General features: G+C 36.9%; 3 protein-coding genes across 3 annotated transcripts in view; all 3 read right to left on the bottom strand.

The window, feature by feature from the left end:
* Positions 1 to 395: 395 nt before the first annotated feature.
* LOC149087930 (uncharacterized) lies at positions 396 to 15,844 on the bottom strand. The gene is made up of 3 exons (XM_089242721.1): positions 15,625 to 15,844; positions 6,959 to 7,523; positions 396 to 4,301 (listed from the first exon to the last, which is right to left on the bottom strand). The coding sequence occupies exons 1-3, from the start codon at positions 15,646 to 15,648 to the stop codon at positions 3,679 to 3,681; spliced, it is 1,212 nt and encodes a 403-aa protein (XP_089098847.1). The 5' UTR covers positions 15,649 to 15,844; the 3' UTR covers positions 396 to 3,678.
* A 29,837-nt stretch (positions 15,845 to 45,681) lies between these two features.
* LOC149087929 (uncharacterized) lies at positions 45,682 to 63,106 on the bottom strand. Its single transcript, XM_089252605.1, has 2 exons — positions 62,979 to 63,106; positions 45,682 to 47,645 (listed from the first exon to the last, which is right to left on the bottom strand). The coding sequence occupies exons 1-2, from the start codon at positions 62,997 to 62,999 to the stop codon at positions 45,792 to 45,794; spliced, it is 1,875 nt and encodes a 624-aa protein (XP_089108731.1). The 5' UTR covers positions 63,000 to 63,106; the 3' UTR covers positions 45,682 to 45,791.
* A 5,162-nt stretch (positions 63,107 to 68,268) lies between these two features.
* Positions 68,269 to 72,089, bottom strand: part of LOC149087928 (uncharacterized) — a 16,742-nt gene continuing 12,921 nt past the window's right edge. Inside the window, exon 2 of the mRNA XM_089252602.1 lies at positions 68,269 to 69,629. Within this exon, the coding sequence (XP_089108728.1) occupies positions 68,397 to 69,629 (1,233 nt within the window). The 3' untranslated portion in view covers positions 68,269 to 68,396. The remainder of the gene's footprint in view (positions 69,630 to 72,089) is intronic.

The raw sequence follows: 72,089 nt of genomic DNA, 5'->3' as shown, positions 1-72,089 counted from the left end.
ATTTACCTTAAAATATTGAATTGCCCCGCGTAAATATAGAACTATCACATTTACTTAAAATTCAAATTAGATCTGAAATAGGCTATGGCATTTGGTTATTTTAAAATTCGTCAGGTTGTTCAGTTTTAGAAATACCATCTAAAAGGTAAGAAATTGATGGATCATTTTAGGAGAGCCCCTAAAAGTTCGTCAGCTCTAGGTAAATTCCCCGTCCGTTCCTTCGAGAAAATGGCATTAGTTCGTTCCATATAAGAATAAAACAAGGAATACATTTCTTTCAGTAAAAAAATATTTATTCCAATTTTCATTCATCTAAGACACTTCACAATGTAGAAATATAAATAGTCATATATCTTGTGCGTGAAAACAAAACATAAATATCAATATAATCTAGTGCATTTACATCGCTATAAATAATCATTAAAACTCAAAAGCAATTCCTACTTCTTGGGAAAAACAGATAAAAAAATTACAAAAAATCTATATTAATCTTGAATATCATTGAATATTAATCTATTGATTAATATCCAATGTCTAAATAACGGTTCATATAAAAATATATGTAAAATAGAGATCTAAAATGTTTTCAACTTTTTATTAATATATATATGAATCTATACTGGCACTATCGTGTTATATAGTAATAAGTTAGCTATTGGACTTTCTTGCTATCTGGAATCCGAATTCAGCTCGACCAGTCTATCTTCCCCAGTAAATATTTTCCTCTATAACTCTTATATTTATTAATATATATATATTTTTTTGGAAAGCAATGGTTGTGTGGATTCTTTTACCAAGCCTGAGGCAAGAATATGATTGGGTTCGATGAAGCGTTGCAAGAAATTGATGGGTTTTAGTAAGTAATAGCAAAAAAGTGTTAGAGTCTTCTCTGGCTGTGATATACCCTTTGCTGTCTGTAAATATTGCGAGTGAAGTTTCACGTGTTTATGTGTAGTCAGGTTCAGTCTTATACAGCCTGCGGCCCTGAGCAGGGACAGTTTTATGGTCTCCTAAAAAGGTGTACGTAGGGAACGTACGTGCTCCGACTCTCGAAAATCAAAATATATATATATAAATATATTTTTAAATATCTCTGTAAAATAATTGTAATATCTGAAAATAGTACTTTTATTTCAAAATCGATTAGTTCAATCTGTTAGTTTGAAGCTCTCCGGAAGAAATTCGTTCCTCCCGCTCCCAAAATTCAGTGTGCCCCACTATAATGGTCGATCCTGTGTACACGCCTAGTCTCCTAGCATGGTCCACCCTAAAGAAGAGACAGGGTTGACAGGGCTCTATAATTCAGTATAAATTCATAAGAGAAGGAAATTAGTGATTTAGGTGTGTGTGAAGGCGTATTTAAGATTCCATACAAACCTGCACAGCCGAGCATTTCCACAATGCTGGAATAGAAATACTACTTAACCGGACAGGCACCTAGTACACATTCCTCTGCGGAATTTCTATCGAATCGGTACATCCAGGAACGTGTTGCGTGTGTGTGTGCATTTTATGCGTGGCTCCGACGTATGTTATGTTGCCACAGTTATGCGTGTTTCTTCCTGGTGCTGCCATCTGGCTTCCGAATTTTGAGGTGGAGATAGTGAATGATTTGAATTTTCATGCCATGTTAGTGTCGTTTTGAAGGTCTGCTTGCTCTCTGCAGAGGGATTGATAGAAATATAAAAGAAAAATAATTGACTGCAACTCTCTGGCCGAACCTTCGAACACATTAGATGGCTGCTCAAGCCCATTCTAGAAAGAACCCCAATCACTGGTGTCACTTCAAATTACCGACTCACTCGTTGAAAAAATAAGTATTGCTTTCAATCAAACCAGTACCAATCTTGGCATTGTAACTAAAATAACTTCAAAAAAATATATTTTTCAAATTCTTTTGCTATGTGTAGCAGCACATACTGTCATGGAGATTGGGAGCTTCCACAATATCTAACAAATGTGAGGCACAAGACTCATATTTTTCATATAACATACCCAGGTGAGTATTCAAATCTATTTACACTCCTGTGCTGCCAAATATTTTACGGACCAAATCTAACTCCTACTTTTAAGATGATTTTAGAACCATCGAACATAGACTTTTTTTCTTCATCAGAAAACTGGACGACTTTGAAATTCTGCCGCCACTGGCACACATAATGGATACAGATATGCAACTGCAAACGTTGCAAATAGAATAGGTACAAGGAAACAGATATTTTATTTTTAGCCCTCTTGCAAATCGTGCAAGCGCATGCTACCATCTACACCAATGGTGGGAGACAGGACCCTTCCTTCCTTCTTTCACGCACTGAAGTGCATAAAATAGGTACAGATATGAAATTGCAATTTTTTAACATGGGAAAATATACAGATATGCAGCTGCGAATTTCGAACATGGAATAGATATAGATATACAACTGTTCACGTTGCAAACAGAATGCCGAAGCATATACGTATAAATAAAATATAAATATAGGCTACATATAAAGCAACTACACACGTGGGAGAGATGTAAAATTCAACTCGAAGTATCTGAAGATATTATAATACGTAATATATCTCCACCTATAGGATCCACTTCCTTTATACACAGGGTGTCCTGTAAGTGCTGTTTTCCTTTATCTCATCAGCCGGCTGTCGTAGAGGAATGATTGGAATTTAAAAACAATGTTCAAAAGGCTTTCACAAATTACCCTGTACCAGTTTTAAGAGTGAAAATGCAGTGTGAAATAACATAATCAAAAATCTAAATTTTTAACGGTCCTCTTGTCCTCTAACTTCCCATTAAAAAGTTGTTGCCTCATGCAACAGAAAAAAAAATCCAAATTTCTAAATGCAATATTCTCTGAGATATCCGAATTCAAATTTGGCAAAAAAGTTATGAAACCCCCCCCCCCCCCAGCAAATACCAACGAACGCAACACTCCTTTCCCTCATTTGTCCTTTTCTAACTTTTCTCCGGTTTTTTAATTCGAATATCTCAGCGAATATTGCACTTAGAAGCGTGAATTTTTTTTTTCTGTAGGCCTCGGGAGATACAAGGCAACAACTTTCTAATTGGAAGTTAGAGGACGGGGAATCGTATAAAAATCGCGATTCTTTATTTCGTGACACACTGTATTTTCAGTCTCAAAACTGGTACAGGGTAATTTTGGAACGCCTTTTGAGTAATTTGTGAGTTGGAATCATACCTCTACGACGGAGTGTTGATGAGATGAAGGCCGCAATAGCAATTACAGGACACCTTGATGAGATGAAGGCCGTATTAGCACTTACAGGACACCTTGATGAGATAAAGGCCGCATTAGAAATTACTTAAGGACACCTTGATGAGATAAAGGCTGCATTAGCACTTATTTAAGGACACCTTGATGAGATAAAAGCCGCATTAGCGCTTACAGGATGATTCTTTTCTCTGGTTCGAGATTTCCTCTATTAAATAAATTCCCTCCGAAGCCTAAATAAAAAATCGTCGGGACCTCAAATTGAGAGAATTATCATTTCCCATAAAATTTGCAACATACATTTTTACACTGGGATATCCTTAAATGAATTACCTATCCGAGGAATACATGATCATATCCCTTAATACATCCCTTCACTACATGAAGAATGTCAAATAGGAGTATCAGCTCCAATGGATACACGTTCTTCCGCCAGAGCATTTCTATGCTACTAATGGCGATAAGGAATCGGGTGATGTATGTAATGCCCGTGGTGACCTCCACCGCCTTGATGTCCGTGATGCCCCCGATGACCACCGTGCTGTCCGGAATGATGGCGGGCGCTGCTGATCCCGTGGCCGCCGTGGTGCCTCGAGTCGTGTCCATGAGAGGCCTTGTGATAGCCGCCGCCGCCGTGGTTAGCGCCGTAAGCGTCCCGGTGGTGTCCGTTGTGTCCCTTCTTGTGCAGACCAGCTGCGTGGCTAGCGACCTGGTGGTTGCCGCCGGTTTGTTTGTGCGTGCCTTCGACGGAGTGGTGCTGCCCTCCTTTCTTGTGGTGCCCGGATCCGTGGGATTCGTGTCCCGATTTACCGAATTTGTGGTAATCGTCGCCGTGTTTCTTCTCGTCGTGGAAGTTCTTGCCGCCGAACCCTTTCTTGAAGTTTTCGCCGTGGTGGTCGTAAAAGTCGTGGTGGTCGGTGTATTTCTTCTTGAAGTCGCTGTCGTGGAAGTCGTCGTGGAAAGTCTTGTGGTCGCCATATTCCTCCTTGTGGTACACGTTACGGAAGCCGCGGCTCTTGTGGCCTTTGTCTTTCAAGATCTCCCCCGACAGCTTGGCTCCTTTGGCGCCGTGACCTAAAAAAATATTCGAATCATTATCAGAATACATGTGTTACGGTAACTGTGGTAAATCCGGTTATTATGCATTATCGCTGACCATTTCAGTATGTTTGATAAATTTCCCTAAATATATATCTCATCAATTTTACCGGCGATTATACCCACGCGTCGTTGATAAACATGATAAATCGCTCTAAATTTGCCGGTTTCTATACATAATCGACATTTCATTTTGGTAAATATGATAAATCGGTTGCCCGTATTTTGCCAGCCAGATTCCACACCGGATATAATGAACCCGGATATAACGAATATTTCCGAACATCCACGAAACAACTCGTATTTGACGAAGTCTGAAATCGGATCCAAAAATAACCTCAAATTTAACAAATTTTCCAACCGTATCCCGATATTACAGACTCCAATTTAACAAATTTCACCGTCACGACCCGATGTAACAAACTTTCATTTAACAAATTCTTTGATTTAACGAAATTTTACAAGTTTTTGTGCACATTCAATCAGACCACCGATATAAAAAACTCCTATTTAACTAATTCTGCAATCGGACCTCGTTATAGCTAACTCAACACCTACCTAAGAAATTTTGCGATTGTTCCCCGATACCAGGTATCATTCTACCAAATTATCATTATGTATAACAATTGTAGCATTTAATAAATTTACCAACGACACTTGGGTATCATGCATAATAACCGGTGAAAGTGATACTTCTTTTAGTATTTGTTGAAATTTTACGAACGACACTTGGGTAATATGCATAACCGCTAGCTAAAAGTGATAAATCCATCAAACTTACCGAGGTGATTGTCGATTACGCATAATAACCGATTTACCACATTTACCGTAACATATACAGGGTGTTTCTAATTGAAGTTCCCGTACTCTGAGTAGTTTTTCTCATCCGAACACAACCAAATGTTCAGGACATCTTAATGAGACGATGGAAGAGAGAATTACGCAATATAAAAACTGTTCAAGTTTTTGACCACCAGGTGAAACAGTATCGCTTCTTTTATGGCATTTTCCCTTTTTCCCATGATTCATCTAGCCTAGCGTACATACGAAATTTCAATAGAACGTGCGCTACATAGGTCTGAGTAGTTTTAGTGTTCTGACAGTGCTCAAACCTATGTAGCGCCCGTTGTGGTGGACATATTCCATTGAAAATTGGTATATACCCTAGATCATAGTTCCCCTCCCCCCCTTCTTCAGAAATGTTTTTCTCCCATCGCGCCCCAACGCTTTCTGACCCATAGGATCCTATGTTATATCCGTAGCTTCTACCGCCTCCCTGAAACTTTCCATCGCCCACGTTGGGAATCACTGCCCTAGATCAAGGATGCTCAATCTTTTGAAGAGTTCGGGCCACCTTATTGGTTTGAAAACGATTGGGGAGGGGGATAAGTGAATGCAAATATTCGCGGGCCACTCAAGTGATCTGGCAATGTGCGGCTGGTCGCTTTCTAATTACATTTTTAATTGGGTTGCTTTATTTTTGGGTTGCTTTGGCCCACAAGACCCGTAAATTTGGTTGCTTAAGTCACTTAAGTGGTCTGGGAATGTGTTGCGGGACACATAGGTAGGGCGAGATTGTACCACAGATCAATTAGGATCGTGATCTGGAGATGCGACAGGAAGTGAGGTAAGAATGTGCCGTGAGCCACTTACATTATCTAGAACAGTGCCCCGGGTCACTTAAATTGTTTGTAAATGTGCCACGGGTCACTTAAATGATTTGTGAATGTGTCGTAGAACACTTATGTTTTCTCGAAATGTGCCATGATTCGATGAAATGATCTCGAAATATGCCGTGAGTCATTTAAATGAAGAAAGAATGTACAGCAAGCCACTTCAGTGATCTAGAGTAGTGCCCAGGCCACTCAATTAATATGTAAATGTGCTGCGGGTCAGTAAAGGAATCTGATTACGTGTTTAGTCCCTTTTTACAAAATTCAGTTTGAGATAACGGGCTACATAAGATTGTGATTTGATTATTTTCGCCGCACAACGATCATTTTCTGCACACGAAGGCTAATTAGACCAAGGCCTATAATTTGTTGCCGATTCCGAAAGGCAACCTTTTTTTTCCTACTCGCCGAGAGGTTGGTGCACTAACCCCTGTGTGTCGGGCTCCCGGCGGTAGCAACCTTATTCTGTGGCCATGTCAACGTTTCTGTTGTACACCCGCGTCAGAAAAGTTTCTGAGAAGGTAGAACTCGTGCCAGCTCTAAACATCCTTCGGTACTTTAGACTAGTACCTTATCGACCTGGACTACCAGAAATGCCGCATCAGATGACTCCAAGGAACACGTTTGGCCCGCAGGCCATAGGTTGAGCAAGTATGCAATAGATGTACCAGGGGTAAAAGGAAAATTAAATATAAAAAAACGCCACTTTTCACCTGGTGGTCAAAAACTGAACAATTGTTTTTCTATTGCATAAATCTCTCTCTTTCTCTCTGTCCCATCATCTCATTAAGGTATCCTGAAAATTAGTCTGTATTCGAATGAGTAGTTTTTGAGTAACACTACGCACAACATACGTGAACTTAAGTTATAAACACCCTGTACATTGAAATAATGAACATCTTAACAAACTCAAATGGAAATATGAATGATACAATCAGAGCTTGTACTGAGAGAACTCACCTCCCTTCTTGTCGTGTCCAGCTAAACCACTTTGTATCGATCCTCCATTCACGACGCCCTTGTGGTCTTTCCCAAATTTGTCGAACATTTCTCCCGAATGTTGAAAACCTTGATGGCCGCTGTCATCGTGGTCAGCTTTGAATTCGTGTCCTCCGTGCTTATGTCCTTCACCATGAAGCCCGTGCTCCTCGTGATGTTTCTTATATCCTCCGTGATGGTCTTCGTGAGAATGTTCGGAATGTTCACCATGTTTCGCCGCCTTCCGGTGGCCGCCGTGACCGTCGTATCCGGCGAATCCTTTGTGGCCATGGTGGCTGTGCTCGTCAACGTGTACGGCTTTCCCGACGTGGTGAGATTGTTCACCGCTTCCACCTTGGCCACTCTGGCCGTGATAACCGCCATGCTCGCCGTGGGAGTACACACCACCGATGCTGGCGTCGGTGTCAAGTTCCTCGGGTTCGTCGACTTCATCTCCAGCTAAATCGTCGTAATACTCCACATCTTCTTCTGCTGCTGCTGCAGCTTTCTCTGCATAGGTCCCGCTCCATAACAATATGGTGTGTACCTGAGAAAGAGATGAATGAATGATCATATCCTTGAGTTTTGATCAAGTCCAACATTTGTTAGGTCACAAACACGCAGTCACCGAGCTGAATAAACTTTTCAGAGGAAGGAGTAGAGGGACAGTGTCCACAAAGGACACCACCAATGTGATCCATACTTATTGATTGAAACGCGCGCGAAACAAAATTCGTGATGTCAGATGCAGTACAAGCATAGGTGTCCAGTTTGGTTGATCCCCATTTCAATTATTTTTCGATTGAGACATTTGAAAAATTAATGTATCGAACCATTTAATAAATGCTCTTCTTGGTATTTCGTGGACATAGTGCAGTTGGATCGTGTTCAGTCAGCCATTATACCGAGCACTTCAACTCATCAACTGTTCGTCATAGGGGTATGGTTTCAATTTACATAAGAATGCTCAAAAATCGTTCAAAAATTACCCGAAACTAGTTATAAAAATACAGTGTGTAACAAAATTTAAAAAAAAAACTAAATTTTTGTACGGTCTCTTATAAACTTTGTACGGTCAGTTAAAATGTTGTTGCCCTGTATCTCCTGAGCTTTAAGAGAAAAAAAAATCGACGTTTTTATATAAGTGCGATATTCGCTGAGGTATTTGAATTGGAAAATCGGAGGAAAGAACAGAAAAAAAACTAACGGACAACGATCCTCTCCATCATTTATATATATGCTGTCCTTTCCCAACTAATTCTCTGATTTTTGAATTCAGACAGTTGTAAACATATTGAGCTAAGAAAACACCGGGCAACAACTTTCTAATTGGAAGTTAGAGGGCAGGGATAACATATAAAAATTTAAAGTTTTTCATCTTGTGAAACACTGTTCATTTCTACTATCCAAATAGGTTCCGGGTAATTTTTGAACACTTATTGAGTATTTTTCATATTGAAACCATACTTGTTTGACGGACAGTTGATGAGATAAAGGTCGCATTAGCACATACAGGACACCTTGTATATCGTTATGTGCGATGGATATGTTAGCTATCTTTCCATGCAAAAAAAGTCACAAGAATACACCGCGTTTCCAAAAGAAAAACTAATTTTTTCATCTGAAAAATATAATTTCTTAGGACAAATGAAATTCTTAAATAAATTTAGGGTTATTGCACGCTCTGAACACAAGATATTACATGCAGTTTTTTTTTGGATCGAAATACCAATTTACAATTAAGAATACCGCAGTATTCCCTGTGACCCACAGTCTTTATTGAAATTTAAAATTTAGCCCGTAAGGTCTTCGTGATTTTTTTTTCTTCTTGAGGGTAAAACGAACATCACGAAGGTCCCGCTCTGTCTCTGATAATTCATTGAAGAAGACAATATAGTCCGATTCTCTTCTATATTATTGATGAGCAACTTTTTATTCACGAATTGCAAATCGGAATGAGTTTTCTAGCATTAAATTGAGTAATCATTTCCCACTTAGTTTTACGAAAAGAATTCAAAACGGCACCGAAACGCTGTTTTTTGAAAAAATAAAATAGTTTTCTTTTTCTCATCTTTGAGAAGGATAATTGGAATTGGATGAAGACTTCGACACGTGTTGTACATATATATATATACAGGGTGATTATAAAAAAACCATCCCGACATATGGGCCCCTAACTATCATACCATTCACAGAAACTGAATGAAATTTTGGCATAAGGTATTTTGAGGTATGCGCTCAAGAATGATATGGAAAACAACAGTGTCACTCTAACAGTTACGGTTACAGTGAGAAAATTTCGAAAATATCAAATGGCAACACCAAGTTTTTTGTATTGGAATGTGATCTCCAATGTGAAAAACCCTAAATAGCGTTTGAACGGCAACTGTAGCATGAAAATCACCGGCGGTAGATAGGCTTTAGTGAGGACAACCAATAAGGACAGAGAAGCAGCATAAAATAAAGCATTTTATTGTGTTTTCCACATGACCTTGTGGAGGACTAATCAGGCTGGGATCTCAGCCGAAGAAACGACGGTCTGACGAATGAAACGAACATTAATGCTCTGGTGCACGGCAAAGTCCTTTTTACTTTTTCCTTGCCTAGCTCCGGGGATTTTCGTGCTACAGGTGCCATTCCAACGCTATTTAGTGTTTTTCAGTATGGAGATCGCATTCCAATACAAAAAACTTGGTGTTGCCATTTGATATTTTCGAAATTTTCTCACTGTAACCGTAACTGTTAGAGTGACACTGTTGTTTTCCATATCATTCTTGAGCGCATACCTCAAAATATCTTATGCAAAAATTTCATTCAGTTTCTGTGAATGGTATGATAGTTAGGGGCCCATATGTCGGGATAGTTTTTTTATATATAATCACCCCGTATATACATTATATACTAAATTGCTTGAAGCGGCAACCTAATTTTTTTGACCTATTCCTATGTTTTTTTGCATCTATCGAATAGGTAAGTGAAATGAATAAATTATATTTTTATAGCATCTATATTAATATTATGTAGTCACAAAAGATATTCGATCAAATTCGATTAATCGGTGGATTAATCGATTAAAAAATTTTGATTAACCAGTTAAAAATTTCAGTCTATTTCCAGCCCAAATAAAACTACCAACGTCAGTAAACCAAACGTGTGTGTTGGTGATGGAAACAAAAAAGCGATGCGTTTCGCATCTGTATGAAGTTTCTTCTTTAGTAGGCTAACAAAACGCGAAATGGGAAAAATATATCGCAAAAAAATCCCATGTAGCGGGAGTTACTCACTGTTCAGGACGTGGAGTCGAAAAATCCAAGGTTTTTCCTCCTTTTTTTGTCATTTTCTGTTTTGTTAGCTGTTGGAGAAGGAAATTCATACAGTTTCGGAACACGTCTAACTGTTGTTTCTATCACATTTTGGATGGTACATACGTACGTATTCTTATGGTTATTATCTCACCAAAAAAAGCAATTTATATCTACGTGTTTGTATAGTGACATTTCCGCGGACAATCCCTGTCCTAATGTAAATACGGCCTGAAGAATTGTGCGTCATATTCTCAAGCCGGAACCAACAAAGCCACACTACAATAGAAGGACTATCGGAGATCGAAAAAAGACCCTCCTAAGGAAAAAATTGTGGTTCTTATTGGATTTCTTCGCCATCGGATAATAATGAACTGATAATATGAACTTGCTATTCATGATGTCTCACATAAGTCACAAATATTAGTTACATCCAGGACGTTTCTCCTTTTAAAGCTTAGTATAACGTAGGTGATTAAAATCGAAATGATGTAAGACAGTGTTCTCTAACAGCTGGGTCATGGGAGCTTATATCTATCCGCGGAACATTCCGAACAATTCATACAGCAGCTATACAGGGTGTCCTGTAAGTGTCAAAGCTGTCTTTGTCTCATCAACCGTCGTAGAGCTATGATTCCAGTTTAAAAAATGCTCAAATAGGCTTTCGAAAATTGTCCTTTACCAGTTTTGAGAGTGAAAATATAATTTTGAGAATTAAAAATTGGGGAAAAAAATCATTTGGCATTTGTCTCATACGCTAACATAATTTTCAAAGGCAATTTTTTTGGAATAACTTAACGGTGGTAAAACCTTATTACAAATCTGACATGAAGTTATATGACATCGAAATTTTTGAGAAAATGAATTTTCTGGATGTTATGCCGAAACTGATATTTGGAAAGAAAAGTGATTTGTCTCCTTCGGGAATTGAACCCGGGTCCCCTTGCATACCGGGCAAGAGTGCGCTAACCAATACACCAGAGACACACTTTCCAATTACTTATAACACGCATTAGTAGCGTGAAGCGCTGAGTGGAGACAGCAGCCTCCCTTAACTACAGCAATATTCGCCCCAGTTGGCGTTTTTGTATGAAGAGATGGTATTTTTTTCGACCCGAAATATGCTGAGAAATTGAATTTTCTGGATGTTAAATGCCGAAACTGGTTCGATTCCCGGAGGAGACAAATCACTTTTCTTTCCAAATATTAGTTTCGACATAACATCCAGAAAACTCAATTTCTCAATATATTTCGGGCCGAAAAAATACCATCTCTTTATATATCGAAATTTTTATACCTACCTATTTTTCGCGTTATGCTACAATCAGAACATGACTCGCTATGTTTTGGAACTTTATAGTTTTCATTTCAGCGGAAAAATCCATTGATTTGATTTCTTTCCCCTCATGGCATCATAACCGAATCGCAATATATGATTATTTTTTTTCCACGCGGCCTATTTAAAGTATGCTCCATTAAACGAATACGGGCCTAAGAACGACGAATACTCTAAACAAGAGCTGCTATGGGGGTTCAGCCTCGTATTCCCAGCCCAATCAGTGCCTGTTTCTTGCATTGACAAACGGGCCACGGAGCACGACGCAGCTCATTGGATGCGTGACGCATGGACTCGTGCCGTTCGGACGCCGGGAAATCGGCAGGATCATTACAATCGATCAATTTACAATTTATTGAAATTAAGAAGAAAATAGCTATGAATTCCCACAAAATTGTGTGTGGTGAGCACCGAATTCAGCTTGCAAGCGCCGATGGCAAACTGGTTTTGCATAATTATTTGTGCGTTCTTCACCACGCTCAGTGCTTTTATAACAGGACCAAATTGACATCCGTGCAAATCTGCATGTAGAAACTCATTGGCAATCTCGTTGTTCGCGTTGAAACAGCATGAGTCCAAATGCATCCCGTCCAATGAGCTGCGTCCAAACGTAATGTACCCAATGGGGCATATGTCCAGGGACCACAAATTTTATAAGGATCCTCCCGAAATTGTTCTTTTATTATTATTATTGTTTTTCTTCCTTTTCTCGAAATATTGCCAAAAGTGGTATCGTAACTACTTATCTGTAATCACAATGTAAAGATATCGTCATGTGTGTGTGTATGTAGAGTTTCTTCTACATCATAACTAAATCATTATTTTCTCATCTTGTTGAATTTTTTAATGTTAAATTGTGTGAATACACAGATAAAAAAGCCTACTTCAGAAATGATTTAGACAGGTAATTATACATAACTGATGCTTAATAACACTGCAACTATTGAAAACACGCGTATACAAAGAGGCCCAAAAATTTACGTTTGATCATTGCCTAAAATATGAGGTACGAGCCCTGAACATGGAACTGAGCAATTAAAATTAATTTGACTAGAGCGTTTATGATTTAATTATTTTGATGAATTATTATCTTCGACAAAATGAGTTTTATTAAGAAATTAAACAATGCTTACCCATAATTTTTCACCATGAAATTTCATTTCTTGAAATAACTTAAAATAACAATTCCTCTCATTAAACCATGTAGCACTAGACCATTTTGGAGACCATAATCACAGAGAGATATTGAGTTGGTCGAGGGGTTCCAGAGAAGAGCCGCGGGGACTCTTAATGGCACAAGGGGCTTAAGCTATGAAGAGGGACTTGATTTTTTTTGAAAATGTTTACGCTGGAAGAGTGCAGATGTGTGTGGGGGGATATGATTGTAGTGTTTCAAATTTTCAACGGTATGGATAAAATGAATCACATAAGCTATCAACTGCTTTGACAAAGGTTGCACCAGTCTCGATTGGTAAGAGGTAATTCTAGGTTGGGGTTTCGCAGGGAGTTGTGCTCTACTAGGGTTGTTAATAAATGGAATAGCATACCCTCGGGGGTAGTAAATTCTAACACAATTGACACGTTCAAAAAGAAATACGATAACATGTCGGGGTAAATCGATGAGCTATCCATACTTAGGATGAGGCAAACATAATTTTTTATGGGAAGTATATTTATATTTTTTCATAGTAATTGCTCTTATTGGGTTGCTGTATTTTTGATGTAGTTTGAGCAGAGGTCTTCAACCTTTTTCTAGTCGCGAGCACTGCCTGCACCCATCATAAAAAGAAGAGCACCCTTACGGGATGCTTGACATACAAATGCATAAAATTAGGATGGTTTCAATCCTGGAATGCAATTTGTACAATGTGTTTAGTTGGAACGTTGATCAAGTGCTCGCGAGCAATAAATTGGGCATGAGCACCGAGCACTCTGGGCGCTTTAGGGAGCACCATGGTTCTCGCGAGCAACGGGTTGAAGATACCTGGTTTAGATATATAATCGGCATCTATATTTTTTATGGACATCGTCTTTCAGCCACCTCGTTGGGCATTTTGTTTGTTGTGGCTTTTGTATTCGCATTTCTATCAAGGTACATACAAATTTTAAGATGAGAGATAATTTTATTTAGTCAGCTGAAACACACATGCTAAACATTCTGGGGCTGAACTAGCGTTCATCGTTGCCAAGCCGAAGCCACTGGAATTATGAATATGAAATTCAGTCAGTAATTTTATTTTATTAAGTAAAGACCCACTAAGAAAACGTTTTTTTGAAATTCGACCCCGAAGTGGGTCATAGGGGTCTTCAAATGTTGATTATACAGAGAAATCACACCGAGCCAAAACCATAGAAGTTATATTTATGAAATTTGGTCAAAAGTTTTATTTTATGATGCAAAGACCGAAGCAGAAAGAGTTTTACAAAATTTAACCCCTGAGGGGGGTCATAAGAGGGTTGATTGGTTACATAGGTTACACAGAGAAATCACGCCTAACCGAAACCAGTGAAGCTATTTTTATGAGATTTGGTCAGTAGTTTTATTTCATGACATAAAAACTCACTCTAAGAAAGTTTTTCAAAATTCGACCCTTAATTAAGGGTCTTAATAAGGGGGGGTTGAAATGCTATGTAGAGTGAAAACCGCTGAAACTATAAATTTGAAATATAGTCAGTACCTTCATTTTGCGATGCAAAGACTACCTAAGAAGGGATTTCTCAAAATTCACTCCCTAAAGGGGTCTCAAGTAAGAATTTTCGTATTACCAAATTCACTCCGCAGGTAACAGTTAGTAGTCATATACAAAAATAAGTGGCAACAGGAATATGGAGTTGGACAAAAAAATCGGCATTTAGTGGCGTGTGCATGGTGATAAAAGATTACATTACTGTTATCAAATAGATCATTTAAATTTTCTTGAGTTAATAGCCAAGATTTTAAATTTTTCAAAAGATGTACATGAAGGTTGTTCCCTTATTCACTAAGGAAGTAAATTAAATATTTTGAAAACGAAATAAAGGAACAATTTTTGGAAACGAATTTTATTTGACTTTGGTACCTGACGTCTAGACATTTTCAAGACACTTGGACAAGTTTGAAACGAAAAGTGTTCGAAATAAACATGAGTGTTTGAAAAAAAAAATTTCGTGCAAAAAACGTTGTTTTGAGGAAAATATAATTTTAATTCGCAATTGGTTCCTATACATTCTAATTATTGTAAAAGTGGGTATATGTGTAATCACCAAAGTTTGATTGAATTTCACCACATATATCACTTTCAATGGTGATTATGCGTGATTCCCAAATAAAGTTGGAAAGTCTTATAAAATATTTACAAATTTATTACCTTTCTTCTCTTCATTGAACCAATTAATTATTTCTACCGATACATGATGTGTGCAGACTACACATATTTTGCAATAAAAATTAATTTAATTTTAAATAAGTGCGAAAAGAAGATAAATACATTCATAACAACGTTATCAGTCTTGTAATGTTAGCTTTCTTCCCACGTACAAACAAAGACATTCGAATTCATCATCTTAGACCACAGTTTACCAACCTGTTTTGTCCCATCGCCCCCTTCTTCAGAATTTTTTTTCTCCCATCACCTCCAACGCTATTCTAACCCATAGAATCCTATGTTATACTCGAAGCTTCTACCGCCCCCCGGGGGAGTTAACGCCCACGTTGTGAATCACTGTCTAGACCATAGTTATGTTCAGTTAATTAAATAATTAATTAACGATTCATCATATTCACCAACACGAGCTTTGGATGTAATCTTAGTCGATTATGATAAATTCTCCGTTTATGACCAGAAATGAATAAATTAGTGTTTGAAGGGGGAAAAAAATTGGAGTTTGCTTGATTTTACTGTCCGCTATCAAGAGTGTTCGTTTATAAGAGATTTCACTACCTATATTATCATTATTAGAATTTATATATGAAGCTGAAATATCACTTCACAAATATTCACCAAATCAGTAAAAATTCCATCCGTACTCACCATGCAAATCCAAAACAGTTTCATTTTTCACTTAGTTTACGATAATGACAATAATAATAATCCAATGTCTGCAGCTGGATAGCGAGAATGTCACCTAAAACACTCAGTCCCGTCCTATCCGTTATCTGGATAGAATCTGAGTTTTTCCTACTTCCCTCGCTACTTATTTAAGTGTTAGTTAGTCTCTCTTCCCTGAAATGGTTTTTTTCTTAAGAAAATTCATTTCTCGGTCCACACCCACTTCTTTAAAAACTTCTTTTCTTTTTCCATCTTCACAAAAGTCTATTTTCTTTCTTCCAGTTTTTACGTGAAGTAGATACGAAATAAGTCACATCTAATGGTATTTTTGTTCAGTTTTCTTATTTCGACTGCTTTTAATTTTCTTTCACTCAAAAGATATAAAGATCAGCAGTGCGTTAAGCTTATCCCCGACTCTTCACGTACTATAATTTTTTGCTTTTAAAACACATTTTCGTAGCCATTATTTCCCATCCATAGGCTCTGAAAGAGAAATAGCTGAAGCGTATGTAATTCATGGAAAATACAGGTGTTGCCAGTTTTTAATTTTTGAGAATTTCTTTTCAATAATTTTTTTTGTTTTTTTTCTGCCAGGAGGTGCTAATTGCTTCCGTCTCTCTGAATAGAAATGTGGAAAAAATTACCATCATTATTATTATTTTAAAGTATTCAAAAGAAGTAAAGTGCTAAAGTCGAAAAAAACAAATTCAAAAGACGAATATAATGGATTTCTAACTAGAAACTCAGAAAATAATCGGTTTCTATTTTCGTTTTTTAGCTGTAAAATTGAAATAAGTGCGTTTCTTTGTATTTATAGTTTTGATCGTATTTATGTGTAGTGTAATTAATCTCAAAGAAATAATTTACTCTACCTACTCATTTTTTCTTTTCATTGATGAATGCGGAGTGTTTGAAAAGTGATATCCGTGTCAAATTTACAGCTGGGAATAAGTTATTACTTAAACTTAAATAGCAATTTAAAGCTATCAGAGCGAAAAAACATCGTTTATTTGATGTTATTAATCCTACGGGGGATTATAATGCATTGATCATGATGAAGAGAAATGCTTGAAATCAGAAGTATAAGTGATTACTAGTTCTTTTTATTAGCTTTTTTCTTATACATGCATCATAATGATTAAATATTTTTTAAGAAATTTTAAATAACTTCAAAAAATTAATTTCCTCTTTTAAACCTTTTAGACCCTTTTGCTAATAGAGTGTGTTGCTTTTTTGCGGTACTGCTTCACCATACACCACCTCCGGCCATATTGCAATTTAATGCCGTTTGCGAGTTGGATTGGAAATGAAGTCGCCATCTATTGATGGTCACCTCAAGCTCGTTAAGGAAAATATCGTGTTATCTATATTGCTCTCCCGGTTCACATACCAGGGGACCTGGCGTGCTCTTTCTCTCTGTAGAATGTTTTACTTTGAATTCAGGGAGTTTACCCCTGACGTTGTGTGAGTTCTGAGATGGAAATATGGTGAATATGAATTTTGGGGGCTTTCGTTAGAGGGCAGCACTTGATGTTGAGCTTCCTTGCTGAGATTGTGTCCAGGGAAAAGTGACTCGCGAAAAAGTGTGATTTATCGCATAAACTTCAGCAATAATATTCTGGAAAATATTTTTGTATGTGAAAATGAATCCTGTATCATCTGCAAAAAAATTTGAAAAAATAAAGACTTGCTGACATTTACGTTTTTAATGCATTTTGCAAATGCGAGTGATTTCAATTTTATGGATTTGTGATACATAGGCTGAGGTTTTCGGTGGGGTCTCCCCCCCTCCCCCACGTCAGAATATTTATATCAGCCCCGAGCTATATGAAACCCCCACCCCCCTCCGTCTCAGCTTCCCTTATATAATTTTCATCAGTCTTGACAGATGTAATCTTAATGAACGAAGTCAGTGGTTCTCGAAGTGTGCGGCGCGACTCCTAGCGGAGCCACCAACCCCTTCCAGGGGCATCGCGAGGGTTCGGTGTAGTGCAGGGGGGCTTCAACCACTGACTCATCGCGCGTCACATTCGACGCTTCAACCGTAACCTGGGTCGCCTAAGCTATACTACACACACGTTATCAAAGATTGATCAAAGAGTTTTGCGGGCCACAACTATTCCTCGGGACATGCTTTGCAGACCCTGGTGTAATGATTTGTTCCTGTTCAGTGTTTTGAAGCGATTCCAGACTATTCTGGGGAGCGGGGGCTAAACGATAAGGTTACAGGAGCCGATGGTTGAAAAGTTTGAGTACCATTGAACTGAACACTAAACTATTCAATAAAGAACAAAATAGGTAAGAGTAAAGTATAACTACAAAATCAGTCTAAGGGCATGGATTTTTCATTATGTGAGGGCACAGCAAAATCATGTTCCCCGCCCCCCCCCCTCCTTCCTTTACATAAATTCTAGTTACGACTCTGTTCTCTTAGGCCGGGATTACATTATACAAGTTTTGTAAAAGGGATTTTATAAAACTTGAAAAATACAATCAATAAACTGATCGGTTGCATTTGCTCGAATTTAACCTCGAATTTGCTTATTCGTTGTATTTTTCAAGTTTTATACAAGCACTTTTATAAAACTTTTATGGTGTAATCACAGTATAAAAGTTTGATAAAAGATTTTTCAAGTATTATAAAAAAACCTTTTACAAAACTTTCATAAAATTTGAAAAATTTGACCAATAAGATTATCGGTTGCATTTTCTAGAATGTTACCAATAATCTTGTTGGTGGCATTATTCAAGTTGTATAAATTTTTTATTAAACTTTTATAAAACTTGAAAAATCCAGCCAATAAAGCTCATAGGTTACATTCGAGCAAATGCAACCGATAAACTTACTGGTTGGATTTTTCAAATTTTATACACAAGAACTTTTTAAAAACTTTTATAATGTAATCCCGGCCTTAGAGAGCTCCAAATTTTGTTCAAAAATCCCTTTGAAGCATTTCATTTCCCACCGACTTTCAAAGATTAAATAATTTATTCTTTTTACTTTTAATCGATTATATTGACGATTTCTTTCTTTCCTGTTCGATTTCAATCCAATCAGTGCATGACGTTGACTGGCGGGCGGTCTAATCCGTAGCTTCAAGGAATATACGAACGACACTCTCTCCGACAGCGTTCCTCGATTATTTTGTTTGGTTTTTCCATTTCCCGCTAATATTATTTTATCCTTCCTGAGTTATTAAGCAAGCATTAACCTCTCATATATACTAGATAATATGCGGAAGATTTCGACTTATTCTCTTATTACACATGGCCACTTTTTTACCCACACCCATCATCATTCATGGTTTCGAGGTCTTAAAGATTTCCATTTTGGGATTTAGTGAAAATAATGATTAAATAGAAAAAATAAATAACGATTTATTTTTTTTATTTGATTTTATTGCTTGGTATTACCTAGTGCTGGGATAATTATATTTACGATGCAAAGTAAATAATATGATTATAAGTATGTAATGATGCGTGTTTGCCTTAATTGATTGTTATTAATATCGATCAATGATATAAATTATACAGGGTGTCTTGTAAGTGCTAATTGCGGCAGTTATTTCATCAACCTGCCATCGTAAGGTATAGTTTCCGTTTAAAAATTGCTCAAAAGGCGTACAACAATTACCCAGTACCAGTTTTGAGAGTGAAAATACAGGGTGTAACAAAGTAAAAACTCACAACTGTTATGATTCGAATCGGTTGCTGGTTTTTAATTAGAGAGCCGCATGGAAAAACAATGCAGTGTGACATTAGTAAATATTTTATAAGTAAATAATATTAATTAAAATATCTATTTTACCGTAAAATTTTAACAGTTGATATTTGTGTGTAATAAAATATTACCAGTAAGTTTCACAATAAAAATAATATGTCCAACAAAGCTTTTGCAAATTCTACCAACGCTATTTTACTGCACATAAATAGCAAATGTTAAAATTGTTTATAAAATATTTTATGATATCATACCATATCGTTTTTTTTTTCACGTGTTACATTAACCGAAAATCAGTCATCAATTGGAATCATAACTGTTGTGAATTTTATTTCGTAGGTGGCAGAACAGGTTCTAGTTTAATAATGTTTCTCAACACAATACATGCTGTACTGCATAGTTATTTTCTACAGAACGCATGTTTTTTGTCTGATAAAATTTTTATTTTCATTCATTTGTTGGTTATGGACAAAAGTGACTAAGAAAGGGACCATTTTTTCATGGTGAGTGAATAAAATTATAGAATATACACGTTTAGAGTCTGACAATGACTGAGAATCAATGATGTCAGAAAAAAATTTTTTTAAACAGTAATTTCACTCCTCAACAAAATTGGAGAAATAAAATTGAATTTCGATGCGTGAATCACGCATATCTTATGAGAAAGGTACATCATATGTGTGAGGAAAAAAATCACTATCAGGGTATACAAAATACCAAGACGAGAAAAAAATTGTAAGGTCGCAACAAAGTTGCGTGATGATCAGGAGAGAAGTTTGAAATCATTCTACTGGCGTTAGGACGCAATATTACGTCTTTTATCGTAAAGTGGTTAATAAATGGTCGTAGATGTCCCAGGTTGATAGGAGGGTGTTTAGGGGCTATGTTTTGGAGACTTTTGTATATAAAATCAGTGCCGTCTTAGAGCAGAGGCCTACCCGGGCACGGCTCGGGGCCTCAAGACAGGAAGGGCCTCAGAAAAACGAGAAATAGTTGAATTTTTCGAGAATTTTCCAGGTTGGAGCTCAGAAAAATCACTTGGGCCGGTTGCCCATGATGCTCTCAAGACGGCCCTGGATAAAATTGGGCAGAAGAATAAAAAGTTCTCGACACATTGGCGGGAACCGAAGAAACATGTTTGAAGCGGAATTGGAATAGCGGGAGAAAATTTCAATTTTTAGAGACAATTTTGAAATATGTAAAATGTGCCCCAAACATTTGAAAATATACTCCATCACGTAAAAATAGCGAAATATGCAGACATGAAATCCAAGCCCTAATTATTATCCCTAGAGCCCGATTTATATGGGCGCGGTAACTCAGGTCGATAAGATACTCACCTAAAGTACAAAGTGATAAAGGTGTCGCGATTTCGATACTCGGTTCGTCCTTGTCAGAAAACTTTCCTGACACAGGGGTAGACCAGAAACGGCGACATGACCACAGAAAAAATTGCCGTTCGGAATCGGCAATAAATTGTAGGTCCCGGTCTAAAATTAGCCCCCGTATGAAAAAATTGACTGTGGTGCTGCTCAAATGGCATATGCATATTTTGGCATTTTTAGCATTAATACATATAATTGCATTAAAATCAAAGGAAAATTTTAGAATAAATACATATTTTTGAACGTTTATTTCAGCTCACAATCACTCGTTTTCTGCAATTTTTCTAATAAATATTGGTCATAATATTTTCATACAACATCGGTTTTCCTTCTTTTTTCTGGAGGTGGGATTTAATGAATGTGTACAAGAAGATGTTTGTAATATTTTCCAAATATCAACCATTTTATTGTACCGCTATTTCTAGAGAGATGTCGTATTATTTTAGAAACTTTGTCGAAATTCTTTGGTCATTGATACTTTGTTACTGAGTAACTAAACAACGAACAAGAAATCCAAAATGTCTTAATCAAAGGTAAGTAGAAGTTATTTACTTATGCAAAGTACATAAATACGTGGGAATATCTTTTTGAAAATGAATATGCACTAAGAATTAGAAAATACACATTTTAAAAACTTTTTTTTCATGGCGGTTTTTTTAAGGCACATTTTCTCATTTTTGGTACATACTTCGGGACTTTCGACTTTTGTAGGATTTTTATAGTGTATATTTTGGGGTTTTCTAATGAATATTTTGGCAAACTTTCAGAGCGTATTTCGCCACTTTTTATCCCTATGCCAACTCCATAGTTTGAGAGAATTTTTCGAAACTAAATTAATTATTCCCTCTGTTTATGTTCAGAGGGATTTTTACATCATTTCACGATGTAAAAAAGCTAATCTGATACTGCTGTGAAATGCATTTACATATCGACAAAGAAGATGATTATCTGTGTATTAAGAAATATTTTTTTAATCTCACAATTCGGAAATTAATTTTTTCTTTGAACACAAAACTTTGTTGTTGCATCGACATTATTATTTCTTTGATTCAGAAAACAAATAATGATTTCGAAATATTTTCGTTTGATTGGATGAACTTGCGAGAAAAAAAAACACACAATGGAAAGAGCAATTGTTTTGTAGGAAAAAATAAGATTAAAATTGTCAATTGTCTCCAGAATTGTTTCTGAATGGGTGTGTCCTCATTTTTAAAAGCAATTTTGAGACAATATTATTACAACTCTGTCCCGCTTTGCGTAAATAATGCTTTGACGGTCCATTTAAGCGAAAGTGCTGCTCAACGACGCATCTAATATTTTCTTATAAATCCACTATGATTAAGTTCTTGATTGTAACCAAAGGAATTAATTGAAACTTTGATATTTCGTTGAGCAAACACTGATTCGAAGTGAATATATAAGGAAAAGACTCATTTCTTTTTGAAGTTTGCGTTTATTAATACTATCTTACGTAATAGTGTTTTTTATCTCGGAATCTTTTTGTTTGAATGTAGGCCTACATGTATATTATCAAGAAAATCTGAAAGACTGAGTACGATGTGTTCCAAGAAGTATGTCAAAAATGAATGGAAATTTCAGGAGTAAATTCACAAATACACTATCTATCCAGAAGTCTGCGTCTGTTGTGGAGTTTAGGCATTTTCTCGAATGTGTAAAGAAGTTCTAGAAATTTCGGTCACGTGAACCCTATGCTTGTACTCACAATGTCCTATGAAAATGTAGTCACGGGTGCATTTAGGAGACCGACAAAAGCAAAATAGAATGTTTTTCATAAACAAATGTATGGTAAAAAAAACTGCAAATGGTTTGTAACTTTCACAAAACATTGCGCTAACTATGTGCAATCCTTGAGTACATTTCCATGCGAATGGCACGTACAGTCTCGAAGATATAAATGTTTTCTATAAAAATTCCAATTTTCATCGCATGTTTTTTGTGGTCATATCATGCGGAGTATTCAACGAATTTTTATGAAATTCTCAGAAAATTCGGCGCTACACATGAACCACCCTGTGTAGGAATTTATAATGTGACAATTATTTATTCAATGAGATATGAGCATTTTTAACGAACGATTTTTAATCACGCATGGGCAGAAAATATAGGTTTTTCTTTCCATAATTTGGTTGCCGGAAATATAATGCAACTTGTATACAAAAGATATATGCGACAGGGCGGATCCTAGAAATTCTGCCGCTTGAGGCGAATAATATTTTGCCGCCTTCAAGATACGACTTTCTGAAAAGAGCAAAAGTGTTGGCCACGACCTCCTTGGGGCGGGGGGGGGGATGTAACGCAGGGCCGTCTTAAGAGCACCATGGGCCCCCGAGCCAAGCGATTTTTCTGAGGCCCTACCTGGCGAATTCTCGAAAACTTGAACTGGTTCTAATTTTTGTGAGGCCCCCTCTTTTCTTGAAGCCCTCCGGGCCGTGCCCGGGTGGGCCCATGCGTTACGACGGCACTGTAGTAACGTTGATGATTTAAGATGTCGTGAGAGAATTTCCTGAATAGAAACGTCCTGAAGACGTTATTAAATTGATTTGAATATATCAAATCAATTCAATCACTCTTCTTCGAAGCGGGAGGGGTGATCCCATAGTGGGCGCATCTGTTTACATTTTTCTATAGGTTTTGGAAAAATGTCTGCGCTTCAAAGGATTAAGTGAGCTAATTATCACATAAACAGGGTGGGCAAAAAGTCCGTAGAAACTTTAAAAATGAATAAAAACCGGAAAAATAACGGAAATAGAAAACGGTTTGCAGGGTTAGCATCGCTAGGTCACTGGAATTTTTTTGAAAGGAAAAAATAACTCAAAAAAAGAGCCGATAGATGGCGCTGACATATGCAAGTTAATGAAAAGATACGCAAATAACGAACGGAATGCCTCCAAAGCGTTTATTACAGCAATATGTGTTCCACATGACCACCACCACAGAGGATAACAAGCACATTGCAGGCGAGTCACAAATCCAGCAACGACAAAAATGCAAGGTCCACATACACGGTTTACAACGGTGAACTGATTGTGGATTAGGAGCGCAAGTAGTTATTTCCCTCTCATTTGCATATATATATATATCCACCGTCCGTATTAGCGCCATCTATCGGCTGTTTTTGAGTATTTTTTTTTTCTTGTAAAAAAAAAATTCTCGTGACGTAGCGATGCTAACCGTTTTGTATTTCGGTTGAAAAACCGGTTTTTATTTATTTTTAAAGTTTGTACGGACTTTTTGCCCACCCGGTATATCATATAACACATTAAAATTTTACATAAAATTTACTAAAAACAATTTGATGGACCACTACATTCAGCTACGATCATTCTCGTTGTTTTTGCGGACTGAACAAGTCGTAACTATTTTTCCTCCTACAAAAGTACAAGCCGATTTCAATTCAAACGAAAATTACTGGGATCCCATCGTCAGAGAGTTCAGGCGGAAATCCGGGCTTTCTTGTTAGAAACGTGCAAGCCGTAAAGATTTGAGTTATAGGACCAGGCGCGGAACGAAGGAAGCCGTCGCCGGGGAAAAACTTCACATTGACGTCAAGTACGAGAGATACTGACCGTGATACATCGAAAGAGTGGACTGGCCACAAGCTTCGAACGGGTAAGTGTAATAGTTATTTAGAGCGCCCGACGATTATCTCTAATTTGGCGGGAAATAATCTGAAATGGAAAGGGATTTCGTATGCGCACTCGGTCATTCGCTGTCGGTAAATGTTAAGGCCGACTGGTCAAAATTGATTACAGTTGCTCGATACGCAAACCAGAATGCAGATAACTTTCGTGAAATTGTTTTCGAGTGTTTCAAACACTGGTAGTTGAATTAAATAGGCAATATGAAGAACAATTACCTATTGGAAGTTCTACATGCAGTGATCCAGTAAGGATCAGAAGGTTGATTGACCTATATTATAAATGTAATGAATCTAAGAGTAGCAAAGGTATGTTAAAGAAACAAATGGACCTTGTAAACAAAGTAGTGACATTTTTTAGAAATCATTGTAGTCACAAAACTTCAGGTAAGAAAGACAGGAAAAAATCCAAGGTTGTTAAGAATGATAAGGTAATTTTAAAGGTAAAATTCTCAGAGTCAGTCTCTGAAGAGGAAACGGGTAAGTCCAAAGGTGTATTTAGCCCAAAGGGCTTTTCATATACTATGATGCAAAGAAATAACAGTGCAAAAAAATTAAGAGTGTCTCATAGAAGAAAAAAATCAGAACTTAATTGATATTCAGTGTAATGGAAATGAGGAAAGTGTCTCAATTAATGGAAAAAAGTGAAAAATAGTGGAAAACACGCACATCTTGGGAAACTACACGGCTTTAACCAGCAAAACAGGGATAGAGTCAACAGATGTGAACAGGATTGCAGATACAACTGGGGCAGAGCAAAATGAAGAGACTACAGTGGTGCATACATATGACTCTGGACTCGGGTCACATAATTTTGAAGAAAATAGCAATGTGAAGATGGAAAACATCATAGCAGTAATGATTTTCAAAAAAAACGACAGTCAGAAGGTTCAGAAGGTAGAGAGATCAAGGGGTAGTGCCAAATTTGGATTTTCTTTTAAACAGTTGGATAAGGCACGATCCTCAAGCAGTGAAAGTGATCAAAGTAATGAAGGAGAAGAACAAAATGGATTCCAGACTATACTAAAGAGAGGAACAAAAAAAGCTGACAGGAGAAAATATAAACCTCCAGATATCTATTTGACTCAATTGGAAAACTGGATCACATTAAGAAATAAGCTTAATGACATATGTGAGAAAGGTTTTAAGGAAATTCAAAGAGAAGGGACTGGATTCTGCAGATGGAATCTATCAAAGATTGGGCGATAGTCAAGCAGTTTCTAAATACAAATGGATACGAGTTCCATAGCTTTGAACTGAAGGAAAAGGAGTCAATCAAAATAGTGATAAAAAATATACATGTTTCATGTACCACAGAAATAATCCAAGAAAACCTCGAATCACTGGGCTTTGAAATTGACTCAATAAATAGATTGGTTAGTTTTAGGAGCAAAAAGGAGCTACCAATGGCAGTCATTGAGATGCCAAAAAACAAAAACAATGAAAACGTTTTTAGACTTGATAGTCTTCTGAGCATGGCAGTTCGAGTAGAGACATTTAAAAGGCGAGGTGGACCAGTGCAATGCTATCGCTGTCAGCGGTTTTACCACAGCCAGGCCAGCTGTAATAACGCAGCCATACTCTGTTCACTCTAACTTGGGTCTTGATGTAAATAAACCGCTGTACCAATTTTTGATATCACTCCGCATCCTTTATCTCTATTGGTTGTAATTTTACCCGCCCCTTTATTACGTGTTCCGAACACGTGAGTCTAGGCTTTCTCACCGGATCTATAGTGTTTGTCATAATGAGGCTAACTGAATCAAAAATGAGCATTACTCTTTCGAACCATGTTTTCAAAACGTTACCTTCACGTCTACGTGATAATCCTCAGAATTCTTCGGCTCGCCGCCTTCGACGGAACCAATATTACTTCCTCCCAACAAACTGCTCAAGCAGAAGTGTGAATTCTTTTGAAATGCGTATATTCACCACTAACGATAAATGACCCCCCCCCCCTCCCGTATTCAGTGTACATCAAAGCGTGTGGGTGAGAAAAAAATCTTGTTGACAGCAACTTTGTTTATAGGAGTCCAGAGAACCTGCAAAGAAATGCATTTTCAAATGGCTCTGCCAAATAAGATAGACACGCATATTTCATTTATGTCATCAAACGATAAAGAAGAAAACTCTTTTTCTTGCAAGACCTCTTGACGAAGCGTTTACAAGTGTATATCAAATCTGTTTGTTAATGGGAATAAAAATAATATAATGAAACTTCCGTTTAAAAAGGGGACGGTAATGTTTGAGTGAGAAAGGCGTATCCTGTCAACACCCACGCTGAAGACATAGCAGCAAAAACGCTTTGACCAATCTTTAAAAAATATTTTTTTCTCGTCTTCCAGATAACTTTGAAATAATATGGAATAAATATTTAAAAAAAATAAAAATTATTATGCATTTTATGGTATGAGGGGCAAACGACAAAGGACTATATTTTTGGCAGTGTTGCACAGTAAGAAAAGGTGAAATGTTCTTCAACCAATCATTTTGGGCATCGCACACGTGCTTTTATTTACATCAGGACCCAAGTTAGAACGAACAGAGTATAGATGTATGAAATGTGGTCAAGGTCACATGACCCGTGACTGCTCCAAGATAAAAGAAGATGGGCCGGGATCGTGTGCAAATTGCCTAGGGATCATATCAGTGCATGGTCAGGATGCAAAATGAATCCAAGAGGCTCTATGATCAGAAGGAAGTCAGCAGTACAACAAGAGATTGGAGGAGACACGCAAATAATGTAACAAGAATCCCAGTAAGAACTACCCAAGTTCCTGGATGAAAGCTACAAAACCAAGCAATATTCCAGCACAAAGTCAACTTCTACAGAAGGAAAAAAATCGAAAAGATGTAATAAACACAAAAAAATGACAAGATATGGATAAATCCTAACTGACAAAAGAAAAAGCACACTTTGACAAGACAGGAAAAAAAGCAAGATAATACAGTGAATGCTGAAAAAAGAATTTTCAGTAGAACAGATTTCTGGGAACGCAGGAAAGAAAAAAATGCTGATAGACTAGCAGCAAGGGATGCAGAAATATCAGACGAAATGTCAGACGAAATGTCAGTAGATGGAATGGGAGAGAGACGAGAATGCGAGGAAAAATGATATGATGAAGGGGAAAATACTAACAGTTGTAACTTCAACATTGAAAAAATATCCAAAGTAGCCACGAAATATGTATGGAAATTTTTGGCTACACAAAATCATGCAGAAAAAGAAGAAATACTTGCAGAAGCATTTAAGCAAATTACAGAAGTTCTTTTACAATGAATAATGATAGCCGACCTTTGGAGGTTATACACTGGAATGCTGATGGAAATAAATAAAATAGCTGAATTAAAAGAATTACTCACAGATAGGAAAACGGATATTTGCTGCATAAGCAAAACGCATCTAAAACCAGGATGGCAAGCAAATATCCCAAACTATAATTGTGTGAGAAAAGACAGAGTGGATGGAAGGAAAGGAGGTGTGGCGATATGTATCAAGAACAATTGTAATTATGGAAAAATAAACACAACAGACTCTACAACCACAGAGACAATAACAGCAGACATTAAGTGCAACGATTAAAAGCTGATAAGATTTGCAGCCATTTACAAACCACCAAGTAATCCTATAGATCTTGGTTTCCTAAAGGAAATTATGGACTGTAACCACACAAGTATTATAATGGGTGATCTTAATAGTAAAGATATTTCCTTTGGCTGTAAAAAATGCAATCGACGAGGAAAAATACTCAAAAGATTCTGTGAGGCAGAAAGGATAAGAGTGCACACAACAGAAGAACCAACTTTTTTCCCCAAGAATTATTACAAATCAACCAGATATACTGGACATCATGCTATCCAAAAGACTCAATATCTATGTGGAACCTAAAGTGCTAAACGAACTGGATTCGGACCATCTACCAGATGAAATAATTATGAACAATATTCAATTTTGCACAAAATGGTAATAAATAAAATTATGAATGGGAAGAAATTTCAAGAGAAATTACAACAGGCACCAATTCTCATACCAAATCAAGATTCAAAAGAAGAAGCTGAAGATATGACAGAGAAAATAACAAAACAAATTATAGATTCTGTGGAATATGCTACTAAAGAAAAAATCGCTCATCCGAATCCTCTCGGACTTCCAATGTGGATAAAAGAGAAAATTAGAGAAAAAAACTGATTACGTAAAATGTGGCAGAGAACTTGGAATTTGGAGTTTAAAATACAATACAACAGAAAGGCTAAACAAGTCAAAAAAGACATTGATGAACATACAAATAACCGCTTTGCACAATGGCTCGAAGAAGCATCTCCGCAAGACGGAACACCATATCAAGTTTATTACAAAATGAAAAATAAAAGAGATAAACTGCCAGCCATCAAAAATTCAAAAGGTGTTCTGATATATAACAATGCAGAGAAAGCTAAAGAATTTGTCAAAAACAATCTACGGAAAACAATTTTCTCCAAATAGAACCATAAATCAAAATTTTGTTCAAAATATTGAATCAGAGGTCCATGATTTTCTGGAAAATGAAATTCCAATAGACACTACAGCATTCAGACCTATTACAATAGAAGAGAGAAAAGAAAATATGGCTAGTATCAAACCAAGGAAGTCACCTGGATATGATGGCATCACATCAAAAGCCATAAAATTACTCACTCCAAATGTCATTGTATCAATAGCTAATGTCTTCAATCTAATCATGGGAATAGCATACTTTCCAAGCATGTGGTAAAAAGCAATAATAAAAGTAATACACAAAACAGGGAAACCCCAAAGAAGAAGCTAGCTCATACAGACCTATAGCCCTGTTGCCACATTTATCCAAGTTATTTGAAAAATCGATTACCGCAAGAATTGTGGAAACTACAAATAGACTCAAACTAGGTCGTATAGAACAATTTGAATTTAAAACCATGCATGGAACATGCCACCAACTACTCAGGGTAATAGAGCATGTTCAAAGGGCAAGAATAAAAATAGAATATACAAGTAGCAGTAGCACTGGACTATAGCAAGGATTTTGATTGTATATGGCAAGCAGGCCTACTTCACAAAATGCTAACCAGAGGATACCCACCAGTTATTATCAAGTTCTTATTTTCATATTTTTCAAACAGAATTTTTCAAGTAAAAGTTGGAGAAGAAAAATCAATAGTGGGAAAGATAACTGCAGGTATCAACCAGGAGTCCAATTTGGGACCATACATTCACAACATATTCATGGACGATTTCCCAAATACGGCCCATTGACTCCTGGGTATGTACGCTGATGATGTAATTCTGATGACATCAGACGATGATCCTCAAAAAGCATTAAAAATGGTTCAAGATGAAATATATAAAATAGAACAATGGAACTATTTCAACAAAGCAAAACTAAACCCAGACAAGTGTGAAATGGTGTTGTTTTCTTCTAGAATTCTATCCACAAACACTTTTGTTAACATCATGGGACATATGATATACCCGTCTGAAGGTATAAATATCTCGGTGTGTATATGGATAACAAGCTAAATTTCAAAAGACATGTTGCAAACAGAATTAAACATGCCACGATAAACATTGATCAAATTCTGAGATTCTGTAATCCCAGAACAAAATTGGGCATAAAAAATAAGATACCAATGTATACACAGGTAATTCGACCATCCTTATTGTATGCAGTTCCGGCGGGTCTAGGTCAATTTGTCGCGGGGCAATTCGTCGCATTCAATTTGTCGCAGTGTCAATTCGTCGTGCTACAAACTTGTCGCGGTAAAAATTTGTCGCAGGATTATTTCGTCGTGGTATAATTTTGTCGCAGACTCATTTCGCGCTGTACAAATTTTTCGCAGACTCATTTCGTCGCTGTATCGTCAATTTTTTGCAGACTCATTTCGTCGCTGTATCGTCAATTTTTTGCAGACTCATTTCGTCGCTGTATCGTCAATTTTTTGCAGACTCATTTCGTCGCTGTATCGTCAATTTTTCGCAGACTCATTTCGTCGCTGTATCGTCATTTTTTTTGCAGACTCATTTCGTCGCTGCATCATCAATTTTTTGCAGACTCATTTCGTCGCTGTATCGTCGATTTGTCGCGAAAAATCTGAATTGCTTTAAAATTCATATGTTTGTTGTGATCTTATAAGTAGGGTAGTTGCTTTAGGCGTAAAAAATAGAACTAATTTTTTTTCTCATTTATTGGGAATGTTCCCCCTTCCCATCTCTGTTTTAATTTTTAGCAAATGAAGGAAAATATTTATTGAAGTCATCGAGGGACATTGGAACGTACACCAAGATAATAAATTGGGATCCAATAAATTTTTAAAATTTAATTTTCACCATATAAGCCGCATTTCTGTCGGGATTTACATTTCTCGCAGGGAGGGGCGTTGGGGAGCTCACCCAAATAATAAATTGGGATCAAATAAATCTTGAAAATTTAGTTTCCATCGTATAGGCCGCCCTTCCCGCTTTCTGTAGGGGTTTTCATTTCTTGCAGCGAGGTGCGTTAGGGGGGGGGGTGCACATCGATATAATAAATTGCGATCAATGTGGCCGTCCTAGCACGATTTCCGTAATTCACTATTAAATGTATCCATGCGGAGAATATATCTTTAAGGAGTTTTTTATGACAATGTATCTAAGTTTTATGTGTAACAGCTGCGAAAAGTCTTATTTTCAAATTACTTTTTTCCAATGCAATGCACATTTCGAATCACTTTGTATTATCACACCGAAATAATATTCAAACACTCCGACCATAGGCGCCAGAAACTGGGGGCTGATGAATTTTGAGCCTTCCCCCCCTACTCCAATAACTCATGAATATACAATGCAATGTACCATTTCACCTCCTGAGTACGGGTTTGAGTCCCTTATAAACGGAATGAATGTCGATTTTCGGCCCCCCCCCCTCCTCAATGTTTCCTTCATGTCTGCATCTTTGACTGGCCAAGGATGCCGGAAGTTTTGGAACTTGTGGGTTCTTGTCTTGATCTTGAAGTTGGAAATTTTGATTTCTGAATCATTTCTCTGGGTGCTCATACCCATTCCATAAAGTACCCTGGGCACCAACAGCATCTCTGTCTCTGACACCACTGCAAATGTCAATCGAATTTTGATTTTTTTTTTCAACTCTAAAGTATCAACTCTCGAGTAAAAAGAATGAAATCAGACTTTTAATTAGCCCATTGTATATAACTTCATGTACATGACACTCATACGGCTCCCGTCAACAATTAGTAAAAAAATTTTCTTACAATACACGTGAATTAACATTAACAGACAATGTAAGATTATATTCAGAGGTATATTTCCTTGGTGGGGAGGATTATGCGGGCTTTATCCCAAGATGACTAGTTCAAGTGAAAGGGCGTGACCAAAATTAAGTAATTGGTGATCAAGAACATGAATTAGAAAGGAAGAAGGAAGGCAAGGTTTGAATAGCCCACAGGTGGGAAAACTATAAATCCGCCTCTGATTATAGCCTACATTTATTAGGATAATTTTAATTTTAAAAACGATTCGTATCGTACATATAAACACTCCATAGTATCTAAACCTTTATTTTCAGTGCTTTTGAGTAACATTTCATTTAAACACTTATCTAACGTGAATATCGCAATAAAAAGCCTGATTAATAGAATAACAAGTGATGCTATTTGAAACTACCATAATTTTTTCTTTTTTTTAACGATACGTAGGAGAAGATTTCAATTTATCGCAATTTAAATTGAATTCAAACAATTTAATTTAAAAAGTACTACATCATTTTTTGTCATCCTTATAATCTGCATGTCTATTTTATGATACAACAAAAAACTTAAATATAGAAAATTAATAATAGGCTAATTCATTCAATTGCGTTAAAAGTTTTTCTAATTTCGGAACATGAATTATGGAGAAAAACTTTTAAACACACACGCAAACCAACATATCATTTCCACGTTCGGTTTTGCAATATTCCATGTTTTTGCCAACAGAAATATGTAGACCAAGCACACCAAACTCGTACCAAAAGCTTAGGCGCTAATGAAAGCTATGTGGAAATAGTCAAACAAGCCAGCCAAAGATATGCGACTGATTACAAACATAAGATTAATGGTTATATCTATGCGACTAACCCATAGTCGTCTTTCTTATTGGTGATTACATGGTCTTTGTCGGTGCTCATCCTGTGGGCAATATGAAAATTTCATCGAATCGTTATTCATAAAAAAATAGAAATAGAAATAGTTTATTAAGAGAAGAAAAAAATAAAACAATATATATAAATATATAAATACAGTATTCTACTCAAGGGATCGCTTGATCCGTCCAGAGTATACAAACATAAATTTTTCTGTGGTGGCAAACACTTTCATATAGGCTACTAACAAGTACTAAGCAAAATACAAGTATAGAAATAGACAAATATTTCAATGGCCTAGGTGACACAACACTGTATACTGGGGGCCGAGAAGTACCTTCCTATTGTAGTAAAATATTAATATAATTGATAATTAATTGTTTGAAAGCTCTTAATTTATTTTCATATTTTATTTCATTTGGCAGGTTATTAAAATATAATGGAGCCAAATATATAAATTGCTTTTGGGTTAATGTTTTTTTAGGTTGTATAATATTATATTGAAAACCTCGACGGAGACGTGTGTTTGTTGGGCATTGCTTGATTTCAAACCAAGTAGGATTTTTATAAATAAACATTAGACTTCGGTATATATACAATTTTTCAATATTAAATCTATAGTCTGATTTATAATTATAGGCAGATGGTGTAGGGTTACGAGAGGAAATAATATTTATAGTTTTTTTCAGAGCACTTATTAAAACATTTAAATTGGACTCATAATCACCTCCCCAAACACATATAGCATACTGGATAAGTGAGTAGAACCAAGCAAAATAAAGTGTATGAATAAATTGAGGAGATATAATATTTTTTAAGCAATATAAACGAACATTCATGTATTTTATTTTGTTACTAAGTGCAGTTGCATGAGAGTTCCATTTCAAATTTTTGTTTATAGTGACTCCTAAATATTTATACTCTTCAGTTTCCGAGACAATCGGACAAAAACATTGGTCATCAGAACATCCCAACTCATGGCATCGAATTATAAGTGTTTCAATATTTCTATTGTATAATTGAAAATTTATGTATTTAGTTTTGTTGAGATTCAAGGTTAACTTATTATGCCTCAACCAAGTGTTAATTTTTGTTAAATCTTCTTCAGTATCAGATTTCAGCATGGTATACGTTTGTTCTGACAAAACAATAGCTGTGTCATCGGCATAGCTAATCAAATCACCATGTAGATCCAGGTTATTGATATCATTAACAAAGATTAGAAATAAAATCGGTCCAAGAACAGAACCCTGTGGGACGCCAGTTTTAATAATCCTGTATGTACCTATTGTATCATTTATTTTAACTGCTTGCATTCTATTTGACAGATAAGTTTTAAACCAGTGATAAGTGTTGCCTCTCAGACCTGAACAATATAACTTATGCATAAGAATTGGATGATCGACACTATCAAAGGCTTTTTTTAAATCTAAAAACATAGCAAGGGTTCTTTTGCTCTCGTTAATACTTTCATATACTTTTGCTGAAAATTTCAAAATTGCCATCTCAGTATTCTTATTTCCAAGAAAACCGAACTGATTGCTCGAAAAAAAATTAAATTGATTTAGAAAATTTATAATTTTGTGTTTCATTATCTTTTCCAAAATTTTCGAAAAGACGGGCAAAATAGAGATCGGACGATAGTTTTTGAAATCATTGACATTACCTGATTTATGAATGGGTATAACAAGAGCACATTTTAATTTATCAATAAAAACTCCATTGAGAATTGAAGAGTTTATAATGTGGGTTATAAACTTCAAATGGTATTTACTGACAATTTTTAGCATTTTTGGAGTGATTCCATCATAACCAACCGCTTTATTATTCTCAAGTATGTTTATTAAATTCTTTACATTCCTTTCCTCTATCTCAGTAACAACTATAGAATTATACTGGTTTGGTACCAGAAGCTCTATTTCATCTATTAACTCAGAATCTTCAGTTATTGCAGAATTGATAAAAAATTCATTCATTTCATTCACTGTTTCAGGATTAGTATTTACTGGAAGTACTATTTTATTTATTTTTCGATTTATGATATCATTAGTAACTTTCCATTGTTTCTTGACGTCGTTACCACATTTTATAAATTTATTATAGTAAAAAGCATCCTTTGCAGCTTTTAGCTTCTTTTTTAACTGTTTGTTATAGTTTTTGTAATTATTTTCCTTATCACGATCTGAAGGATTTCGTTTAAAAACTTTATAAAGTCTTTCTTTAGTATCGACCATACATTTCAATTCATATGTAATCCATTCACTTTTCAAATTATTTCCTGTTTTGCATTTAGACTGTTTTGTCCAGAAATTACGATGCCTAAACACAATATCAAGAAATTTGTCATATAATACATTTGCATCAGTCTCATTGAAAATGTTTTCATCAAATTCATAATTTTTTACACATATTTCAAACTTATCATAATCCACATTTTGACAAAACCGATTTTTATTATTTTGATTATTATTTAAAAGTTTTGTATCAGTTCCAAGATTACATTTAATAACCAGTGGTAAATGATCCGTTATCTCTAATTTTGATACTGCTGTTTCAAATCGATAATTTAACCTCGCGTTTCGAATGAAAACGTGATCTAAACACGCTGACTTTCTTGTTGGTGTATTTATGTATGATAAAAAACCAAATTCAGACATGAGACTCATGTATTCATCACTGTCCGTGTCAGACTTCAATATATCCATATTAATATCTCCAGTATAGATAATATTATTTTTTTTTTTTTTTTTTTTTTTTAAAAAGCACTGTACAAAAGCACTGTACATTTCTACTCTTGATCTGCGCTCAACTCCCTTCGCTGTGAGAAATAGAAATCCCAACAAAAGCGGGAAGTGCGACTTATACGGTGAAAATTAAATATTAATTCAATTGAATTATTAATTAATTAAATATTTCAGGTTCGTATGGAGATACTGTAATGGTAAATGTTGATGATTCTCGAAGCGGGGGGGGGGAGAACTCTCGAGCCCATGGGGCAGATAGAAATTTACCGTTAAAGATAGGCTCACTGTAATTTAGGGAATATCATACAAACCGAAATTTTTCCACATGATATTGAAATTTTATCACAGCAAAAATCAATTATTTAACATTTCAAATTTTTATAACTGAATTTTCAAATATAATTAATATTGTAATTTTAATTTCGATGATCTTTCTGCATTGACAAAAAATGATTATTTTCAGTTAACTGCGTGTACACTTTTATTCATGTTTTTATTTCACGTGTAAGACAAAAACCTACATACAAGCTCGCGTGGAACATGTACAGTGAAGAATCGACGGTTCGACGAATTGACACGGCGGCAAACTTGTACAGCTACGAATTGGAGCTGCGATGAATTTGTACCGCGACGAATTGACGAATTGACACTGCGACGAATTTGTATCGCGATGAATTGGAGCTGCGAAAAATTTATATCGCGACAAATTTGTACTGCGACGAATTGACACCGCGACTAATTTGTATCGCGACGAATTGGAGCTGCGACAAACATGTACCGCGACAAATTGGCACTGCGACGAATTTGTAACGCGACAAATTGAGTGTTACATAAGGAATTGAATGTGGAATCCATATACAAGTATGTGAAAAGAACAGCAGAGAACTTTTTCAATAGGTTGAAAAATTCGAATGTTGAACATTTTCAAGAATTAGTGGCATACAATCATGAAGAAAGAATGAGACACCTAAGACCGAAAAATGTGCTAATAATTCAGTACAGAAGAGAGTTTAAAAAAAAATGGAGACACAGTCAGAGAAAACTCAGCAAGTAGGTAGAGATAGAATTTTAAGGCTTATCTAGGTTATAGTAAAAGAATTATATATATATATCCAGTTGCATTAATCATATTTCATGTTGTAAATAGCAAGTATTACCAAAAGAGACAATTTATTGGTAAGATTTTATTTGATCTAATTTTCTAGATAAGAGTTATAATAATTATATTATGCATAATCTAATGGAAGAGTAGACATGTTTATGTAACCGCATAATCAATGTTAGTATTTTTTTAAGAATATTATAATTTGGTAAATTCTGATAAAATTATCATATGATTTTTATAATTTTCATGCAAGATTTCATGATGGAAAAGAAAAAAGAAGTTGAGCGTAAGATGAAAAGACAAATATGATAGAACTGATAGATCATGATACGTATATGAAGAGAGGGATGAAGAAAAGATGTAAAATTAATGATATATGAAGGGAAATTTGAAGGAAAATTTCAAAAGATTCAAAAAAGGGATACGGCGAGTTTGCCAAACATGGACCCGATGACTCTGCGATGACAGAGTGCGCAGGAAAGTAATGGTATTATGATTAAAATAAGCTTTTCCTGGGGAACTGCAAAACTGCAGTATTTTAAATCTAAAAGATGTTATAACCATAAGTCCTTCAATTTACCACGCCAATAGTGGTCACCATGATGAAGGAGATGTAGACCATTTATTAAGAAAATGAGTCTGGCGAGTGGGTCATTCAAGTATTACGTCAGCATCGATGGCGGGGGAGAGAGGGGTTTCCGATTTGCTGACTTTTGATGACAAGGGGGAAAGGTGGGGATTTGGATGATGCTTACGTCATCAACCACACTTTATGAAAATATGAAATATTCTTAATGGCACCTTATTCGGTGCACCAAAAACGTAAAAAAAAAACTTTCGATAGTTATTGGGCACCTGAACTAACATTCTCCCTATGGTAAGTCCCCTACAGAGCCACTTTAGTGGTCTCTAAATGTTTCACGGATCCTTCAAGTATTCTGGAAATGTGTCCGGGCCGGTTAAGTACTCTAGAACTGTGCCACGTATCACTCAAGTGGTCCGTAATTATGCCGCTGATCACTCAAGCAATCTGGGAATGTCCCGCGGGTAACTTGAGTGATGTAGATCCGCGCTGGGGGTTCACTTAAGTGCTCTAAAACTGTGCCAATGTCACTCAAGGGATCTCTAAATGTGCCACGGGCCTACTTCAGTGATCTGAAAACGTGCTACGGACTACTGAAATGCTCTGGAATTGCGCCATGGGTTAATTAAGCGATTTGCAAATATGTCGCTTATAGTTCATTTTTACAAAATTTGATTTGGGGGGCAAGTCACACCATTCAAGCTTCATTCTAAATTGCTAACACACTTAAAAGAAAAATAACTGCCTAAAATTCCCTGGAAGGCTACGAAATTTCTGAACGAGAGCGGCTTTGCAAAAGGTTTAGTTTGATGTGCGGTATACTGCTACTTGAATAACCATATTGGAGCTCCTTCTGGGCGAAAACTAAAAGGTGACGAACGGAAAAAAACAACACGCCGAGAAGCCGGGGTATATTCACTCTTCACCTGTGAAAAAATCAGGGTCGAACGGCAAAATTTTTTTTGGGGGGAAGGGGGTTTGGCCACGACTTCCGCAAAATGCACCGCTGTGTGACCTATTCGTATACTACGACGAAGGTGCCGCCCACATCAAGGAGCTATCTCGAAACTACTTCGAAAGACAAGAAAAGTCCTGTCATCAACATCTGAGAAAGATCCGCAATTATGATCCTCGCGAGTTTCTGCAACATCTAAGGCCTAAAAACATACTCCACACAAAACATGATGGTTATAATCAAAGGTCTCGATCAGTGAATATGCCTCCCAATAGGTTGACAGGGCTCCAACCTCGTGAATCCCAACCATAAGTTCAACCGGGCAGGACTCGGAAACCCATAGCCCCACATCGCGCAGTATGCCCTCCCCCACGTAATATGAATTTGTAGTGTGAAATTCACTTTTAAAGAAAAATTACAGTCGCCCGCCCCCCCGTATTCGCGGTTTTTCCCCCTTCATTGGGAATTTTTTTTTTCTGCAGCATTCAGAAATCGTCATTCATGTGTTTTGTTTACAAAATTTGAGTTGTGCATGTTTGTGATGGCTCGCTAATAACGCATTGAATAGCAAAGAGTTGAACATCATTTCAACACTGAAAAGTGATGCATTTACTTGCGCTTATTTATCCACTCATGCTTTCCCTTCAAAATTATTTCGATGTGTAAAAATTTCAGAGGTGTGAAAATACCGTCATAATCTGCCATAAAACATGCCACCTCGTCACCTCATGCCTGGCCTTGATATGCGATATCGTGAGCAGTAATTTTCGTTACTGGCAGAGAGTTCCTGGATGGTGAAGGGTTTTCAAAAAATTGGTATTTCGATTGATTTTCTGTCCTTGGATTATATCGTTCAGTTTCTTCATTTTGAAATCACATACACATGTGTATTGTTCAAGCATTTCCCTCATATAGGACATCGGACACTTTTTATTCGCTCATTCGCATAAAGCTGTGAGATAATTTTTTAAATAATCAAATAAAATAATCGAAATATAAATTGGTGGAAAGTCCCTAACCATACAAGTACTCTCAGTCAGTAACATAATATACAGCTCACGATATCGTTTATGTCTTTCAAAGTTTTCGCGAATACTCAACTGGAATTTTTATACAAGCTTCATTACATATCTGGCAAACGAATTTCGAAAAAATAAATATCGGTATTTTCTGCGCATGAGGGATTAAAAATCATTCACTGAAAATGCTCACATCTCATTGAATAAAGATTGTGATCACATTTTGAATCCCCACGCAGGGTGTCTTATAGGCAGCGTCAATTTTTCTGTGAAATTCATAAAAATTTGTAAAAAAAACTCCGAATGTTATAAGCAGAAAACATACGACAAAAATTGGGATTTTTATATAAAACATATATATCTTCATAAATATACCTGCCGTTCTCACGAAAATGCACGCGAGTTATGCACAAAGTTATTGCAATATTTTGTGAAAGTTGCAAGTCATTTGCAGCTTTTTCTGGTAAAAAGGGTTGATCAAAAACTTCTTTTTTTTCTATTTAATACTTTGGTGGTCCCTTAAATGCACCAGTTACTATAGCGAGAATAACCTATCCGCAAACCGCATTCCGATTTTTCAACTCCTTCAATTTTTATTAATTTTTTCAACCATTTACATTTCTCCTGATTTTAATTTGAGTTTTTGTTTGTTTCTTATTGCATCCAAAACTTTCAGTTTTATGCACAAATATATTTTTTTTCTAATTTTAAGACACTACATGAAGCCATGGCATTTGTGCAGATTTTTTGAAATTTTTACATTCATCGAGAGAGTTAGCGCTTTCTATTGGCGGAATAAAGAATAAAAATTAAATGAAATGAAAAAAATAAATAAACCGACAACTAAACCGTAGACCAACTAATCACATTAGCACATTCGATCTTGAGGAAACATTTTCTTTTATTTCAACCAACTCGTACACATTCACGTATAAATTATTCAAAGTTCCCTCTATTTAATGTGACAGAAAATACTTCCGCGCGTGAATGAAAATGACAGAAATGCAATCATGTTATCATGGGTATTTTTCTTCTTTTCTTATAGCGCAAACTCTAATTGGGAAAACGGAATAAAATTAGTTTCATGCTGAATGTTTAGTGTGGCAGTAATGTGAAAATTATTATGCACATTGTCGAAATGAGCAGAGGAAAAACATTTTCTAGTTTACAATCACACAACTTGCTCTTTAATACTATGTATACAGATGCACTTTTTTATCGAAAATACGCCCTCATCTGTGCTCAGCAAGCAATATGACGCTTATCCCGTCGCCGAAATCTTGGTGAAATAGGTAGCAAATTTTTCCACCAGTCTGAGGAAAATAGATTGCCGTATCTCTCTCTATTTAGAATTACTCTTAACACGGAAGGGTCTAAAACTAAACCATAATAAGTCATTTAAATATTTTACTATGATATAGCCCTACATGATGTGTTATTACAGAAAATACAGGATGCATAGCTAACTGCACGCACCGCAGATTACTGGACAACTGTTGATCCTATAGGCAAACTTCCAATTCGGAGAAGTATCCAAATGACATGTAGACCTCGGATACCTTTCATATTGCAAAGGGTTCTATAGTTAACAAAGCAAAATATCAAACCCAATAAGAAAGTTGTTGCCTGTCTGACCTCGCACATGTGTTTTTCTAACTGCACATACATGACTAATGACCATTTAGATCCTATGATGGGGACCCTAATTTTTTTTTCTTTCCTTGTCTTGTAACTCGGAATTTTCTCCGGCACGATCACGCCCTCCAGGGCAATGAGCTTATATCGCGTGAGAGACAGAGCCTGGTCGTGCTCGGTCCGTTCTGACTCTCCTAAGGCGAACAAAATAAATTTCGCGTTTATAATTATAATATTCGCTTGAGTATGTAAATTCAAAAAATGGAGAAAAATTGGGGTAAAAAACAGCGTAAATGTGGACTTTATTTTGTTCCCCTCGGGAAAGACTGGCAGAAACTTCCTAATTGGGCTTTTAAGCACACAGTGTTCGTATAAAAAGGTTCGTTTTTGTTTAATTTTAATGACTACACAACTCTTTGCAATATGAATGGTGAATCTGAGGTATACTCGTTATTTGGATACTTTTTCCTAATTGGAAGTATGCCTCTTGGATCAACGATTCACCAGCAATTTGTTTCCAAAAGACTCTAGACGACGTCCGTATGTATATGCGAGTCAAGACCGAATCTTGACTCTCAGTTCTGGCTGAATGATTCGAAACAAAAATCACATGTCAGGATCGTCAGTTATGAGTTCCTACGCCGTATTATCGAATACAATGCAATGTTGTATGAACTGAGTCTTATGTGCACTTACCCACTCGAAATACTTCATGTTTAAATCATTGTTCTATTAGAAATTCCAAACTGCAACATCATTATCGCTCAGGTGTTTTAAAAATCGCTCTAACAGATAATTGACCAGTAATATTGAAATGCAATCAAACCAACGCTGATAGAAGTTTCAAACGTAAGGATTTTCCAGATCGGTCTCGAAATGATATTGATTATAATAGATCTAAAATATGTGTCAAAAACTATTATCTTGATGAGAATATTTACTCTGTAACTGATGTTAACCTACTGTATGAGGCATTTCTTAATCTGGTCTTCAAACGAAAAAAAAAAAAAAAACAATGTAAATTAATAAATAACTTCGTCAGTAGCGAAAAACCTCTAAAAATACTTCCTCCTGATCAAGATCGTAGAACTCTGGCCGAAAAAATGAATGAATTTTTCGTAAACCTGAACAATGACGAGCCCATATGAAAATCTTGAATACCATTAATATATACCAAACCAGCAAAATTCTATGGCCCTGACTCTATTTGAAAAAGCGGAAGTAAAAAAAAAATATTTTAAAATTGGACAGTAACAAAGTCATAGGTTACGATGTAATTTCCCCTGAAATGTTGAAAATTATTTGTAAATATCGTATTCGTTTTCTAACATACCTGATAAATACCTCAATTTTCGGGGGAGAATTTATTGAAAAATTAAAATATTCTGTTGCAACTCCGATCTACAAATCCGACAGCATAAGTGAATTCAATAATTATCGCCCAATTTCTGTTCTTCCTATTTTTTCTCTGGTTATTGAACGATTATTTAAAATGAAGCTCATGAACTTTCTCCAGTCGAACTCGTACTTCACTAGCACACAATTTGGCTTCTTGGAGAACAAAAATGCTGAAATGGCTGTATTATAACTTACTGAACATGTTTATACAGTAGTAAATAACAATAAACAAGCTTTGGTTGTCTTCTTAGACATAAGGAAAGCATTTGATACGGTAAATCATGAAATTTTCCTTTAAAAAAATTGTCTTGCGCTGGAATTTGGGTTTTTTTTTCATAACTGGTTCAAGCGCGCTTTGTCAAATCGGATGCAGGCCGTGAAAATTGATTCTGAGATAAGTTTTTTTTATAAAAATGGCGTCCCACAAGGATCTGTGTTGGGTTCAGTTTTATTTCTCATCTATGTAATAGTACAAAAAAATCTTAAATTACATGGGAGTATGATTAGCTATGCTGATGATACAGCTCTTGTAATAACCGAGACCACTCTTCTGACATTAAAAAATCATACCGAACTTGATCTAGCCGCATTAAATAGTTGGCTAATAAATAAAAAATTATCGTTGAACCTAGCTAGAACTATAAATATATAAAATTTCAACTTTATACCAGCAGAAACAATACCGAAAATCTCGCGATTCACTGTCATAATGCAGACAGCTTACGAATTTTTGAACTTCTATAATCGAAGAAATCGAAGAAATTAAATATCTAGGGTGTAACATTGCATAAAAACTTAAAATGGAAAGCTCATGCTCTGACGATCTGCAATAGACTAAATTACATAAATACACTGCTGGCCACCGTAAATGCAACACCCTGAAGGAAGCATGCAAATAATATGAAATTTACAACATGCATTAGCGGAGGTGAGATATGCAAATGATTAGAATTTCAGCGCAGACGCACATCACGCGCGCCTGTGGCGCCATTTCAAAGAGCTATTTAAGGCTTGGAGATTTCGAGGATTTGAAGTACTTCAATTGTGTTTTTCTTGTGGTTTTTTCAAAAAAACGATCAATTATGCCTCGTAGAAAACAGCGATCATCTTTTGATCAAGTATCCGAGTTCGACAGAGGAAGGATAGTGGCCTACCGAGATTGTGGATTATCTTTCAGGGAAATCGGTAGTCGTGTTGGACGAAACCAAACAACTGTAATGCGGATATGTGATCGTTGGATGCAGGAGGGTACGACGGACCGACGTGTTCGATCGCATCCACCTCAGTGCACCACTTCACGTGATGACAGGCGTATTGTGCGTATGGCAGTGACGGATCGTTCAGCCACATCACGAACCATAGCACAGCACATTCAGTCTGTACCGCATCATCCAGTGTCTGCGCGTACCATTCGACGCCGTTTACAGCAGAGTGGTCTGTCCGCAAGACGTCCATTGCTTCGTCTACCCTTGACGCAGAACCACAGACGTCTCCGCCGCCAATGGTGCGATGAAAGAAGGATGTGGACGGCACAATGGAATCAAATTGTCTTTACTGACGAGTCACGCTTCTGTCTGCAACACCACGATGGTCGGATTCGAGTCTGGAGACACCGTGGAGAGAGGATGCTGAACAGCTGCGTTATGCACCGCCACACTGGTCCTGCACCGGGTATTATGGTATGGGGCGGTATTGGATATCACTCTCGCACTCCTCTAGTACGCATTGCCGGTACTTTAAAAAGCCAGCGCTACATCTCCGAGATGTTGGAGCCAGTTGTGCTTCCTTACCTTCAGGGCTTGCCCACAGCCATATTTCAACAGGATAATGCGCGATCACACGTGGCACGCATTGTCCAAAGGTTCTTCGTCAATCGCCAGATTGAATTGCTTCCCTGGCCAGCTCGCTCTCCGGATCTTTCGCCGATAGAAAACATGTGGTCCATGGTTGCTCAACGATTGACCCAGATTACATCCCCAGCTGCCACACCAGATCAACTTTGGCAACGCGTGGAAGCTGCTTGGTCTGCTGTACCCCAAGAACACATCCAAAGTCTCTTTGAATCAATGCCGAGGCGTGTGGCAGCGGTGATCTCCAACAATGGCGGCTTCTCTGGCTACTGATTTTGGCAGGAACCACACTTCACAGAAGTCTATAAATTTAATCATTTGATGCTTGGTCAACATGTTATCTACAAAATAAATATTGTTGCGATATCTCTTGTCTTTCTTGGTGTTGCAATTTGGGTGGCCAGCAGTGTATTCGAATTTTCAGTTTAAAAATTATTGTATCCATGGATTTTCTTTTGACCATGTACTATGTCTGGGTTCTTTCGTTGATTCAGTATTCAATCTGCGTGGGAGGTGACTATGAAACAAACTTAAATCCGATCAATATTTCTCTTAACAAAATTTTACGTACATTGTTCCATTCAAATAGAGCCCGTTATTGAAATGATTACCGTTGTAATCTTAGCAAACTCTACATATGGCAAAGGTATTAATGTTTATACAAAGAAATCGCTCTTGGTTTAATATAAAAAAAATAAATCAAACCCGGAAAGCAGACGGGGAATTTCCTATGACATTCACAAACCTAGAAAAACCATCTTCCAAAAACAGTTTATCTAACTTGTCCCCAAAAACTCCAACAACTTAAGCCGTGATCTAAAGAATGACAAAAATTTAAACTCGTATATAAGAAATCTATAATCATATATATATATAAATAACCACTGATATAATATATCTAGCGACCCTTTTTCAACTGTTTATTATCATTCCTTTTTATTATTATTTATGCCAGTGTGGCAACATGTGTATTTTTACGCAGTCAAAGCCGACTATCTTTGTTGTTTGTTTTGCATTCGGCTTCTCCGTACGTCTGCCACACGCTCCTGCCATTAAAGTTATAATGGTTGTATAAATTGTAAATAAAACATGTAAATAATTAACAGTCGCTATATTCTACTTGTGAGCGAGCCCACCGCACGACGTCGCACCGACCACGCGTAACATATATATATAATTCTATATAAATAACCACTATATATATATATATAATATAAATACCCACTGATATATAATATAAATACCCACTGATATATAATATAAATACCCACTGATATATAATATAAATACCCACTGATATATAATATAAATACCCACTGATATATAATATAAATACCCACTGATATATAATATAAATACCCACTGATATATAATATAAATAACCACTGATATATAAGTAACCACTATATAAATAACCCCTGATATAAATATATATATAATTCCTTACCCCTCAAATCAAATAGACGTAATTGAATTTGGTTACCGCTCTGAAAATATGGTGAATGTCGAGATTGTCTAGTAATTTAATTTTTGAAATAATGCTCAAGATTATGCTTTTCACTCTTCTTTGAAATGTGATTGCCACTAGTATAATTTCTTCATTGGTTTGCCTTGGACGGATCATGCCAGATCCCTTAGGCTCATATAAGCAGACCGTGTTTATGTATGTTTCTATGTTTCGTATTTGTCCTGTAATTACTCTCTGGTGTATTATGTATACATATATGTGTGTGTGTGTAATGTTAATAAATTTCTAAATATTATCAGCTTAAATCTGAGACAGAAAAAAAAAGCGACAACTTAGCGTTATTTGCTAGTTTCAATAAAATTTCTTGTTTCTTGATATTTACAGTTTTATTAGACATAGAACATTTACACACAAAATTCACAAGACTCATAACCGTTGGGATCGTTATCAGCGAAGAACAAATAAATTTTACTTCCAGCGTATATTCGTTTTTTCAGGATTACTCATCGTAAAAGTAACCCTTGATGATATCGAATCGTGCCTGACTGAAATTAGGCACTTTATTTTCAACGGCCCGTAACGAAGCAGATGCAGTGAGATCTTTTGCTTCGGTTTCTGCCTGAGATGGTGGTGGCGGCAATGGGTTATTATCACCAACGGGAGGATCTATCTTGACAGTCTCCTCAGCGAATTCTTTGATCGTGGCTTGACCCTTGGGCACACCATTCGGGAAGATGCATTCTCTGGTCATTATGACACGTTTAGCGTTTCTCTTCTTCCTCTTGAATATCGGCGAAGGAAAGGGAGGTCTGCCGTAGCTCGAGAAAGGTAGATTCTCTATCTCCTTGAATTTCGTCTCGCACCCTTCTTGGTTATAGTCGATTTTAGGTATCTGAAAACTCGGCAAAGAGAACGCTGTCGTCGTTTCCGTAGGCCTCTGGGATAGTTTGCTCGCTTCTTCCCACACTGAACGTCTCAGTTCTGCCAGATCAGGGGCTTGATTGAAAACAGGCGGTCCATAATTCGGCCATTGATAAGCAGGGTAGTTGGGCTGATGGTAAGCCTGTTGTTGCTGCTGCTGCTGTTGATGAGTTAGTCTGGGGTCACTGAAAAGAGTTGGATGGAAATTCGGGTTAGGGAAACCCGGGTACTGCTGATAAGGATAGTTCTGATAGGGGTATGCTGATGGTTGTTGGACAGTTGAAGGGTTCGCTTGAGACGTCGGTTGTTGTCTGAACTGTGGAAATCCGAAGGAGGGATAATTTTGAAACGGAGCGAAGAAATCGGGACGCGCAATTTGGTTCTGCGCGCCATTTACAGTTTCATTCTTCTGCTGCTCGTCGGTGATGGCTCCTTGAAGGGGTAAATGAGTAGAAACTTCAAGTAGAGCTGTTCCCTCGTTTGGTATCTTAGCAAATGGTACCGGTGACGCAATATTTTCAGGAGCATGGGTTGCTTGTTTTTCATCCATTACGGTAGTATCCGTTTCTTTTGGTATAGGTTGCACGATTACTTTTTTTCTCACATTTCGGACAGGCTTACTTATTTGGCGGTTATGGGGTAGGCGGCCAAGATTGCTCGGTTTCTTGGTAGTGCTTGTTTGATGTTCGACTGTGGTTGGCCTACGGATCGTGGCAACTTGACGCGTTCGAGTGTTCTGCGTTTTTGGAACAATTGAGCTCTTTGGTTCTTTAGCGGTATCTTGAGGAGCTGAACTTAAACGGAGCCCTTTGTATTCATCATCTTTGGAAGCTGTCTGAGATTTTCCGCTATCGGAGGGGTTTTGGATTGGGCCTCTGTCGAGTTTCGTGCTTGTACCACGCAACTCATTTTCTCTGGTATCTCTGGGTTTGTCATTCACTTGATATCTAACAGATTTTTCAGTGGTTCTTATATGCGTAACATCCGTAGGCTTGAAAAGTACAACAGTTGCCGCCGTTGAAGTACGAGACGGTTTCTTACGGAACTTCCTTTTCGGAAGTCTTTTCGGAGGTTCGGTTGACGGATCGTCAGATGAGGAATTTTCCGCAGCATAGGGATTCGTTTTGAATCTCGCGTGGCGTTGGGCATCTTTATGGTTTTGCGTGGTTCCGTCCTCTGATGGCGGTGTTTCTTGAGGTTTGCGAGGAAGATGCTTCCAAGGTGACGGTCGCCGTTTCGGTTTCTCTTCGGATTGGTCTTCGTATTCGACGGATGATCTCACAATCCGGTTCGCTTTGTTCTGTCTGACTAGAATACGATTCGGATCTTCATTCAACACTCTAACTGAACCTGTTACCTGGGTTTCTTCGGCAGCTGAATATGCCAGAATCTTTAACAAGACCAAAAGTAGAGCAGGAAATAAACCTTTCCTCTGAAAATAGAAACAAAAAAATTCATTTTCAGTTATAATCAATGCATAGAAACTCCGCTGATATCTCATTCAGTGATTCCCAAAGGGTGTGTCTTAACACACTGGGCACCCATGCGATCATCCAGGGGTCCCGCTATCAATGCCGTTAGATTGAATTAATCATAGGGGCTTTTCATTCCCAATCTGAAAAAAAAAAAACTCTTGACGATGCCTCAGAAGTGTCTCGAGATCCGGTTCAACAAAAGCTTGCCTGATTAGTTCATTCCGATGTGTCTCTGTATAAACACACGTGTTATGCGTTTTTATCAAAGTGAAAATTGTGTAAATTGTTTTGCCACCCGTTTGAGTTGGGAAAGGACTCAACTGGATGATTCTAACAATGGTTTGTGAAATGTGGTCAGGGGACCCTCGATTAGTTGCAAGAGATTGCTGAAGGGCCATCGTCACTTGCTTTAGAGCAAGGTGTAATACTATAGTATATACCAGAGCGTATACTATAGTATACGCTCTGGTAGCGTATTGCATCTCTGATGACTAGCCATATGTGATTGGGCTATCTGATATACTCATTTTTGTTTGTATTTCTATCTCTGAAATGTTTGGAAATTGTGGAATGTGAATGGGATGCATATACGTGTACTATTTTATTGTATGTATAATTATTATCTCTGAAATTTTTGGAAATTGTGGACTGCTGCGGGATGAGCATTTGTGTTATTTCATTTTGCATTTTAAACATATTGAAAATATGTTTCCCGGTAATGGCTTTTCGGTTAGAGTCCCGTAGGATATGGATCAATCACACGGTTAGTTAATTAGTTAATATTAATAGCGTGTCCATCTGACCATAACCATAAAAAATAGTCAAAACCATAATTTGTCAGACGTGGTTCCATTATGGCACAATATAACCATTTCATCATTGTTCTGCCTATTGCTTATACTGCGCCGCCAAGCGAATAGGAGTTGTAATTTTATGACGTAAGAAAGTTTTTTTGCGTTATCTCTCTTGAGGAGAGGCCTGTTAGTTTACATCAATGGGATGGAGGGAGAGGATGAGGCATGGGTCCCATATATGAATTGATTTTCTTATACAATAACCATGAACTAGACCAGAATAAAATTTTACCCTTATCCCCATCACAAAAAAAGCTGATTTTATGACTGATTTTCATATGGGATTACAGACGAGCCCAGAAAGGCCTATAAAGAAAAATGAAAGTATTATGGATGTCAGTTGTGAATGCATGTAAGCGTTGTGTATGAGAAAAGAAAATTTGGAAAAAAATCGGGATTCGTGGTATAAGAGAAATTTTAAGCTCAGGCAAGTTAACAGTAATTGAAATTTTGTCCCAGAAGCAGCAGGTAAAATACCGCTGGTAGTACACAGACATGAAAATCCGTTCGTTACAACAAAAACCCATGTAATTTTATAGTGAATCAATCACTCATTTTTTTATACTTTGAAATGAGTAAAATGTATAACAATATTTTCCCCCATATACTTTCGACAGTGTTTTAAACATTGTTTAGCACACAAAAATCCATATTTTACAGAATAATAGACGTACGGCAACATAATGAATACGGGTAAAATTTTCGAGAATTTCATCACAAAAGTACATAGAATTACTTTTAACTGCAACCAAAAGGTGTCGTCGCTCTGTCTGGCAGAAATAATGATCTGTACAAATACTGTATTACAGATGTCGGCGATCATTTATTACGCATACGTACATACCGATCGTCTTGGTTTGATAAATTTACCAGTTTTATCAGTTATTTTGAATAATAACCATGTGTCGTGGGTGAAGTCGATAAATACGGGAAAGCGTTATCACTGTTACCGGTGAAATTCATCGCCTTTATCTGTGATTATGCATTTATACCGTATTGTGTAATTGGTTTACTTAATAAATATGAAAAAGAAAATACTCCAAACATGTGTCTAGTATGCGTGATGAATATAGTTGGACACACACCGATGTAATGATAGCAAATTTTACGATCGCACCCCGATATAATGATGCAATACATGTATGAATTATCATGTATAGTATATATCATATAATACGACTTATCATGCTTACCAACGACGCAACGCTTGGGCACTACGCATATTGGCCGATATGTGATAAATTTGGGGAAATTTATCACTTTTACCGGCGATTATGGACGTCACACAAGCGTCATTGGTACCCGGTTATGCATAATCGCTGAACTTTTCGTTAAGTTTGATAAATTTTTCTAAATTTATCTCTTTTACCGGTGATTATGCATAATTACACAAGCGTCACGTATGTTGATAAACACGATAAATCGTACTATATAATATATATATATATATATATACTGTACAATAATGGTAATTTATACATGTATTGTATCACACTATATCGGGATATGATTGTAAAATTCGTTATCATTATGTCGGGGCCCGACTATGTTTTCATCACACATTAGACTCATTTGGAATTTTTTCCTATTTATCAGTCACCAATTACACTGGGGCATTATTCATAATCATTGATAATAGCGAAAAATTTTCTGACCTATGGTTTTCTAAAAATGGTAATGCATTTATCAAATTTACTAACGACGATTGTGATGCGTATTCGCAGGAAAAAGTGATAAATTCATCAAATTTACCAATACGATTGGTAAGTATATGCATATAATAACCAGTTATTCATGTATACTAACCGACTTATCACATTTACTGTAACATATTCATAAATTATACCCTCGGAGCAAAACTTATTAGTGCTCTTGATGATATGAACGACAATATCGATGGATGTCCTCAACGTTAAAGCGATCACAAGCGATCTAATTACCTCATCGGGCAGGTTATTTGAATGGGGGAACCATTAAGGAACACTTATCGGGACAAAATCACGTATATAAGCTTCAAATGTCAAAGTTGACAGGTTCGTTTTTGACAAGTGCAATGGACGATATCCCTAGAATTTCTGCTGAATTATCACGAACGTTTGAGAGAGATTCCCGCTATACCCTTCACTGTTCCATGGAACCTTCAATGGTCATAAGACGATTAAACGCAGCCCAATCAAATATAATAGAGTCAAACTCGGTTATAACGTCCATAATTTGCGGGCTGTTCAAGAGGAGACAGGCTATTCAGTCCGCGGGCGAGATATGTGGTATTTCTGCCGTACGCAGGCCGGAAACTAAAATTTATGGAATGAGTTATGACCAGTATTTAACGGAACATTTCCGTATAATTATGACCATCCTGATTTTTAACGATAGTTGACAACTTTAGTCACCTCCGACAATTTTTCGGGCTATAATTAGCAACTTTACTTTCGCCTTGATAATTTTTGTTACTATAATTGGCTTTAACTTTCATTTGGCAATATCTTTGGCTATAATTAGCGAATTTACTTGGCTTTGGCAATTTCTTTTGTTGTAATTAGCAAATTTACTTCCCTTTGGCAATTTTCTTACAAAATTATTTATTTAGTTTACAAATGATTAGAAACTTTACTTGTGTTTGACAATTTTCTTACAATAATTGAAACTTTATTTTTCGGCTATAATTGGCAAATTTATTTTTTGGAAATAATTGGTAAAACACGCATTAACACCCTTTGAGGGCCATTTTTTTCTTGTAATGAAAAATTAAAATATTTTTGGGATTGAGATTGATTTAAGAAATTTTAAAAAAATCAATCAATTAATTGAATTAATTTTTCAATTTTTGAATTATTTGAATGAATTAACTTTTTTTGTGGTTTCTGAAGGAATTAATAGATGATGAGTAGTGGTAAAATAGCTTATACCCCATAGGCGTTTAAAAAATTTTGAATTTGATAGTAAGTAAACTTCCCCTGCTTAAAAAGTTTTAATCCTGATTTCCCGTATTTTCCATGAATTATCATTAGCATCTTACTACTGATACTTTTTACCGGATAACCGTTCGCGGATCGGATGAGACCCCTTGGCGGGCCGGATTTGGCCCGGAGGTGGTGCACCGGATAATAACACTAATGAAACTTTCTCAGGAATCCGATGAAAACGCACGACCTCGGATATAACAACACATTTTTCGTCACTTGGTTTCCGTTTTCCAAGAAAGTCCTATCTATGAAAACTTGTTCTAATTCAAATACTAAAATCAAAGATGAAGGTAATTTGGTTAATTCAAGAATTATTTATAACTTGCAAACTTGCTATATCACTTCATTTCCAGGGTGGAGTTGTTTATAAGCAATAACTAGCAATTTCACTGGCAATTGGCAACATTTTTCGCAAGAAAAAAGAAGCCCAATAGACTATTAAATTGGTTTGCATATCAGGTTTCTTCAAGACATTTCAGGCGTTGCAGGCTAAAAAAAATTCCGCCCAATGACCATGGACTATGGCATCTGGATTCATAAAGTGGCGTTTTAAAGGTGCCTATTTCAATGTTGTCCTAACGCATGGGCCAACCCAGACACGGCCCGGCGGCTTCAAGTACGAAAGGGGGGGACCTTGGGATAATGGAATCTAGTTAAAATTTTCGAGATTAAGCATATGAATTGGTAGACACGCATTTCTCGTCAGATTGAGGGCCTCAGAAAGATCGATTTTCCCGGGGAGCTCTGATGCTCTTGAGACGAGCCTGAGGCTAAACCCAACGGGGCCCAGGATGCCGAGTCAAACAGTGTCTTATATCAGTAGAGAATATTATTATTATTTTTTTCATTAGACATACCATATATGAATTTCATCAATTCTGAAATAAATTTGTGTCATTAAATATGAATTTATATAAACCCAGATTCCCTCATCTATATATATAAAATTGATTTTCTGTGTGTGTGTATGTTCTCTATACAAATCTGCAATTTTAGATCGATCGTCGCCAAATTTAGCATATATACCAAATGAGACCCGACTTAAACGATAGGCTACTTTAAAATTTCGTCAGAGTAGTCAAATGCCCCAAATGGGCAAAAAACTGTCGGGCAACAATGGTTTTTGGACCTCAACAATCACTTTCCGAACGTTTACTTTGGTTACCGTGGTTCCCTAGCAATGTGTTTCAGACGTGTGTATGCCTTTGCAACGGTTTGTCACATCTTTAATTCTGTTAGTATATGCATATGTATAATAATTTATGCCTTTATAATGGTTTGATACATTTTAAATCCTGCCAGTAACGAGGGTTTTTGAATAGACGTCATAATCATCATCAGCATCGCTTTGAGGGTCAAGAAAAGGGTGATCCTCATAGAAATCAGTGTTAAAATTGCCGAATTTTACTGAGAGCTTTTTTAATAGACACCATCATCGGCATCACTTTGAGGGTAAGGCAAAGGATGATTCCCCCATAGAAATCAGTGTTAAAATTGCCGATTTTAATGTAGAAATGCGGAAATTTGGCGGGGGTTTTCCTGCCACATCAATAATATTAAAAATTAAATTGAATTCTCGATTTTTGAAATATTGAGTTCGCTTAGGGATACGAAGACCAGAAAATTAAATATGAAGCAATTAGCCGGACCTACTTTCGACTTGGATATCCAGGCAATAACATTGATTTCAACTTTTTATTTATATCTTCTCAAGCATAGAAATTAATGTCTCCGTATTGTCTTTTAATATCGAACTGCATAAATTCATATAGTTTAGGTTGCTTTAAAATTAATTATGGGCCCGTAAAAAGTACATCGAAAAAATTCCACAGCTTTAATTAAGCATTTTTTGAAGCAAAAACAGGCAGAGATAGATAATTTGAAATTCAAAGGGGGGGGGGAAGGGAATCGAAATACCTAGAACCCTTTAAAAAAAGAAAAGAATATATATTTATTTTTACGTTCCTTTAAATCTAGATTTGTTTCTTTCATGAGAGGCGCAGGAAGTCGCCATATTGGTTAACTTGGACACGGGTTGTATGTCCCTCAAGAAAAAAAGAAGGAGATATCACGCGATCCAAAAAAACCTCATTGAAGAAAACCCGGGCAGCGCCGGGTATTACAGCTAGTTTAATAAAAAGTGGGCCCTTCAAAAATCATATTGCTCTTCTGCGGGGTGTGGGTCCCACGTTGGATCATGGCTATAGGCAAATCAGTTGATGAAGACCACTATTGTCATTATACCATAGAAGCAATTCATAACATTATTCAGTGGAATTGCAAGTCCAGTAACATTTTACCATCATACCATAGAGAGACGACCTCTCTTTGTGGTATGATGGTAAGTGCGTAAGTTTTCCTCAAAACACGCATAGCGGGCTTTGCTGAGTAGAAACTGCAGCCTAGCGAATGGCCTCCGATTGACGACAGTAGAGAAGGATGATAATTTTTTGCTCGGCTGATACATGAAATCAATAGGCTTTCACGCTACTATGCGTGTTTTTAGGAGAAAAAATATTGTCTCTCTGATATAATGGTAAGTGCCCCGGTATAGCGAAATAACCCTGTTTCTCTATTCACCTCGGCATAATATACAGAGAGCCTATTGATTTCATGTTGAAAAAATGTTTTCTAATAGAAATATCATTGAAAATACTATTTCAACCATCGATTTATTTCAAAAATATTTCTTGCACATGTCCTTGGTTGTGTGCGCTACTCTATAAATATGCTATTTTCTATCGTCGTATAAAGTTCTACGTATTTTGGATACTTAATTTTTTTGGAAATTGTCAAAAAAAAAGCATTAAAAACAGCTTGCGCGCAGGATAAAATAGCATGACATCAATATAAGTGAATAAAAATCGATTTATATATATATATATATATAAGTTCATGAAATGAAGAAAACGTCTGAGATTTCATTGACTCAATCTGATTTAAAATATAATTTTGATTTCAAATTTCAGACACTTGTAAATTTAGAATTTAGTTTTAAATGAGATTGAGTCAATGAAATCTGAAATTTTTCCTTCATTTCATGAACTGAGCAGTTACTTTCATTTTTGATAAATTTTTATTGAATTACATTGATGTGTGTGTCACGGTATTTTACGATGCGCGCGAGCGGTTTTTGATGAGTTTTTTTTTTAAATTTACAAAAAATTAAGTATATTCAAGATACGCAAAAATTTATACTAGGATAACACATACAATGAAGCACACGCGTAAAAAATTGTAATGAATCAATGGTTAACTAATATTTTTAATGATATTTCTATTATAGGTTTCCGTCATGTAAAAAGATATGAGACCTCTAAGTTATTTACATTGAATTAAAAACTTTAAATGAAAAACAACTCATGGTTACTAATGATAATGATCTTGGAAATAATTTACCTTGATTAATCATTATATTTATCTAATATTTAAATTTTTCCTTCCATTTTCACTGCGTCAAAAATATCACGTATCCTATAACGCATGATGATATGGCGTTGATACATATAAAGCTTGAAGATTCATTTGCCGTTTTAATATCCTCGATGCAGAATGACCATAATGAAATTTCCTAACGAACTTCTAACAAACTTAAGTTTTGAACAATTGAAGCGGAATTTTCAAATTTAGAATCGAGTTACGAACAATGACGTTAAGGTTGATGCAGGAATAATTCAGTCCAATCCAGCGCTCTTAAAACTTTCCAGACGGAAAATCCAAAACTGCTACCTTCCCCACAAAACAATTTCAAAATTGTTCGAAAGAGTCACGTGGAGCGTATTTTCACAATTAAGGTAAGTTAAAAGTTTTATGTTATTAAGTGGAGGGAAAAAATTCAAAAATGGTTTTTGTTCGCGTGAGCAGTGAGTTTGCATTGTGCACGCGTCATTGTATTCAAATGTCTTGTAACTTTGTGTGTCTCTCAACACTATAGTGTTATGTGCTTCAACACTATAGTGTTATGTGCTTCAACACTATAGTGTTATGTGCTTCAACACTATAGTGTTATGTGCTTCAACACGAGGAATTTTTCATTAAATTTATTCTTAAAATTTTTATGGCACAAAATATGAGCAAATTTTGATGGTTTCTGAAAAAGTTTCATGTTGTTGAAGTTAAAAAATATCCATATAAAATATTTGTAAATTTTATAAAATAAAAATATCCATAGTAATTGAGAGAAAAAAATTGAGTATCTATATAATATATAGTGAGAACAGAAAATTTTTAAATGTTCCTTAAAAGGAGATTTTTCCCATAGGAAAGCACGGGAAGCCGAGATCGTGCACCCAATCCCCTTTAATTAATTATTATTTGCACTAGATAACTGTCGGGGGAGGCTAAAAAATATCCACTTGTTTTTCAACCTTTTCAAGGGGAGCCCCAAAAAAATGTTTGCCCCGAAGTATTTCGAGAACTCACGCTAGTGCACTGTATCCACCTCACTATTTCTTTGTCTTGGTACCAGATACCCTTCGTGTCATCAGGTTATCTCCAGTGTTTGTCTGATTTTGTGATTTCGAAATGTACCGCGGTCTTCTCAAGTGAAAGCGTAAATTCCGTAGAGGAGTGTGTACGAGGTGCATATACAGTTAAGTAGTGTAAGGTCTGGTTAAGTGATTTGGGAGCTGCGGCTCCGGTTACTGAAGTGACCCGGAAATGGGCTGACGACGATTCAAGTGAAAATGTGCCGCAGTTTTTATAAAATAAAATTCTGGAATTTCACAATCTGGAAATGTGCCGCAGTCTGCATAAGTGATTTGGAACAGCGGGTTACTGAAATGATCCGAAAATCTATTGACAGCCACTCAAGTAATCTGAAAATGTGCCGCGGACCACTTAAGAGATGCGGAATTGAAACCACGGGTCACTCGAATGATCTAGAATCAGCGGTTCTCAACCGGTGCTCCGCGGAGCCATTGGGGCTCCTTGTGCGCTCCTCAGGGGCTCCGCGGCCGCTCGAGGAAAATAAAATAAAAAGTTATTTGGAAAAAAATAATTATAATTACTTTAGAATAATAAAAATAAATGAGTAATTTTTTGCTGAATAAGTAAAAAATAGATCTACGGGGCTCCACTATAGAAATTATATGCCCAAAAGGGCTCCGCGAGTCAAAAAAGGTTGAGAACCGCTGATCTAGATTATGACTAGCATTAAAGGCAGGTAAAAAGGTTTTTCCGCATTCAACGCTGTTCTTTCCCAATATTCCTCAGTTTTTCCCGATTCGAATATCTCAGTGAATATTGCACTCAGAAACGTGGATTTTATTTTGTTGTTGGCAAGACAGGGTTGAGGTTTTCAATTTGGGTTTTGTGGCACACGGGGGGAATGTATAAAAAGTTAATTTGTTTTATTTTAAAAACTATCCAATCCCGTTGAAACATGAATGACGTATCTGAATACAGCACGTTATTTGGATATTTTCTCTAATTGGAAGTGTCCCTGTAGGATCAACGGTTCGCCAGTGAAATGTCATACTCCCTGTTACCTATGCACCCTGTACATGGACCACAGAAAATAATACGGACTAATTACGACATTATCGGAAATGTTTGTCAACAAGGGGGGGGGTGACCCCTTCTAGCCATCTTTTCTCAATCTTAGCTCCAGAATGAGCAAAAAAAACCCCTTTTGACCGATAAAAATTGATAACATTATCCGAAATGCCACTAGCTATAAATGAATCACTTCCCATATTATTAATATTATTATACTAGCCAGTTCCATTCTTTGCAATGGTGACATGACCGCAGCAAAAATTGCTACCGCAGGGAGTCCCCCATCGACGGGTTAGCGCACCAACCTCTCGACGAGTATAAAAAAAATACAAGCCTGCCGTTCGGAATCGGCAATAAATTGTAGGTCCCGGTCTAATTAGCCCTCGTGTGCAGAAAATGACCGTGGTGCGACAAAAATGATCAAATGATCCATTCTTTGCGAAAGTGATAACAATACCCTAATGATTAAATTACCCGTGATTTTAATACACGGCAACGTGATTTTAATAAACGACTGCATTAGTTCGACCATTTTTTTCCCATTAAATATGAATGTTTATAAATTTTTGGATCAAAAATTTAATTAAATTCAGTTTTTCGGAAATTATTTTTTCTTTGATTCTGAATTATTTTCGAAACTAATCATAAAATTAATTCCCTAAATAATTATGGAAATAATTTTCTCGTTATGCTTTTTGGTCAGTTCAAAAACAATATTCCTCTTATTAATTCTGCATTTATTTCTTCTAATTAACTGTGCATTATTTTCTCTAAAACAAATACTGAAATTGTTTCTTTCATGATTTTGTAGAATTTTTCTTTTCTAAAAATTATTAAAATAAATTATTTCTTTCCTGGAAATTTTCGAATTACCTTTTACTAAAATTTATAATGAAATTGATTGTTTGATAAAATTTTAAATTATTTATTTATAATGAAATTGGTTTTTTTTAGCGTCGTTTAGCGTTAAGCTAGAACGACGGTAGCGGTCAAAATGATCGTTAGAAGAAGAAAAATCAATATACAGTGGATCCCGCTTATAATATCTTTCGGAAAACCTTCATTAAAAAAAATGTTGTAAGCAGGAAAACACTTTAAACGGGAAATCTTGATGAGAATTACTTGGAGCATGAAGATAAGTCGTACTAAGCACGAGAACGTTCCAAACGGGAACGTTATAAGCGGATCGACTGTGAATTGTTTTTCTTCACCGAAAGTTCTCAAAACCGTATATATTAAGTCTCTTTGTGACTTGTTTTTCCATTAAACCCTTGTTCGTGTACGAATTGTTTTGGAATATTGGGCAAGGGTCTTGTTATGACTAGGGATTGGATTTTTATGACCGAAAAATCTTAAAAATATGCGAAAATTTATGACCTAAAAATGTGTAAAATATGACCTTATAAAATAAAGGAACATAATCTTATACTTTTTCCGTTATTTCATTCCTTTTGTTCAATTATTGCTTTTGTACCCTCATTAACCCTTGCAGCAGCAATCCCGAGGTGCCTGATCAAACTCGATCTGTTTTATTTCCGTCACCCTGAAATGCCGCTGCGGATGTCGAGTGGTCCACCGACCCATGCCCACCCCCTCTCCGCATCACGAGGATCCAGGTTTGAACCCCACCGGCTTCAGCAGAAGAACCTACTTCAGCAGACGGTAGGTCGTCTGCTGAAGTAGGTTCTTCTGTGGATCCCAACTTCGAAGCACGAAAGCGAGCCGATCGTCCCATGAAAAAAGTCTCGAGCAACTGATCTAAAGCGTTACAATTATTCAATCATTACACTTGACTCACAGTTGGAAAAAATTTATGGCAGATGGAAGCACTACACACAGCAGGCATTGCTCGGAAACACACTTCACGTTAGTTTCACAGCACGCACATTCCAATATTTACCAATTCATTAGAAGTTGCGCAAAGGAATGTGGGCGAAGGTGCATGCGTCGTTCAGCAGTAGTCACCGTGAAATATCTCGTCAAACTTGATCTGCTTTGTTTCCATCCACCCCGAAATATCTCGGCTTTTAAAAACGTCTTGAAGTTGTTTTTACCGTAAAACTTGCTTTTCCCATCCCACCCCTCCAATCAAAATCAACTGCTAGAGGGCGGAGTCAGCTCTTGTTCAAGGTTAGATAAGGAAAGGCGCGAGAAAAAAAGACAATGTGTCCCCCCCCCACTTCTCTCATTATCGTAAAGAAATATATCAACTCACTACAAATAAATATAATTTCCTAGAAAGCTACACACGTCATGGCAGGTGTTTTTGTACCATAGTGAAGGAAGTAAAGCGATGGACGGATGAATTTTCTTGTTGTGGGGGAGCGTGGCGGGGGGAAGCAGTTATCAGCTCGTAATCGAAGAAGAAAATAACTCTTCTTGAAAATAGGTGAGAATTTAGAGAAGTTTCCGCGATGTCGAATGTGCCAGTTATAATGCGGATCGGGGAAATTTTAAAAATATCGTAAAGGGTAAAGTTGAGAAATAAACAAGAAAAATCACATCAGTTTACTGTTTCAATTAAAATTCGCTCACGTAATTCAAATGAAAACCACGCCTATCTTTACGGACAATAGATCTTTATTGAGGCACTTCTAGAATTGCGCTTTGAATTTTATGCGATGCAGTTTCCAAATATTTAAAAAAAACTGCTATTGTTTAGTTTCTTCTGTGAAATATTTGAAGAAACTATACTTTAGAAATGTCTACTTAAAATTTCTTGAAAAATTACCAGATGAAGCAGTAATTGAGAAAGACTCATAACGTCTAGTTTCTGAATCGGTTTTGTGCTGGAGTAGGGATACACTACCCGTCCTCCATTTTGATGTCATTTGAAGCGTCCTCCATTTTGATGTCATTTGAAGCGTCCTCCATTTTGATGTCATTTGAAGCGTCCTCCATTTTGATGTCATTTGAAGCGTCCTCCTACGATTAAAAAAATTCACCCTTTTGTCCTCCTTTTTAGGTTTTCTGAATTATTTTCCTTTTTTTTTTACTGGGGAATTTTTTTTCTCCCCACTTTGAAATAGTATTTCTTCATTGACAAAGTGTTTTTGTTTTTCTTTCCACACATATTCGTCAATGACCGTTGAAATTCCCAGAACATTTCTGTTTCTGATATTTTTAAGCGGTTCTGTTTGAGAATTGGGAAAAATTATTGCTGAGGACAGTTATTTTGGTAGAAGTAGTGGCGCCATCTATTGTGAAAATTGAGGCAAGTGACGTCACTAAGAGTGCGCGCAGGCGTCTTCCTTTCTCAGTTTAAGAATCTGCTAACACTATGCTGGAGCTTTTAACATAATTAGCAAAATAAAATGCAGTGGTACCAGGGCCGCAACTAGGGGGGGAGCAGGCGGGTCTCGTGCCCCGAGCGCTGAACCCGAGGGGGCGCAGAATTTCATTCTGAAACCTCTCCTTCAACATTACAAAGGGGCGACAAAATGCGCGCTTGTCCCGGGTGACCAAGCATCTAGTTGCGACCCTGAGTGGTACCATCGGTCCTTCTTCTTTTAAACCGAGCCTCTCCGGTCTATCACTGAGTGATTTGCTACCATTTTCTACTTTCGAACGTAACTTGTGTCGCGCGCGAATTCTTTATACTATAGGGTTCTATACTTAACTGATACCCGATATACCGAACCGTCTGCATGAGTATCTGTATTGCGAGTGAAGTTAGTGCTACCATTTGAATTTCGATTTGTGAGTGAAGTGTAATGTTTGAATATTTTTTTCTGTTGTAGGCGGACCGGAACTTGCGGAAGGCAGTAGGAGAGGATCTGGAGCCCCGTGCGCTGGACAAGGAAGGGCGGCAAGTTTTCTTTTTGTTCGTTCAAAATTATGAGGAAGAGGGGCAAAATGGATCCGCACCGAGTCAGTTTTTGTTTCTGGATGCGATCGTGGTTGTAGGATCTGTTGCGAGACTTTCCAACGTTGAGATCTACTCTCATTTCAGCTGAAGCTGGAAAAACGACAGAAAACCAACTTCAGTCAACCACCACTGAACTACCGGTGGGATTTGAACCTGGGTCCTCTTGATGTGAATTCGTTATAATTCCCACATGACTACTGTCGGTGATGAAAATATTATCTCTAAACTCTTGGAAAAAATACCGTGATTTTTTACTCTGAATACTCAAATAGAGCTAGAATTTTAAAACAAAGGAGGAAAACGATCTAAATTGAGGGAATGGCTGTTTTAGGAGCAAAAATTGTGGAAAAAAAATTATGTTTACTTCAAAACAGAATGCAAAACACATTGTTATAGAGATTTGGAGTTTTACAGTGGCAAAGCCAAATCCGCTCCTTCTGACATAAGCCCTTGTGTTTAAGAATTAAATAAATCGGATTGAACGCGAAGATTTCAACTGTTAGAACGAACGAGATCTTTCACAAGTTCTTGGCGCGCCATCCAGAAACATAGCAATAGGTATCCTCCAAGAATAAAAAGAAATTGGCTACTAGGTATGCAAAAGCTTTTCCAAAAAACTTTTCTACTCTGATAGAAAAGTATCAACAATACACAACGTAATAAATACATGGACTGATCATATTTTCTTCCCTCATAAGAATGCAGTAAATCTGTATTCATACAGGATATTGCTAATTATCGCCAAAAATTGTGAAAGTTATGTAAAGTTGCCAATTATAGCATTAAACTGTGAAAGACAAGTAAAGCTACCAATAATCACCACCAAAAAGTTGCCAAATGCAACTAAGTTATGGCCAAAAAAAGTTGTTAAAGACAAGTAATTGCACTTCGTCTTTTTTGTCAAGTGGAATAAGATCCTCGGAAGGCCTTCCATAGCAATTGGTAAATAAATAAATAAGCGTGATTCACAAAAGAAACCACATACATTTGACAAATATGTGCGATGAACATATTTATATGACTATAATTTAATTATGATTCAGTCAAAATTATCATAACATTATTTATACGTCATGAAAAAGGTATTGATACTTCAAAACAACAAGGAAAAATACGAGGCATTTTAATAATTGTGACCAGGGCGAGAAGAAGTATGGGGCAACTGCCCCGGTGGGTAAAATTTAGGAAGCGACAAATTTTAGTTGGGGACAAAACCACTGTTATAAAATCACCAAATTTCACTGTGGGATGGGGAGGCAAAATCATGCCCCGCTTCACAAAAATCGTATCGTTACGGCCTTGATTGTGACGGCCAAAATTACGGGACTATCCCGTAAAATATAGGTCATATAACCACCCTATATACTACATGAGGTCATGTCTGAGGGGTAGAAATACCGCATATTCGACCCGTAGACCGAAAATGTTGTGAACTTTCCGGCTTTACCAGTTAATATGCATAATTACCAAGAATTTTGGTAAGTGGGATAAATTTCCCTAAATGCATCGATTATACCGGCGATTATGTATAGTACCCAAGCGTCGTTGGTAAATATAATAGGCAGTAAAAAAGTGTCACTTTTACCGGTGATTTTGCATAATACCCAAGCGTTGCGTCGTTGGTAAACATGATAAATCGAACCATATGATATATTATACATGATAAGTCAAACATGTGTTATATTTGGTGTGCAATCGTAAAATTAGATACCATTGTATCGGGATCCGACTATATTCAGCACATATGCTAGTCTAATTTGCAATTTTTTTTTTCAATTTTTATCAAATTCCCCAATTACATTTGGGTATTATGCATAATCACAGATGATGGCGATAAAATTCAAATTATTAAATTTACCAACGGCATTTGTATATTATGCATAACCTCCAGTAAAAGTTATAATCTTTTTATTATATATTTATCAAATTTACCAACAACGCATGAGTATTCACCTGTAAAAGTGGTAAATTTATGAAACTTACCAAGGCGACTGGTAAATATACAGGGTATACATATGGATAACAACCATTTATTATGTATAACAACCAATTTATCACCTTTACCGGTTATTACCGATACAAAAATTAGAATACAGAGCTCACCGATTTGAAATTGAATTTCATCTTGGTTGAACCACTATCCAAACAAGTTTTAAAAGAAGGTTTTTACGCATCATGCAGGCGCATGATTCCGATTTCGAACTTTCACTTTCAGAAAATGACGGATTTCGGCATTTCTCTACGCTAAGATGAGATCGAGCGAGAAAAAAAAAACAAAAACAACAGCAAATTATTTCCATAGATGTCGGAAACTTTTCCGACGCATTATTTCGTTAATTCTTTCATTTCGAGGTCGAGCGCATATAAGCGGGCGATTTTAACATTTCCTCATATTTCTCTCTCTCTCGCTCGTGGTCTCTGGCTCGTGTCTTTGGGAAGCCCAAAAGCTTGCCCTATTTCTTCAACAAACCTCGGCGAGTGACGTCAAGAAGAAAAATACTTAAGCAGGATTCAAAAGATTACATTCCATAAAGACAAGCTTTCATGGTTCGGAATCAAACAGCACAAAACAACAATAACAAAAAAAAGTGTCTACAAAAGCGCGTGTCCATATCCGGGCTAATGAGCCAATTGTGCTTTAAACGCTGGTTTAAACTTGCGTAATCACTATGGTATAAGTGACTTTTTAAATGGTTTTACACCATTTTTTCTTTTAAATTCAGTTTACAAAACACAAAAGATGTTTATGGTGATTAAGTGTTCGTGTTTCCGTGGAGTGTGAATTGTTTGGCATGAATAAAAACATTTATCACCTGTTCTCGAAGTGTGTAAAAAATGTTAAAAAGGTGTAAAAAGGTGGTGGATTTTCTTGTTAGTATCAGTGTAGCTCTAAAAATTTCAGCCACTAATTTTCGCGAATAAATCTCTGAAATTGAGCCTTAGATTCAGGGAAAAATCCTCTTTTGATATTTAGTATTGATTCAAATCAGGGCTGTCTCAATATCATCATAAGTCCCCTAGGCAAAAAGACGCTGTACGGGTTTCACAAGTGCTGGCTACCAACATAATAAATGCTACAATGAAAACTTTCCCAAACGTTGATCCAATTGACATAAGGTCAGTTATGCAGTTGGGACCCCGGGTCATGCGTATCAAGATGGCCAAGATTCAGAATGATAATTTAGAATTACTTGTGTAATTTATTCACACCACTGGTCCAGCTATCTAGTTTTCATATCGTGGTTTTACAATACAATTACATGACATGCCTCTTATCTCTCTTATTCCAGAATTCTTCTTATGCAGGATTATGATAGACACAATGGCTATATGCCCAACTCAATTAGGCCTTGAATGGATGAAAAGATGAATCTCTATATACACCAACTTCTGTTCTCTCCAGAAATCCTGTTTTCCATGGTGGTGAAAGAGTAACAAAGATGTTTTCCTCCTGGCTTCAATAAACGTTTCAACATCAGTGACACCGTAAAATATTCATTAACACTAGAACCGCGGCACTTTCGGTATACCTAGAACCGCGGACTGGGTCGAATTGACCCAAACTTAATTGACCCAAACTTTGAAAAAACAGTGTTTCCTAGCAAAAGCAGGATATTTATTTTTGGTTTCTGGATTTCTTCCTACTCTTAATCAATGTTGTTTAATTGCGTATTCATAATGGAAAGTTATATTTGTTTATGAATATAAAATGGGGTTCAAAATTAGCTAAAAAATGATGTAATTCAGTAGAAATATTATTTATTATACATTATTTACAATGTTTTTTCAGTCCAAAAACATTTTTCAGTAATCCCATAATATGACAAAGATGTAAAACAAGCGTGTCAAATTGAGCATGAGAAAGTCTTTATTATGATTCTGTCAAATAAGAATTGATTTCTTACTGATAGTGGAATTTATGATGAGCAGTTGAACAATTTCTTTTTCAATATTCTTGCACATTCATCGCATGTTGAAGCTGCACAACTCATGCAAAAATTAACAGTTTTGTTTCCACATCCTTGTGTTACCTGACATATCAGACGTGTTTATTTTTACTTATTACTATTATTATTTTGATCGCTCACGAACAGATACATGATCAAGAGCGCACGAACGTTTCCTTTTGCGCAAGGGCAACACGTTTGATGAACGCAGCTCTTCAATAAGATTTTAGAGGAACTGCTTTCAAAAAATAGTTCTGGCGTTCTGTACTGCTCTATACAAAATACAGGAATATTTTTATAGTGAGATCCAGGATGTTATAGAAAACGTCTATGATGCCGGATATTTTCTGGGCATTTGATCGCTACAACTACGATCGTTACACTTTGTTGAATTGTAGTGTGTGTGTGTGAGAGAGAGAGAGAGAGAGAGAGAGAGAGATAATATTGCTCTTCGATTTCGTCTCATCGTCTCTACCAAGCTAGTATTTCTTGGCTTTTAGCATTTGAGCCATCAGTGTAGTGAAAAGGGGTGTCGGTTGAGGCATTTCTGCCCTTGTTCTCAAATGGCTTGATCAGTTGCATCACTATGTGCTCTGAAACAGAGATTCGTTGGACGCTGATACTACCCAAGGTTTCGAAATCCGTGCAAAACATATTTGGTGCGAGCCAGAAGTTTACTCTTTTTCTGTGACATTGTTTGTCTACAGAAATTTCAACTACACGTTTTTTCTAGAGTTAAGCTTTTACTCTCCCAAAATCTTCATTCATTCCCGTCAGAATTCCAGGTATTCAAGTTTACAAAGGAAAAAAATATTTAGCTCTACTTGTGCCATTACCCCATTGAAAAAAGATAATCTGCTCTGACAATGAATTGACCTTGACCTTGAAAGACCTTTATCCTTCGCTATCTTCATTTACAAAAAATTTTAGAAAGGGTAACCACTTCCAAGAAAATTCTACACCCCCCTTTTTCCTATAGAATAGTACGTTGGGTCAAAATGACCCAAACCGCGGTTCTAGGAATAAGTGCTTATAGCTCTGAAACACGAAATGTAAAGATGATAAAATTTTCGTGAATTAATATTCATATAATATCATGAAAAATCACGAAATTTTTTCAACATCTGCGTGTACGTTTTTGAGATAAATGAAAATGAAGTTTCATTTGGGTCAAATGGACCCACTCCGCGGTTCTAGTGTTAATTTTGGAAAGAAAGTGTCTAAAAAATAGGAGTCTCCAATTTTTGTTTTCAATTAACCATCATCAGAAGGTAATCCATTAGACAATTTGAACAGTCAGCAGAATATGCTGATCATCGATCATAATTAAACTCATACGTCGAACATTTTTAAGGGAATTCAGCGAACAACTCAGTGCTCACGTACGACAAGTCGAAGATCCCTAATAGGATTAAAGACATTTTTTTATTGTCGCTCAACCTCTGACAACCTGGAGAAAGTACACGGTGTCTGAAAAATGAAGACACATTTGTGAAGATGAATGAAGAAAACAAAAGTGACAGGAATGTCCGGTTCGCTGCGTTTTCATAAGGAAACCGTACCAAATTCTTAAATTATCTAAAAATTTATATTAATGATATTGTAGGTGGCCTTTATACAGGGTGTCCCTGAACTCATGGGCCAAACTGTAAGGGAAGATGAAATACACATATAGAAGCATTTTTTATATAGCAATATGGGGTCGGAAATGGAAAGCGTTGGCGAGAAAACTCTGATGAGGACCTCATTGTGCAAAAATTTTACTCGCTTCTGCAACTGTTCGTGAAACACCTAGCATCTTCGAAAGGGTACGCCGCTCACTTGCTAGACGCTGCCAGGCCTGTATCGATGTTGGTGGTGGTAGAACAATTGAGTACGTACTGTAATTATTAATGTAAATAAGCTTTTTTTTCATTTCCTCAGCATTTCGTGTTTTTCCGACGACACTTTTCATTTCCTACCCCTACATTGCTATACAAAAAATGCTTCTTTATGTGTATTTTACCTTCCTTTAAAGTTTGACCAACCAGAGACACCCTCTACATATAGTAGACCCTTGACTACTCGGCCCGTGACTCTCCGGTCTCTGTACTAACTGGCCTAGTTGAGAATTAACATATCATAATAATTTTATTCTTCTCGTGAATCCAAGCTGCTGGGGTGTATTTACGCATGAAAAGGAAAGATAGTCAGAAACTGAGTTTTCACTCTTTCATCTTAGGCCTACCTTTTGAAATTTGCGTCACCATTTTATCGATGAAGAGTGAGAAATAAGTTTAAATAATTTTTATAAGAATCAAACTTACGTTTTACGTTAATGTTTTGTTTATTTTAAAGTGTACGGTGTGTTCATACTAATGTGAATTGTTAACCTCGGACCAATGGTGCTCCGGGGATATAGAATGTATATATTTTTAACATGTAGATTGAAAAGCGGTTATCGGGAGCATCAAATTTCTGCTCGCGGGTTGTTAATGGTGCTGCCCTTGTTCTGTAAGGTGAATTATTAATCTCGGACCAATTTTGCTCCGGGGATATAGAATGTATAAATTTTTAACATGTAATTTTTTTTTTGGTTGAGAAAATAAATGCTCCCTCCGGGGAACCCCCGTATGGCGAATGTGATTCGCCATCGGGTCGGGGTAAGTAACTCATAGTGCACATGATTAATTTATAGTTCCTTCAATGAAGATAGACATAAAAGAATTAATCTTAAAACCTAAAATGTGTCCAATGTTTTTATTCTTGGGGCCATTGATTCTGAATAAATTGTTAAAACGTACAGTTCAGCTCATAACAAACATTTATTAAGCGTTCGCCCGTACTTAGAGGTCAGAAAATATGAATGGGAGTTGGTTTTAGTATAAAACGTATGTCGGTTGTTTCTGATGGTATGGGTATGGGCATTCGAAGAGCTCCGCTTTATCCAGCTTTTCTGTTATCCGGCCCGTCTTATTGTAGTAGACTTTTGACTATCCGTCCTAATGTAGCGACATTAGGACGGATAGTAAAAAGTCTACGGTACTAAAAACATTTGCAATTATTTTCTCCCTGCAGGGGGGGGGGGGGTCTACCACAAAAATCCATAAGCTATTGTTAAAGTGTGAAAATACATACATGTGCTACCTATGTGGGTATTTAAGTCCAGACCAACTGCCAAAACGTCCTGTATTCGCATTGCATTTAGTTCCCGCAGCGCCTTCTATTGCAAAACTCATAACTCATCAAGAAATCTAGTACGATTCAAAGTTTACCGGCTGATCAATGAAAATGCATCAGCCAGTGAAATTCACATCGCTGTTGTTTTTCTGTTGTTCACGTTTAAAGCTATGAAGTTATTTCCCGGAAGGCTTGTAGACTGCGCTTGCAAAAAGAACGGTACAGTTGTTAATATGTAAATGACTATGAAACTGACTCATAATACATGGATTTCGTTCTCTCAAACTTTATTCATTAGTTTCGTGTGATCAATAAAAATATCAATTGAATACCAAGTATGGAGAATTGCTTTTGCTGGTGTTCACAGACTATTCAGATTTACAGATACCATACTGTCATTGATGAGTAAGTTCTTTCATAGGTATATTCTTGATGGGTAATTTTTGTACGCGTATCTTTTGTCTCGGTAGACTTTTTTCTCGATATCCGAGTAATTGTCCCCTTCTTCTAGGTCATGGCCGTAAGCCCTGCCATTGTACCAAACATCACGTCTCTGGCTGTCCTGCTGCAATTCCGCCCTGTCCTCTGACCCTTCATCCGCCTCGTCATCGTCATCATCAGCATCTTCGTCTTCATTCGCGTAGGTTTCTTTCGGGATCGAAGGTGCCCTCATTCGATCCCTGTACCTCCTGCTGTTCCTCACGCTCGAACGGGGTCTGTTAGCTCGCAAGGGCCTCGGTCTTACAGGACGGGCTGAGCCACCGTCCTCGTTCGGATAGATAACGCGCTTCCAGTAGAATCGGACCAGACCTTTGTGATGCTGGTGGCATTCGGGTCCGTGACAGGGTTTACGGTCACCAGGACTCGATATCTTATCGAGGACCTGTTTCGGTGGGAAGCTGTTCTGCGGTCCGAATCCCATCATGTCGCCACCTCCTCCGTCACCACCGTCGTCGTAATCCATCATGTCGACTCTCCGTATGTTGGATGAAGCCGACGTCAACAGATCCTTACCCCGTTTAGGATTGAAAGCGAATATTGCTGTCGGTTTGATCCTTTTCACGATGTATTTTTTCGGATTTTGCACGACGTACTGGGCGATTTTAGGCGTCACTCTCGACTTGATGTTTTTGGTAGGTGATTTATGGATTGGTCTTGATGGCATGGGAAGGTAGTCATCCGATATAGTCGATCCGGACATCATATATGGAGGGTACTTTCTCCTCCGCCTTCTGGTGTTGTACCTTGGAGAAGGTTCGTTATCGAAAGGATCGTAATAATCCGGATCGGCTTCTTCAGGTTCGGCGGTCACTGCATCACGCCGTCGTTCAAAATATTGCTTGGGGAAGTGAGAGGTATTGCCACCGTCGTATTCAAAGTCCTGCTTGTTGTAGCTTGGTGGTTTCGTCCTGTGCCTCTTCTTCTTCCGTATCCTCACGGGTGGTTTTGTCGTGATTGGTGGAAACGTTGTTGTCATCCTGACTGGGGAATCGCTGAAGACCAAGGGCGTCGGATAGATTCCCCTATTCATTCCGACCCATTGATTTCCTGCGTCCCTGATGCTTACGACATTCGATGTCTTGTGAGTGTAACTTTTACCATTCTCTGCTTCGGCTGTTGGAGGGAAGATCAGCGCGATTGCTAGAACCTGCAATTATAAAAGTTGATAATTATATGATCAGTATCTTCATTATCATTTCAATAAACTTGCATCCTCTATGTAGGAACATGTGAGAAAGTTTTCTTGTTCCACAAAGAATTCTCTAAAGAAATAGCAACACTACGGTTGATTAATGTACATGAGGTTTCAATTTAAATATGCCAAATTATTATTGATAATGGGGAATTCAGTTGGCGGAGTTTATTGTAGAGCGTAGCGCCAAATGGCCGTACTGACACAAGCCAAGCTCGCTAAGCGAGAAAGTTATTCTGAATAAGCTGCGCCAAAAACAGGTTTTGCCCCTCGCTGAGCGAACGACAACTTGTGTTGGCATGGCCATTTGGCACTACACTTTACAGGTTTCACCACTCACCACTATGCAAGTTAGAACAGGAAAGGAAACAAAAATTAATTTTTTTTATACTTTCCCATTCACACAAATGTCAGTTAATTTAATTTACACCACTCCCTATTGTGATGGAAGAAATTTATTTCTTAACATTTTGAGAAAATTTCGCTGAGATATCAGGGATTGAAATTATCGATTTTGAAAATTATTCCGACTACATTTGTGTTATTTTTACTGCTGAAATGCAGTTGTTTCAGCACTTACGAGTATACATCGAACTTCCCGTTTTAAAAAAATCTTCCCACATCGAATACATGTAGGGTGACCATACGTCCCGTATTTCCCGGGACAGTCCCGGTATAACCTGTTTTTTACTTAAGTCAAAGATTGACATTATTTTTCAACTCATAAATTATTTTATGATAATTACAACTATATATGAGAATATTAATCTCCCACATTTGCCTTGGTGAACGTTTTTTTTTTCGTGGAATACATTTTGATCCACTGCAATTTGCAGTAATGCATCATTTCCCGCCATTGTGATTTTCCCGTAATTTCAGCAATATTTGGCAACTTTGTTTGATTTTGGCGTCGTGTTTGGCGATAATTGGCGATGTCTCGTATTTTCCCGTATTTGAAATCCCAATGTCCCGTATTTCTCTCGAGGAAATATGGTCAGCCTATATACATGTAAATTTCACGCATTAAAAATATTTAACCATTTCCAGTTTTCTATTTCGAAAATAGATGACATCACCTAAAAATCGTGAATGTAGGTCGGTCTCCAATTTGCAAGAAAAAAATCTTTCCCTAGAGAACGGGCAGACAAGCCTTCAATACATTTCTTTTCCATGAAGATCCGGGCATCAGCAATTTTCATTTTAAAACATGAAAAGGGGATGGCAGCACAGTTAGAACACGAAACACATATAACTCTGAACATATGGGCCTGGCCTCGCATACACTCAGAACACATACTCCGGCATGCAATTCATTCGAGGAATGCTTACGTAGGTAGGTTACGTATACGGTTAAGTAGTAGAAGTAGCACCTGAAACCATATTTTCATAAAACTTGCATACAATGTGTGGCGGTCTCGGTCCGAAAAGTCATCACTCAATGAACTAACCAGCCACTTCGTACATTGCTTAGAATACAGATATTGTCAGTGGAATTACTGACTACTTGCTGGCCACTTCGCGAATACACTGGTCTTCGGACACAGACCTTAATGACATTTAAATACCACTTGTTTAAAGGTAAAAATTCAGAAAATTTCCTCTATGGCTATAGACCATTGGGTTGTGTATGGTTAGCAGGAAAGCAAGCACTTAAAAAATAGTTGGCGTGAATCAAGCATTCAAAACATCGATATCTCGGCGAATATTTATTCAAATACGGGGTTGAATTGGCTGCATAAATAGGGGTATAAGTTTTTGCGGACAACCCGGATCCTTTCTCCAACGACTCGCAACCCCATCTCGTTAATTATTACCACAATATCTGTTAATCGCGACAATTGTTCGGGGGAAATATATTGACATAGTTTTGTATATCCAGGGGAAAAATATATATATTTTCTGGATTTCAACTGAACTCGGGGGAAAAAAGTGATCTCGTTTCTACCGAGACTCGAAGCTAGGCCCTCTTGCATTCCGGGCGAGCATGCTACCGTCTACAACACTGGAGATACACGACCCCACCTTCCTAGTTCAGGCGGTTGAGTTCTAGCTCTCATTCGTTTAGTACACATAACCATTTACAATTTCAACAAAGTAATGGTTTCTTGTGGGCGAATTTACGAGATTTGTCACGGCTTGATACGTAAACAACGAACCACAAGACAGTTCATGATTTGATGAAATATTTAATGGTACATGGACTTACACCGTGTAATGACATTCAGATTGTTGGTAAATGCCAATTTTTGCCTTAGTTAATTTAATATTATTCTTTATTAATTAAATTTAAAAGCGGTTAGACTGACCAATCAAGCGAACTCAGAAGCACGTCACTCATTATAAAAGCTACATATTCCGCTGTGACTACTGTTTCTCGGTATTTATGCACATGCTATTGCCAAAGCACGTAGTGCT

This window comes from Pholcus phalangioides, unplaced genomic scaffold (assembly GCF_987345545.1).
Source record: "Pholcus phalangioides strain wild (caught in Gottingen) unplaced genomic scaffold, Ppha-v1.0 ptg000003l_1, whole genome shotgun sequence".
Classification (NCBI taxonomy): Eukaryota; Metazoa; Arthropoda; class Arachnida; order Araneae; family Pholcidae; genus Pholcus; species Pholcus phalangioides.
The sequence above is the reverse complement of the archived record's forward strand: the minus strand, read 5'-3'. Positions and strand labels throughout refer to the sequence as shown.

Bases quoted from the DNA above. Each gene is read 5' to 3' on its own strand.
- LOC149087930 (XM_089242721.1), bottom strand. From the start codon at position 15,648: ATGAAACTGTTTTGGATTTGCATG. The intron at 7,524-15,624 runs GTGAGTACGGAT...TCTCTTTCTCAG, and splicing joins AACTGTTTTGGATTTGCATG to GTACACACCATATTGTTATG. The intron at 4,302-6,958 runs GTGAGTTCTCTC...ATATTTTTTTAG, and splicing joins TGGACACGACAAGAAGGGAG to GTCACGGCGCCAAAGGAGCC.
- LOC149087929 (XM_089252605.1), bottom strand. From the start codon at position 62,999: ATGAAATTCAATTTCAAATCG. The intron at 47,646-62,978 runs GTGAGCTCTGTA...TTCTATTTTCAG, and splicing joins TGAAATTCAATTTCAAATCG to AGGAAAGGTTTATTTCCTGC.